The sequence below is a fragment of the Lacerta agilis genome, chromosome 8 (assembly GCF_009819535.1).
Source record: "Lacerta agilis isolate rLacAgi1 chromosome 8, rLacAgi1.pri, whole genome shotgun sequence".
NCBI classification, from domain to species: domain Eukaryota; kingdom Metazoa; phylum Chordata; class Lepidosauria; order Squamata; family Lacertidae; genus Lacerta; species Lacerta agilis.
In genome coordinates, this window is record NC_046319.1 from 62,300,438 (window position 1) to 62,357,396 (window position 56,959).

The 56,959-nt window shown below is 45.4% G+C and overlaps 3 protein-coding genes across 5 annotated transcripts; all 3 read right to left on the reverse strand.

The window, feature by feature from the left end:
* Positions 1-4,081: 4,081 nt before the first annotated feature.
* FAM76A (family with sequence similarity 76 member A) lies at positions 4,082-22,148 on the reverse strand. 2 transcript variants are annotated; one of them, XM_033157881.1, is made up of 10 exons: positions 21,999-22,145; positions 19,853-19,917; positions 18,939-18,993; positions 18,077-18,229; positions 16,997-17,154; positions 15,755-15,841; positions 15,053-15,184; positions 7,957-8,092; positions 6,116-6,217; positions 4,083-4,518 (listed from the first exon to the last, which is right to left on the reverse strand). In XM_033157881.1, exons 1-10 carry the CDS (start codon positions 22,077-22,079, stop codon positions 4,432-4,434), a joined length of 1,056 nt encoding a protein of 351 aa, XP_033013772.1. In that variant the 5' UTR covers positions 22,080-22,145; the 3' UTR covers positions 4,083-4,431. The 2 variants fall into 2 exon arrangements, with proteins under 2 accessions (XP_033013773.1, XP_033013772.1); XM_033157882.1 differs by lacking the exon at positions 15,053-15,184 and having other exon boundaries at positions 4,082-4,518; positions 21,999-22,148.
* A 3,131-nt stretch (positions 22,149-25,279) lies between these two features.
* On the reverse strand, positions 25,280-37,771 carry LOC117051478 (veficolin-1-like). Of its 2 annotated transcripts, none has more exons than XM_033157884.1 (8): positions 37,517-37,771; positions 35,475-35,615; positions 34,177-34,230; positions 32,109-32,153; positions 30,787-30,923; positions 27,861-27,990; positions 26,316-26,450; positions 25,280-25,653 (listed from the first exon to the last, which is right to left on the reverse strand). In XM_033157884.1, exons 1-8 carry the CDS (start codon positions 37,614-37,616, stop codon positions 25,406-25,408), a joined length of 990 nt encoding a protein of 329 aa, XP_033013775.1. In that variant the 5' UTR covers positions 37,617-37,771; the 3' UTR covers positions 25,280-25,405. The 2 variants fall into 2 exon arrangements, with proteins under 2 accessions (XP_033013775.1, XP_033013774.1); XM_033157883.1 differs by having other exon boundaries at positions 30,787-30,920; positions 37,517-37,701.
* A 374-nt stretch (positions 37,772-38,145) lies between these two features.
* Positions 38,146-52,556, reverse strand: LOC117051965 (digestive cysteine proteinase 2-like). Its single transcript, XM_033158693.1, has 11 exons — positions 52,514-52,556; positions 51,499-51,633; positions 49,864-49,956; positions 48,008-48,180; positions 46,230-46,470; positions 45,246-45,447; positions 44,930-45,123; positions 43,896-43,987; positions 42,392-42,553; positions 40,466-40,655; positions 38,146-39,222 (listed from the first exon to the last, which is right to left on the reverse strand). The coding sequence occupies exons 1-11, from the start codon at positions 52,554-52,556 to the stop codon at positions 39,035-39,037; spliced, it is 1,713 nt and encodes a 570-aa protein (XP_033014584.1). The 3' UTR covers positions 38,146-39,034.
* Between the last annotated feature and the right edge of the window lie 4,403 nt (positions 52,557-56,959).

Consider the following 56,959-nt stretch of genomic DNA (forward strand, 5'->3'; position numbering starts at 1 on the left):
CGTGAGATCAGGACAAAACACCCACTGCTTATAATGCACTGGCAGACTAGCCAAAAAATGAACCTGCATGAATATAAATTGTATGGAACCACAGGGAAAGGGGCAGGGAAGACCAGAGTCAGCCCACTCAGAAGGCAAGTGAAGCAGCTGCCTCGGGTGGTGGAAGCGCAAGGGGTGGCACCCGACCCACCCCATAGCTTCTGGTGCGAGGCATTGCTGCTGGTCTTCTCCACCCTTGGAGAAGGAAAGACGAGCAGTAAGGCCTTGTGGAACACCCCTTACTCTCTCCAAGTTTGGTGAGAGGGGGGTATTCTGGCAAGCGGCGCTACCACTCGTCTTCCCCACCCAGGGCTGATAAGATTTAATCACCTAATATGAACAATAAAAGCATTCAACTGATCCTGACTTACAACATAAAAATTGTCAGAACACATCCATCTCTTCCAGGGGGGCTAAATATTGTGCTGCTTGCTGCATGCAAAACACATCAGGGACTACTTTTAGCAAACTTATTGTTTTGTTCTTTATGGCTGGTGGTTTATCGTACGATGCAGGAACTAGTAATTTTATTGTAACGTTTCTGTGTTTGGTTTGGTATTATTTTATATAGATGTACATCTCCCCCCTCCCCCGCCTGGCAACACTGATCACTGAGTGTAATAAAAGAGATTGATTGACCCAATAGCAAGTCCATATGTCCCAAGTGGATATCCAAATGAAACTGGCTAGTCTAAGCTGAAAGGGCAGTAGGATCTTCACTCCAGTCCCAATCTTAATTAAGCTGCCTGCACCTATTTTAAAGCCATTCACAAATTGCTAACTTGGTGTCATGGTGAATAGTCTGAATGGCGAATGGTGTAATGTCTAGTTTGGCCGTCGCTCATGCCTGTGTTTTGCTGGATTAGGATCTGGAGCAGTAAGGAAATTGAAGCAGGCCTGCTTATCATTCACACATTTGCACTATCCAATTTCTCCCCCCACCCCAGCACCTGCAAATTGGGAGGGTACATGCTTTTACCTGTAATCCAACTAACTATAGTACCCACCAAGGTCACACTGACATGTCAAGTTGCTGTAGTCTAGGAAACAGCTCCTACATCTTTGCATGATTGCCAGGAACAGCTGTTACGATGAGTGTCTACATCTCCTGTGCAACCGGTTGGCTGGAAAACCCAGATGAATTTTGTGAATGGCTGAAAGTTGAATTAGGTGACTGTTGACATTTATTCACTTATCTCAGCATTTTCAAACAATGATAAAAGTCTCGCATTTTAACATTTGTTGCTGACACGAGCATCACAGCAGCCCACTCTACAGGGCTGTTGCAAGGATTATTTGGAGAATATAGGCAGAGTAATCTCAGAACTAAAATGAACAACATAAATGCTATTGTTTCGTTTTATTGTAATATCAGTTTTGTGTTTTGACACCCTGGGGCCCTTTGGAAGGAACAGCTGTATATTTAATAAAAGCAAATACTATTCATTGTGTTTATATTTCACCTTTTTCTCCAAAGAGCTCAGGTGGTATACATGGTTCTCCCCCTCATTTACCAGTAATCCCAACAAACCTGTGAGGTGGGTTAGGCTGAGAGTTAGCGATGGGCTCAGGGTGACCCAGTGAGCTAAATGGCCAAGTGGAGATTTGAATCCTGGTCCCCTCTGACACCCTTTGGGAGGAAGGGTGAGGTATAAATTTAGTAAGTGAATAATTTCATGGGTTTCAGTTGTGTTCCATCTACCATTTTATTATGTGCACTGCTTAGAGAGCTGTTTATAAATCTTTCTAAGTAAAACAAGCAAGAACATATATATTCTGGTAAGGTGTGATGGGTTGTATCCAATGTTGTGCTAAGGAACCTGTTCAGTTAGTGCAAGGATTAACGCTTGTGCAATGGAATTTCCTTCCTCTCCCATCACCTAAATCTGATCTGGGGGTACACCACAGCAGATGTGGGGACGGCACAGGGTGCACATGGGGGTGGGAGGATAGGAGAACTGTTCCACTGTGCAAGCATAAATCCTTACACTACCATTATAACTGCATTGGGTACCACTCAATGTGACTTGAGCTCTGTTCACTCCCCTCCCTGTCTGCAAGTGGCAGTCAATGATACAGAGTAGGGGAACTCTTGAGAACAATTACAGTATGTTATGCCATATGCCTTCTTCAACAAAACGTTTTAAAGAAGATGGTGGGGGCAGTGGAGGGGGGAGTCTGCATTTCTTATGTTGTGCACTTAAATTTAGTGGGAGTCTGAGATTTTTTGTGTCACTTTGTAGAAAGCCTCACTCCTTTCCTCACTTGGGTTATTCCAGTTTAGCTCATGAAACTTCCCCGCATGGAAAAGAAAAATGATCAAGGACTCGATGTTCGTATGATTTTAAAAAATTGGAGAGACTAACTGTCATCCCCCCACCCTACTTTTTGTAAGCAAGTGACGATAGCTACAGTAATGTGACAAAACGGGAGGAGACATATCAAACAAGAAACCTTCAATACAGAAAATACTGTTTAATCCTCTACATACATCAAATCCCACAGTAGCACCAAAAGGTCTTTGTGGTTCATGCCGATCACCTGCACTTGGATCAGGCCCACGCTAGTGGGGGGGGGGAGGGAATGGTTTATCTTTGCTGACTCAACCAAGAAAGGCATAGGCAAAATATCGAAACATGAAACCACGAAAAGATACCCCCTCCCCCAAACCATTTCTTTTACATTTATTTTGTACAAATCAATGCAACTCTTTTTTTTAAAAGACTGCCAATGTTACAAACATAGAAAGAAAAACAGCATCACTATAAATCACCCACTTAAATGCATGATCAAGGTGCCACAGTTAAAAAAGACACAATTTACAGGAAAAAATCCTTCTCGTCTTCATTTTCTGTAGGCTGAGGAAGCTAAAAACCACTCCCGCTTAAATTTCTTTTTCCTAAAAATGTTCTTGGATATAAAAATTAGGCTTCTGCTGCTACAACTCCTTCTGGTGCAATGAATTCTTAATGTACAATGTCTTTTAAACAAAGCAAAAACAAAACTAATAAATAAATAAACCACAGCAGAGTGCACGTTTCAATATTCTTTCTTCCACGTTCCAAGGCTTGTAGGTCTTTCAAAGTGCTACTGGGGGGAAAAATTCATCCCATATATATTTTAAAATATCCATAAAAGCCCATCTGCAGCAGATATCCCTCTATTTATCTTATAGAAATTTAATCTCACACCACCTCAGATTGCTGTGTTAGGTGCATGTCCATAAAGGGGGGGGGAGTGTCCCCAATTATTTCGGACTGGGATCTGTACAAAGGAGCAACCTGGCCAAATACCTTGCCTGGATCTCAACTGCATTTGAACTGCTTGCTATTTCCCAAGAGATGCCTTGAGGGGCAAGGCTCAAACAGCTGCAGTTCGTCCCATCTCTCCTCTAATTGGGGTAGGGGTCTCTTGGCCTTGCTGGCACTCCCATCAGCTTCTTTCTCCTGCAAAAGCCATCACCTTGGAAAAGAAAACTAACACAACCTTCTTCCCTCACACCTCTTTGTTCTGCTGCCAAGTTAGCTGGAAACATGGTGCCTGTTCTCTGCCCAGCTTCCTCAAAACTCTGCAGAATTGGGCCTTGTTACTGCCCAGTTACCACATTATTGGGGACTGGCCTCACCCAACCACTGATCTTAGGAAAAGTCTCCCTTCCTCCTCTTCCAACTCCAGACAAAAGGGGTTGGGAGAAAAAGCAGGCAAATCTTGATCAGGGACAAAACCCCAAGTCTCAGTGATGACGACAACAACAACAACAACAACAACTGAATGAGCAAAACTGCAATTTATCAACCCCCTTTCTTCCAAATTAATGTCCCCAGTATTTTTTCCAAGAGGCCCTTCAGCCTCCAGAATTCCTGATGGACAGTTGCTGCATTAAACCTCCATCTGGTTTAACGTCCCCCAATTCTACAGACCTAAGGGAAACATTTGAGAGGAGCTCTGCATACTAGAGCAAAGCGCAAGCATTCTTACGAGTAAGCAATGTTAGGTACTCCCCTTTAAAAGCCTATACTCAGGCAGGACATTAAATGCCGGGGGGGGGGGGGAAGAGAGAGAAAGCAGGAGAAGTCTGTGGAGGGATCCTATCCCAAGCCCTGTTTCCCTTACCGACTCGAGGGAGTGGTAATAAAACTGAATGGGGAAACCCTGACATTGAAAGTATTTGTTGGCGGGTTTGGAAGGATGGTGCCCCCAGCCACCCTCATCACTGTACTAGGACAGAACAAGATGTGAAAAACCCAACACCTCAAGCATGCTATTGAATGGTCAGACGCAGAGGCTTTCACCACGTCCATCGCAACAACGATCAAAATGAGGTTCTGGAAAGATTCCAACCCAACCAGCTGGGTTTGTAGCCTTACTGCGGGAGGAGCTCCCAGATGGTGTTTAAGGGGAGGTTATCGCTCCTGACTTCTCCGTTTTCTTCCCCTTGGATAAAGCTGCGGCTTGTTTCAAGAGCTCTCGGTTCTTGGCCTGTTGGAGGAAGGAGAGAATCCATGTGTTACTTGAATGGGCTGGGAAGTAGTTCCAGTCAGAGTAACTGCTGCCGATTTACACAGAATCATGGACTGGAAAAGAAAGAAAACAAGAACTGGGGGGGGGGGGGGGAGAGAGAGTTCTGCATTGAGAAAAGCTCAATTCTGCAACCTGATTTAATTATGCAAAGCAATCTATCCTGCAATTCTCCCAGTTGTCATGGGGAAGGCACTGATGCATTCACACAGCCATGGATATAAGCAATATGACCCAACATGCACACCCCTGAGAGTGCAACCCTTGGGAAAGGGCTGGAGCTCAGTTGGGAAAGGGCTGGAGCTCTGTTTTATATGCAGGAGGCCCCAAGTTCAATCCCTATTGCCTCTAGGTAGTGCTGGGAATGGCCCCTTTCTGAAACCTTGGAGAGCTGCTGCCAGTCAGAATAAATGATAGGTAAAGGTAAAGCTAAAGGACCCCTGGACGGTTAAGTCCAGTCAAAGGAGGCCAAGGGATGTGGCATTTGTCTGCAGACAGCTTTCTGGGTCATGTGGCCGGCATGACTAAACTGTTTCTGGTGCAAGGGGACACTGTGATGAGCACACAGCAGCACCGTTTACCTTCCCGCTGCAGCGGTACCTATTTATCTACAGTGTTACCTCAGGTTAAGAACTTAATTTGTTCTGGAGGTCCGTTCTTAACCTGAAACTGTTCTTAACCTGAGGTACCACTTTAGCTAATGGGGCCTCCTGCTGCTGCCATGCCACCGCCACACGATTTCTGTTCTCATCCTGAAGCAAAGTTCTTAACCCGTGGTAGTATTTCTGGGTTAGTGGAGTCTGTAACCTGAAGTATCTGTAACCTGAAGCGTCTGTAACCCGAGGTACCACTGTACTTGCACTTTTGAACAGTGTGCTTTTGAACTGCTAGGTTGGCAGAAGCTGGGACAGAGCAATGGGAGCTCACCCCATCACAGTAATTGGCAAGCCCAAGAGGCTCTGTGGTTAGACCACAGCACCACCTGTGTCCCAGTAAATGATACCGTGTCTTGGTAAAGGATACCAAGCTAGGAGGCAAGGAGGCCCACCAACTTAAGATAGTTTTAAAAGAGGATTAGATTAATTCATGGAGGATAAGGCTATTGATTGCTCCTAGCCATATTGGCTATGTTCTGCCTCCACAGTTGGAGGCAGGAATGCTTCTGAATACAGCTGGAAACCAAAAAAGGGGAGAGTGCTTTTGTGAGTTCAGTTCCTGCTTGCAGGGTTCCGACACAGGCATCTGCTTGGCCACTGTGAGAACAGGATGCTGGACTAGATGGGCTACTGGCTCGATCCAGCAGACTCTTCTCATGATGCAGCCCTCCATATCTTTAGGTAGGACTCAGGAAGGTACCTGTCTGAAAACCTGGAATACTGCTGCCAATCGGCACAGGCAACAATGAACTAAATGGGCCAAAGGTATTGAATCAGTAGAAATCCAGAGTGGAATATTGGTGGATCTAACAATACAAAGGTTTGCAGAGCTGGTCACAGTGTTCCCAGCATCCAATCAGTCTTGTGAATACTAATTAATGGACCAAGTTAAACAAAGTTACCTGCAATTGTTCTGTGACTTCCTTGTGAGTCTTTTCCATCTGGTTCATTTTCACCCTCATCTGGGATTCTTGGTACTGCAGATCAGCCTTCAATTCAGTTATCTGCAGAACATACAGAAGCAAAAGAAATCAAAGCAGTTAAAATTCATTTGCAATGAATTTTTGCCATACAATGGGAGATATCCTTGTAGAAATCCAATATGCTAAATAAGCTGCAGGGCTGCCCCTGGGAACAAGGTGATAAGGAGTTTTATTAACTTCCATATATGTTTAGCTTGAAAAATGAAGCAGGAACATAGCTGAGATCCAACAAAATTCTTACACAAGCCTTTGCCAACTTGGTACCTTCCAGATGTTTTGGACTACAACTCCTATCAGCTGTTGCTGTGCTGGCTGAGGTTTATGGGAGTTATAATCCAGAATATCTGGAGGGCACCAGGTTCCTAAAGACCATAGCTGTCAACTTTTCCCTTTTCTTGCGAGGAATCCTATTCAGAATAAGGGAATTTCCCTTTTAAAAAGGGAAAAGTTGACAGCTATGCTGAAGACTGCCTTATGGCTTAACTTCTAAAATCATGAAAAAACAACCAGTGCCCAACCATCCTCCAGCTTGGGATCCAAACACCCACAAGAGCACCTCTCCTTACACCATCCTGCCCATGTCTTGAGATCTTCAGAGGAGGCTCTTCTCCATGTTCTGCTGCCAGGATAATTTCAATATGCAGCGGACAGGGAGAGAGTCTTCTCTGTGGTGGCACCCCAACTGCAGAATGCCCTCCTCCAAACACAACAGGTGGCAATGTGACAATCATTTCAACACTAGCTCAAGACTTAAAGAAGTGGCTTGTTGTTTAGTCTGCCCTGATAGCTTTTAACTACCTTATTTATCTGTAGTGATATTATGAAAGATCCAGCTCTAACTCTGCTCGCCTTCCTTAGGAAGCAAAATAAGAACAGATTACAATAAAGGACCTGTTGGTACAACTGCTGACTGCAGCTCAGATGGAGAATGCACATTTCCAGAATAAATAAAGAGGGATTTTTTTCCATTCAATGCTAGTATCACAGAATATAGCAATGTAGCGTTAGTAGAGAAATTGACTTGGGACATAGGATTGTTACCATTTATTTTGTTTTCAACGATAAACATCTCAATATAAATCCAAGTGCAACATCCAAGGATGGTGGGCCTAAACATATTAGCATAATATATGTGCAGTTCACTGTTTGAGCCAAAGTTTGTACTGGCGAGGAAACAGACGAGTCAGTTTTAGCGACGCGTGAGGGTGAAAAAAAAGCGCTCAACTACTCTGTGCCATCTCCCCCCATTTTCTTAAATTTGGGGGTGTCTAATACACAGAAAACTACAGTATATTATATCTTAGATAAACTGCTTAGAGGTAACATGCAAGCTTTGTTAGATCAAATAAACTGTTAAACAGAATGTGCACACCAGAAGGTTCTTTGCCCTTTTGGAAAGAGGCAGCTCTAAAATATGCCAGGAGGTCCACCCAATTATCCATCAAAGTGAACATCCTTTCCCAATGGGAAGCTGAATGCAGCAGGGACACCTCTCCCTTGGCTTCCTATTTGGAGCTAGTGAAGAGGGCATGGGCTCATTCCCACAGCTGTGCTGGGCTTCAGAAACATGATGCCAAAAAAAAACACCAAACCGAGACCCTGACCTTTCCCAGGATTTGGGGGGAGGGAGGGCAGGCAGTGGCAGGTGGACAGTAAGCAAGCATTTCCCAGCAAAATCAACAAAATCAAAATCAACGTAAACACTCTTGAAACAAAGTGCCCCATTGTCTCACCGAGAGGTGGCTCTAAGGGGACGTTACCTTCTTCTCTTTCTCCAAGATCATCTGATCTTTTTGGTGCAGCATTTTCTTGAGAGTAGCCACTTCCTCTTTCAGCTGGGCTATGATGACAAAGTGGTCGGTGCCAGGAGAGTCCAAGGCAAGGTCTGGAGAAAAGCTATAAAGAGACAGTAAGGGGGAGATCATTAATTACTCATCCCTGTGCTCCAGTTCATATGGGATGGTAAGCCGTGAACGAGAGGTCAGTCCCACAAGCTAACAGAAAAGCCTGCAAAGTCCCACACGGTCACCTAGTTATCATCATTCAGTGCAATGTATTTGGAGAAACCCTTCCCAACCTTGAGTCCCCAGATTTTGCTGACCACAACCAATGGTCAAGGATGAAAGGAACTGAAGACCAACAACATATCAGGGACCCAAGGCTGGAAAGGCTGATTTAGAGGATATGTATGTAAGGTGATCTACTGTAATCAAAATAACACATACGTGCAACATCAGATGCAGGCTATCTCTGACCCTCCAAATGTGGCTGAACTCCTACTTCCATCAGCCCAGCAAGTCAGACCAATGGCCAGGGATGATGGGAGTTGTAGTTCAGACACATCTGGATGGTTTGGCATGCTTGACCTATTATTCAAAAGCATGCTGCTCCAACTACATATTTAAATTGTGCCAGGCACATTTTGTTACCCCCCCCCCCAATCCACCCTTTTCAAAATGATAACACAGACAATCCCACCTTCTTCTTTGGCCAATTAGCATTGCAAAGGTTTAGCTAATATTTGATGTGTTTCCACACTCTTCACGACAAAGGGGATAACGACTATGGCTCCAATCCTATGCACGCTTCCTTGAGCGCAAGCAGTGTTGAATTCAGTGCAACTGACTTCCAAGTAAATACGCATAGGTTGATCTACATTGCATCTAAACCATTATTATTGTATATCCTGCGAAGAGGGAAGAACGTTATGCGCCTCCTTGATCATACCTCTCTCTTTGCACAAAATGAACTAATAAGCAGTTCTCCTAAACTTCTGTCTTCCCCCTTGTTTGCAGCTGTATGATAGTATCCTTTTCCGTGTGGATTCATGGTAATTCTTCAGTGCAGCATCAGTTTTCCCTGTTTGGGATTTCTCTGCATTATTTAGCGCATCTGTGTATAACACTGTACATACCTGTCTTCGTTGAATTTCGATGCATTGCTGTCAGCCTAGCCCTAAAGCTCAACATCCCAATTGACTTCCCATATTCAATATAGCAGCTTTAAGGCAGAGTGAGAAACACTACCGTGAGCAGCTTAGAAAATTTCTGAGCCATGGATCTTCTACACTGTGCAAAATGAGTTCATGTGTTTTGGTATTCTTCATGCTGTAACGTTCAGTGGGCAAAAATGTGGGATGTTAAAGAATGCTGTTTCACGTGCAGAGAGAGGGAGGGATAAGACAGTAAGGAGAATCAAAAGCCAAGAGGTGGATATGGCATGAGGTTTTCTAAATACCCTTAACAAGGGCATATCTATACCACAAACCTATGCAGCAGTGATGGGTATTCTGTAGCCCTCTAGGTGTTGTGAGACTACAACAGTACTTGTCTCTGACTATTGGCTATGCTGTTTGGAGCTGATGGGAGTTGGAGTCCAACAACCTCAGGAGGGCACCGGGTTCCCCACCTCTGTTCTCCTGGCTTCTCCCAAAGAATCTTGGGAATCCACCCTCACAGCACTACAGTTCCCAGACTACCAAGCTACTTTAAATCTGCAGTGAAGACAGGAATGGCCAATTGATGGCTTGCAGGCAACAACGTACCTTTATATGTCCCCATCAAACTTTAGTCAAAGTGTGTTTGTCCATTGTTTCATTGGTAAAGCAGAGCAGTAATATATCCCCAAGTGCATTTGGAGATGCACTCTCTGCCCTTGGAGACCAAGATTCCCAGCAGCAGCATGAACATGTTCCCCAGGAGGAACACAATCACTGTGCTTTTTCAGGTTAGGTTTGAAATCCAACACGAACACACAACACACCATAAATGCTACTGCGTTACAATCCCATGCAAATTTTGGATATGCAAAGAGTCACTGCCACCCCGGTGTAAATTTATATTTTTTAGTATTGTGTTGGAAGCTGCCCAGAGTGGCTGGGGCAACCCAGTCAGATGGGTGGGGTGTAAGTAAGTAAGTAAGTAATATTATTTATTATGATTATCCTAAATCATGGGGAGTCTGCAGAAGGTGGATCCAGACCAAGTCAGACACACTTATTATTTCCACTTAAGATCAAAACTTACTTATCAAGTCGCATGGATTTCAGCAGGTATAACTACTGCCTTGGTCCAGATTTAACAACCCATTCAATGCAACCTAAATATTAATACTAGGCAGAAAGAACCGCACAAATGGAAAGAGGAACCCTATGAAACAGTGAAAGTTCTTGGGGGAGACAGTATTTCAACTCTGTTGATAGCACTTTCATTACAGAAGCCAAAGAACAAAAAAAAGAGTAGCTAAAATGAGAGTGGGAGGGTGAGGTTTTCCTGCAATACCCCGTTTTCAGAAACCATTGTTTTATCTACAACCTCTTCTCAAAGGGTCCATTCAGTCAGCTTCTCTACACACAAGCAAGCGCACCCCCCATCTGAACTAGGAGCCACACCTACATTAACATGGGGAAGCATTATTGTGAACCAGGCTGTACAAAGGTACAACCACAGCCACTCCCACGACTGCGGAAGTGTCTGCTTGCTGTCTTCAACGTACAGTCCAGTTCTTGCAAATGCTCCCAAACTATGTGACTGTGAATGTGCACGAGTGTGGCTGAGGCTGCTCTTGAGCGGGGGAACCTGGCTGAACAGCACAAAGAGAATTCCCCATTTGCTAAGGCAGCCTTGCACAGAAGTCCAAAAAGCCTGCAAAATAATTTATGAGCCTGCTAAGAGGCAAGTTGCATGAAAACACCATTTCCTACCTTCTTAGCAAAGGAGCACGAAAAGAAAAAGAAAAAGTTGCCTTCTGTTCATGGAGCAATCTGTCCCTCCTGTGCCAGCCTGCTAGTTTCTCCTGCAGGGGAAGGAAAGCCTGCTTCTTCCCAAACAGCCTGGGAGTCCAGTGGCACAGGACAGATGTACCCCTCTTCTGCCAGCCCATCCTCGGCTACATCAGGGACATGGGGAATCTTGTTCAGACCAAAAGCTACATTTTCCACTGGGCAAAATTCTGAGGGTTACATCATGCCAGTGGTGGGCAGAGCCAGAAGCAAAAGAGAGTAGAGCAAGGGATAGCAATTTTACGTTTGCACAATTAGCTTATTTCACATGCACACTCTCCCTCTCCAAGTAAAAGGCAATGTCCGGGTTCAAGGATGCAACTCGGCCAGGAATCAAACCACTCCTTAAGAGTAGAAAGCTGGGCAGGTAAAGGCCTGGGGAGAGTCCTGAGGGCCAGACAGAGATACCCGCAGGGCCACGTTCACCCCATATGTCCGAGGTTCCTCATTCCTGACCTACATGGAATGCCTGGCTTGCCTATGGTTACCAGGCAAGCCGCTCAGTACAAGACTGTGCTTATGTAATATTGCTCATTTCCAAATAACTTGAGACCCAGAGTCCTCAAAGGGAGGTCAGACAAAGCAATCACGGGGCAAACGAGGACTCCCTTGGAACTTCGTTTTCTCTCTCTCTCACTACTGACCAGCCTTGATTGGGGCAGGCAGCACTGTACAACACTGCTAAAAATGTCCACCTTCCCAATTACTTGAACAGGCTCTTCAGCTTGAGACACACCATGCAAAATGCAGTCCATCAGCTTCACAACTCACCGACCCACCCTTTGTCAGTCCCAGGCAGCAAAAACAGGAGGTATAGTAACAGGCTGCCATAAGCTTGGCAGTTTGCAAATGGTCCAAGGTTGGTGTGAAATGAGAAGTGGGAGCTGTGGAACCTGGGAGCCTCTAGTCAGCCTTTCTCAACCTTGGGTCCCCAGATGTTTTTGGCCTACAACTCCCATGATCCCTAGGTAGCAGGACCAGTGGGATCAGGGATGATGGGAGTTGTAGGCCAAAAACATCTGGGGACCCAAGGTTGAGAAAGGCTGCTCTAGATAAAGTGTGGGGAACCGTTGGCCCTTCAGATTTTGCTGAAGCGAATCAGCCATGGCCCTTGATCCAGCAATTTCAAGAGGGCCAGAGGTTCCCCATACCCGCTCTGGGTGCTGCTGGATCTCACCTGTGCAGTTTTTGCAGTTTCCTGCTACACCATCCAGAATATAGCAGGTGACAAGAGCCTAACAGACCCGGCTGAAAGACTAATTCTAGCCAGGTGGCTCACAAACCCCAATTCTTATGGATCACAACAAACCTGTGATTTCTTTATGCTGGTTTATGCCTGCCCTCCCGTGGCAATGAGGAGAAATTGCACTCTCTTCCTTAGACAGTCGTTTAGAAATCATAACATGTATGCCATGGTCTAGTAGGTTTAGGTGTACAGAATATAGTGATTAGAGCAATAAGAATTAAATCAGGCATACATATATATGCCTTTATTCTTACTGCTCTAATCACTGAAGTTTGATATAGATTCAGTAACACAGTATCTTGTCTTATGGGTGGAGAGGAGAGGACACGCATGGAGGAGTGTGCATCAGTGCACTACCTCTGTGTGTTTAAGGTTTCCTGCAGTGGGGGAGCCTCCAATACTCAGGGAGGCATCCAAGCATTTTGGGATCCTGAATTTCCAGGGTTTCTAAACACCTGGGAGCCATTTGTGTTAACTAGAATGATAAAAAGCACATGAATTGTGTTCATGCCATGAACATCACATCTAGTGTGTTTCAAGTGCTCCAAATGGCTTCATGCACATTGGCTCAGTAATCCTCACAAAGGCCCTGTAAAGTTGTTTCGTTCTGTTATCCACACATTGCAGGAAGTGGTGCTGGGGCGGGGGGAGTCACTGAGAAAGCCATACAGTCCAAATGCCTATGCAGCATCTATGGCAAGGGTCAGCAAACTTTTTCAGCAGGGGGCCGGTCCACTGTCCCTCAGACCTTGTGGGGGGCTGGACTATATTTTGGAAGAAAAAAAATAGGAACGAATTCCTATGCCCCACAAATAACCCAGAGATGTATTTTAAATAAAAGCACACATTCTACTCATGTAAAAACACCAGGCAGGCCTCACAAATAACCCAGAGATGCATTTTAAATAAAAGGACACATTCTACTCATGTAAAAACATGCCGATTCCTGGACCCTCTGCGGGCCGGATTTAGAAGGTGATTGGGCCGCATCCGGCCCCCAGGCCTTAGTTTGGGGACTCTTGATCTATGGCATCCCACACAGCAGTCCAAATGCCTTACTCAGAGTTGATTCTGGTACGGTCTCATTTGAAGCATATGCATGGTTCTACAAAATTATCCACTGCCTCAAGCGAAATCCTAACCCCTCTAGTTTAGCTCCATTTACTTTAACTGAAAACTTCTCTAGCTGGGAGAGAGCTACAGAGGCGAAAAAATTATACGAATTCACCCCCTCACATCTGACCTTGGGAGCTACAGATATGATTAAACAACAAATCTGGGATGTAGCTCTCCAAAAGGGAAATTGTAGCAAAAACTTCATTCCAGCTGATTATCTTTATACCGTATTTACTCGAATCTAATGTTCATCTTTTTTGGCCAAATTATGTTGTGAAAATTAAGGTGTGCATTAGATTCAATGGCAAACTAGACTCAAGTGAATACGGCACTTTTGAAATTTCTAAATACCATAGCTGGCTTTAATACCTTACCATCTGCTCTATTGGAAAGGAGAGACTCATACATTCCTTATAACCAAAGTGTCTTGCTTTTGTCAATCAAGCATTGAAACCATTGAGCATGCATTGCTATATTACTCATATTATAAGGACATATGTTCCTTATATATTTTAACTATTTTAACTGAATTCCCAGGCAGATCTGATAAATTTTACACTTCCCTCCTTTTGTCACACTCCATTAAGGAAATCACTATCAAAGTAGCAAAATTCTGTGTATTGGCATGTATTACCAGGAAACAGACGGTTAACTCTTACCAACCCTGCATCTTTAAAGCTTTCTTTTTCTAAAGGCTGTTGGTGGCTTTTTGTACTTTTGCGAGCGCTGGGGTTCTCTCAAGCACTGGTAACCTCCAGGCTGTATTACTGCAATGTGCTTTATGTGGGGCCGCCCTTAAGGTTGGTCCGGAAGCTCCACCTGGTGCAGAATGTGGCAGCTCGACTGTTCACTGGGGCAGGACACGGCCAACACATCACCTCACTCTTGAAAGACTTGCACTTGCTGCCAATTAGCTACTGGGCTAAGTTCAAGGTGCTTATTTTGATGAATAAAGCCCTACATAGCTTGGGTTCAGGATTCCCTTTGTAAATCCAATTGATTACTGAGTTTTCTTGGCAAGGGCCTCCTACAGATATAATCTTGTCAGGAGGTCTATTTCCTCACAATACAGGAATTGGTCCTTTAGCGTTATGGCACCTCCTTTTTTGGAATTCCTTCCCCTTAAATATTAGACAGGCACCCACTCGGTTTGTCTGTTCAGGGCCTATTGAAGAACTTCTGTTTTCAACAAGCGTTTTAAGTGGAGACCTTTCCCCGTCTGCATCCACACTGGAGATGTTTTTATTGTTTTATCACCTGTTTGCCACCCTGGGCATCTTTGGGAGGAAGAGGGCAGGATATAAATTCTATAAATACATACAAAAACAAATCCTGCCAGTATCTCCCTCTTGTGCATGGATAATGCCCCCTTGGCTCTATGAGAACGCACACTAGAATAAGGAGTTCGATATTAGTGTATAGGACAATATTGTCTCCGCACATGGATTTCATGCCTTGATATTTCTAAATGCAGCCATCACAGACAATGAGGGAGTGACAGGGGAGTTGTAACATGGAACTAGACCAGACCTTCAAGCGATGGTTAATAAAGCAATTGCCAACGAATTAGAAGTCCAGCCTACAGTCTGGCCCACGCTCCTGGAATGATATGCTTTAGGAGGAAATCCAAGAGCATAGATTGCTTCCATAAAATGAGACAATTCCCAGGGTTGGGGAGGAAACGGGTGGGGGAGAAAATGATAGGTGATCTCACTTCAGGATGTCAGTGCCTTGAGAAACAGGACAATCATGGGCACCGAGACTCTGTTGGGAAGCAGCCCACTGCACCAACACGGACGGGGCACTCTGGATAGGGGGGCAAAGCATCTCGGGAGAGGAAGGAACGCTGAGAATTAGAGAGGAAAGGGAGGAATGAAAATATGCACATCAAGAGCGTCAATGCTAACTACACCCCGCCCCCTCCTCATTCTTTCCTGCTTTTAAGTGTCAGGGAAACCCTAACCTACCCTACTATGTCACTTGCTGGGGAAGGGGGGAAAACCAACACATTTTTTTGCACACAGCAGTCACAGAACAGAAGCTACAGACTTCAGAGAATGGCAGAGGCTTTCCTTCTCCCAAAACAAAGGAGGGGGGAAGTGGGTCTCTTTTTAAAAGTATGATCTTGCTTGACAGTAGCTTTCTTTTCTCTAATATATTTCTATTCTGCACTGCCTAATATAACAGCATAGTCTGGAATCCCAAAACTACATGTTTGACCATGCAAAAGAAATGCAACCAATCGCCAAACGTTTTCCCCATAATGATAAAGTTGATCCACAAGAGCCCTGCAACTCCAGAAGAGAAGCTTCATTTTTTAAGTCTCTAAGTGCTAAAAAGTTTTCTAATTCTTTTTTTAGAAAAGTAAAGACAGATCAGACCACCCACCCGCACTTCCAAATTTTAAGGCGCTCACCTGTCTCCATTGGCTGATATGGCATCAAACTTGGGCTTTTTCTTTGGGATTTCATTCTGAATAGAAGATGTAGATAATGTTTTCTGGCTGCAAAAGGAAACAAAGCAACGAAACATACCATTAAGAAGTTCGGCAATTCCAAGTCAGTTTTCTGGTTGCTTTCAATAACTGCAGTATGCTCCTTGGAAAAAAAGAACTCTTTGTGGATAAAGCAGCAGGGTTTCTTAAACAGAAGTAAACATGAGATGACCTTTAATGCACCTGTTAAAAAAGAGGGGGGGGGGACACACTGACCATACTCAATGGCTACATATTTTAATATTAGTTATGTGCCAAACCTGTGGATTTGCTGACTAAAGCAGAAGAAACTGCAACACTTGTTATTGGGAGTGGTACATTCTACCCTCCTCCCACTTTATCCTCCCAAAAACCCAGTGAGGTAACTTATGGGATGTGTGTGTATATATATGTAAGAGAAAGAAAGAAGGCCAGTATCACCCAATGAACCTCATGACAGAGTAATGATTCGAACCTAGATCACCCTGATTGTATCCAATATGCTATCCCGACTCACACACTTCCTTGCCAAGCAGTTTCCAAGACCCAATGAAGCAGGGCAGTGTGTATGTTGTGATCCCATGTGGCACTGGGTGCAGAATTAATCAAAGATTGTTCCATTGTTCATTAACCACACCAAAAGACAAATACTTCTCAGTAACAGCCTGCTATTGAGAGCTCCCTTAATAAATGATTTGAGGAACATATCCTAATATTCAAGAACACATTGGTTTACCCTATGGAAGCATTCAAACATACAGTTTTAGCAGCCAGCCCACCGTGGAAGTGCATTACACACATTTTGGGCCAAAGTGCCATCCTCTCCCCCAGACAGAGTTCATGGAAAACAGGTTTTTCTTCTTAACTTTGCAGCAGAAGGTAGTTTTGCCATCCCCAGGTAGGGTTGGGAGAAACTGCTGCCTGAAACACTGGAGAGCTGCTGCCAATGAGTGTGGACAGTATGGAGCTAGACAGACCAATGGCAGCTTCCAACGTTCCATGCCTTCTCATAGAACCCCTGCAAGTTTCCATGCATGTTTGTATAAATCCTTTCTCAGAGTTCAAAAGGCCACTGAAGGTCTGTAGGATGGCCACAATCCTTTGGCCAGAAAAAGCAAGCCTGCTTTTCTGCCGCATACGCCTCCATGTGAAGCTGCCAAAGGAGCTACAATGATAGCACATTACCTATTGTAGTGGGTGCCGCCGCTGAGTCGGCCATACTGTTCATTTTCCGGCAGGCTTGTCCGGGAAGAGGTGCTCAAGTGCTTACGTTGCTCTTTGGTCTTCTGCAAGACTCTTTTATAGGAGAGTGTGCAAAGCCAGCAGAGTAGCTTCCCATCCACCTAGGTAGATGACAAAAGGGACAAAACAGGCAGGATGTTATCACACACTCTCCTAGGCAAAAGGAAAAGCACAACAGCCACAATGGAACTGAGAAGCAGCTCTTCTGAAACAAGACCATATTTAGAAACAAAACAGTCACTACCGTTTAAACTAAGGGTAGCCAATGTGGTCCCTTCTAGATACTGCTGGACTAAAACGCCCAGTTTTTTCTGAGAACTGGCCATGTTGGCTGGGACTGACAGGAGCTGGTATCTGACATCTGGAAGGCACCATGTTATCTATCCATTATTTCAATGAACAAAAAAATACAGCAAAGTTGCCCAGCTATCCTTTGACTGGGAGGTAATATTTTATACCCAGCATATATTACCAGTGGGAAAGATATGTGCCAATTCACACCGCAATCTTTTCCCTAAAAACCAGTGAATTTAGGTTTCACTCCTTCGCATGCTGGATGCATGGCCAGACCTCAAGATGCTGGCCAGGAACCCATGTGGAATCCATGTCTCACTCAGCAAAGGAGACATCAGGGCAGTGGGCACCTGCAACAGGCAGAAAAAAACTCCAAGGAAATGCAGTGAGCCAAAGAAGAGAAGGTCCCTCAGTCCCTATTGCGAGGGACTTAATGTTCAGTAGTTGGCTTCGAAGCTTCCCCCACCTCCTGGCATGGTCAAAATAATGACAATACTACCAAAGTCATAATGACGACTCAATAGGGAGCAATCTGATGAGCATACAGAATCATAGAATCTTTGATTTGGAAGGGACCCAAGGTCATCTAGTCCAACCCCTTGCAAAGCTGGAACATCTGTAGGACATACTTTTAACCGTGTCATGTGTTAAATGGCCTTTTGGTGCTCAGAATCTAGACACAGCAGACAGCTTCTTCACTTTCCATGCTGAATGTATATAGGCACTCACTTTTTTCCTATCATCTTTCCTGTCAAAGGCACACTGCTGCTTACACTGCTCACACGAATGTGGTGGTCCATACTTCTTCTCGGAGTTTGTACAACGCTGGCACTTGTTACCGATAAATGCAGCAATTATATTGCAATACTGGCATGGTTTGGGCTGTAAAAAACCCAGAAAATTGTAGAGAGATTAATGATGCACTTTAATTATATATGCAATCGCCAAGACTTGCTCCAGTGTTCCCGACATTGCCTCCCTGCTTTCTCTCAACTAAGCAGGATAAGTTTCCAAAAACACACTATATACATTGAACTACCCTAAGCTTGCTGTGACCTTTTCTTCCACTTGCTGGCTCACTGGGAACTGGCCAGAATTCCACCCACCTCTGCTTTTAAACCACAGTAGCAGGAATGGGGAATTTCCAGCCTGCATGTCAATCTCGTCACACTAGGGAGTCAAATTCTCCCGAGTTCTTTTTTATTTATTTAAACCAAACCCAGTTAGTTAATGTCATTGCAGTGCAGGATGATGTCACCTAATGGATAGGGCTTGATTTTGCATTGGCTGCCACACCAGTTCCCCTGGCCATAGAAGCAGGATACCATCCCCTCATCAGCTGACAAGCAGGAGTTAGATTAGCTCAGTTTAGCAGACATTCAGGGCTGCAAAGCGCAATGCCACCCAATGTGATTAAGATGTAGGGTGATTGACACACAGGTAGATGGCTCCACCTGTCTGTCAAATTTGGTCCTCAGGGTGGGAAGATAAGGATCTGGCCCACTGGCAGGAATAGATTTCCCACCCTTTCACTATACTATAGGAATTAAGATAAACTTCCAGTGCGTAAGGAAAGAAGACTGAAACATACCGTCCCATAAAGTTTCACGTTCTGTGCACACTTCTTGCATATTGTGTTGGTTTTGCTAGCAAAACAACAAATAAAATTAAATTAAGATAGGAAAACATGATGTAACGTGATCTGCATTTATAGATTATAAAGCAAAAAGAAGTTTTTTAGTAACTTTGTCACTTTTTGAATTATATACCATTTATGCCTTACCTGATATGGTCGATTTGTAACTATTAAGTTCTGGATCCAATTCTAGAATATTTTAATTTAAGAAATAAAAAAATGCATAATATATAAAAATGCAAAAAGACAGCATGATTTGCTGAACTGAATCCTGTTTGAAATAGTAGGGGTTGCTCATGAGAGTTCAACTCAATTGGAGTTGTGCAAAGCTATTTCAAATTGTATTCTACATAGCAATTCTGCTTTGCATTAAAAAGGTCCTAAATTAAATCCCTGGCATCTCCAAAAAGGTCATGGGAGAGAACTATGTCTAAAATCCTGGGCAGCTGCTGCCAGTCAGAGTAGACAATACTGGGCTATGTGGACCAATGGTCTGACTCAGCACAAGGCATCTTCCTATGTTTCTATGGCCCAAGCTTGCAATCCCATGCACACTTCCTTGGAAACAGACTCTGATAGAGTTCACTTCTGAACTGATGTGTGAATTAGTTAGCAAAATAATGCTGAGTATTTTTCGCTATTGGATAGTAAGTCAGACTCCCTGACTGAGTCAACCTGGCAAAGCACCACTCTTATGCTTAAAACAATAGCTCAAGTGTTTTGGAGAGTCAACAAATGCTGAAGGCACCAGAACAGGCGGCCTTTGTTTTGGAATCAAACAATGAAAAGCCACAATTTAAGAAGAAGGTAGTTCCATTTCCCCCACACACCCAGACAATCCCGTGTAAAAAGGCTGAGCAAGTATTTACCTCTCTTGCTGGAATTCAGTTCTGCAATAAGTACATTTAACAATGGGGTGTGCAATCCGACACTCCTGGAAGAGAAAGATTTTTGAAAGTTATAAACATCTAGGGAATTGAATTGAAAGGCAAAAACATACAAAAGACGTTTGGGTTGTCACTAATGTATCATCCCATAAACTCAAGGAGTAAGATACTGACAAGGAATGGTGAAGAGAGAAATCCCATGAAGGCAGGTACTAGAGCGGTGACTCAAAGTGGCAAGCTATCAAACAACAGATTGTTGTATTCTGGCCCAGGAAGCAATTAGACAGGGCTACTGCTTTACACAGCATCCAGCTAGAGAAGACGGCCAGTGCAACAGGCAGGGTCATCTTACAATGTTATCGTCTCCAGAGTCAAAACTCCTCTCTTTATAGTTCATCTGCGTGTTTTGTTAGTGGCACAGAAAACTGCAATTCTTCTAAGAAAAACAACATAGCATCTCTTTAGCAATGAGTATGTTAATAGGGGTTCATAGAGAAAATCATGGCTCCTTCACTGTTGCTCTTGATTGTAATCATTCACTGAAGAGATTCATACTGCAGCAAAGGAACAGTAGTTAGATACCACATTAGATAAGAAGCAGCATTTAACTATAAGCAAGAGTGCAAAACACAAACAAGAGCAAGATGTCAGTAATTACTTCCAGTACATTGAAACCCAATTGTTTTTAAACTTGATTGTAAGTTGCCTAAGGACTGCCCTTTTTAGATGACTTAACAAGTTAATAAAACAACAACAATTTAATAAAAACAATAACATATTGTGGTTTTTTCTCTTTTTATGTTGTGAACCGCCCTGAGATCTTTGAATGAAGGGTTTTATACAAATTGGATAACTAATAACTAATAATATTGCCTAGGATGAGACACCAACATCTTTATTACTGATCTTATTATATAAGTCATTTGCTGTGTTGTATGGTCTTTAATGTATTTCTTTTATGATTATATTGATTTTATTGTGAAATTGCCTGGGAGCTGTTTGGCTGAAGAATAACTTATGAAACATGCTAACTACATACTGCCATAGGCCACATCTTTCTTAATGAACCCCAATTAGAATCTAACACACAAGGCAGAAGCATACAAATAATAGGAATAAACAAATACACTCCGACTTCACAAAGGATGTATGCAGGAAATAACTAAAGCTTTGTTAAGTGGGATTTGTGGGTACACTCACAAACCCCAAAAGCGCCTTCCTACCCAGTTTCCAAACCACCTCCCTAAGCAACAACACCTACTACAATCTATAGGCCAATCCTACCCATGTTTACTCAGAAATAAGGTCCACTACATTCAGTGGGGCTTTCTCTCAGGTAAGAACACATAAGTGAAGTCTTGGGTTCTTGCTCCATTCCTTTCCCCTTCTATTGTCTTCATCAAAGCACTTCCTGAAGAAGAAGAAACCAGTCCCAGAGAGTCGGGAGTGGCGGTATAATAGCTACATGACACTGGACCGCAGAGACGTGACTTTGAATTCCCACTGCTCACCCCAAAGATCCCTGAACATTCTTGGGCCATACTCAAAAACCTAGCCTACCTCACACAGCTACTGCATGGATAGCCAGGAGATTATGTCCCCTATGGCACCTACAGCTCCTGTGCAGAAAGTTGCAAGGAATATAAATGCATCCTGATTTATATCATGATTTCTCTTATTTCCTTCACTCAGCGTTCAAAGATCTTTGAATACGTCATGACTCAGCCGTGCTTGTCAGGGTTGACGACAGCAACCCTGTGAGGTAGGCCAGTTGATTCCAATATGGAGTGGTGGCCAGTGGCGGGGAGGGAAAGAGAGGGGGGGGAGGCCGAGTAATGCTGCCCTTCGATTACAGCGCGCCTCGGCCACAACAACAATCCCGTGAGGTAGGCTGGTGTTGTTTTGATTCCAGCATGAACTGGAGGGTCAGGGAGGAGGAGGCAGAGAGAGGACAGAAGAAGGTTAGAGGCCGAGCGAAGCTGTTCTGGCTAAGGTCACCCAAGGAAGCGGCTAAACTGAGCTCCGACCGGAGAGGAAGAAAAGGGTCGGCGGGTGGGATTCTGGCTCACAGCTCGCGCTCCTAACCTCCACGGCGCCCCCGCCCCCTCGGCCCGTTCCTGGCCCTGACCTTGCAGAGCTGCTGTCCCTGGCTGAGCGCCTCGAAAGGGAAGCGCTGGTGGCACTTGGTGCAAGCATAAAGCGCCGCCATCCCGCCGCCCGCACTGACAGGCGCAGCTCTAACCCAACCCGACGTGACGCGCCCGCCTGCCTACGGCGCCGTTGGTCGAGGGCGGCGCCACTCACCTCTTCGGAGGCGGAGCCTCCGTTCGTACCTTGAGGCTCATTGATTCTCCGGAGACGTCACTCAGAGGTTTAGGGCGGGGCGGGCTCGAGTTGTTGCGGGAAGAAGCCGGGGAAGGGAAGGGAGGAGCTGCGTCACCGCGTGTGCCTCCGTCCGGGGTTGCGCAAGGGGAGCGGCGTCACGGCACCAACTCGGGTCACCCTTAACCATAGAGATAGCCAGAGAAAATAATAGAGTCACGCGCAATATGAAATGGTGGGGGGGTGGGGCAGAGAAAGAAAGCATGTTCTCCCGTGGTTATTGCTGTGGTAAAAACTGGGGGCCCTCCCTTTTGCTAGTGTTGTCCATAAGTACGGCGTGGAATTAATATCTCTGTAAGGAAAACAGGACTGATATAACTCGAACTGGAAGTTTGAGTGGCAAAACTAGATCAGAAGCATAGAAAGTACTGAGACAACGAGTGACTCTATAGTTGCATCTCTGTGGATTGCCTCTACGCTCCCGCACCTCTTCTGTTCTCTCGCGAGATCTGTGTGTTTTGGAGTGGGTGGAGGATGTTATGCTTGTTTCACATGTTTTCGATTGTTGTTGTTGTTCAGTCGTGTCCGACTCTCCGTGACCCCATAGACCAGAGCACGCCAGGCACCCCTATCCTCCACTGCCTCCCGCAGCTTGGCCAAACTCATGCTAGTCGCTTCGAGAACACTGTCCAACCATCTCATCCTCTGTCGTCCCCTTCTCCCTGTGCCCTCCATCTTTCCCAACATCAGGGTCTTTTCTAGGGAGTCTTCTCTTCTCATGAGGTGGCCAAAGTTGTTTCAATTACGAAGTGGCTTTTGATTGTTATGGGTCCCTTTTGCGGAGGGCAGGTAGCGTCCTGTTCTCGCAGTGGCCAAGCAAGCAGATGCCTCGAGGGGAGGGAGACCTTGTGGTTTCCAGCAACAGGCATCCAGAAGCCCCACTGCCTATGGCCTCTGGGGCAGAGCATAGTCGTCCTGGCTAGGAGCCACCGGCTGCCAGGAATCCGTCCAATCCTCTTTTAAGGCCACTCCAAGTTGGTGGCCAGCACTGCTTCCTCCGGTGAGCAAGTTTTCCAGAGTTTTAACAACTGTGAAAAAAGTACTTTTATTACCGGTATATATCTCGAATCCTTCTGCGTTCAGGTTCATTGGACACCTTGCCAGTTGTAGTGTTGCTCCATACCATGCATCAGTTTTTGAACTTCTATTCTGCACCTACAGCTCATCTTTCCTCTAAACTAAAAAGTCCCAAATGCCACAACCTTTCCTCATGGGAGAGTTGCTCCACTCCTTGATCATTTGCCCTTTACTGAATCTTTTCCAACTCTCTAATAATATCCTCCTTCAGGCGAGGTGACCAGAACTACACAGTATTTCAGATGTGGTTGCACCATAGACTTATGTAATGGCATTATGATATTGGCAATTTCATTTTTATTTTCAATATGGAATGGATAAGGGTATATTATATTTGACTCTGTATTTTACCTCTGGTGTTTCCTACGGGGTATGTTGTGTATATGGATGTTAATGGAAATCCAAACAACCAACGGCTAATTTTGCATCAAATGATGCAAAATCATGCTGTCTCCCCTCCAGATTTGTTACCAATATTTTCTCACAAAATTATGTAAGGCCACCACACCCTCTCCTCCTAAATGTAGGAGACATACCTTTATAGAGTCAGGTATGGTACGTGGTAGGGAATGCTTATAGTATTTTATACTCCTTTAAATTCCAAGTTACAGATAGGTAGCCGTGTTGGTCTGCCGTAGTCGAAACAAAATAAAAAAATTCCTTCCAGTAGCACCTTAGAGACCAACTAAGTTTGTTATTGGTATGAGCTTTTGTGTGCATGCACACTTCTTCAGATACACTGAAACAGAAGTCACTAGACCCTTCCATATAGTGAAATTAAATTCCAAGGGCAGCCTAAAGAATCATCATCTATGAAAAGAGAGTTCTGGAGACTTTACCATGTCTTTTAAAAATCTGTTTATTTGTTTTTCATATACAGGTTGAGCAGGCTAACATACTCATACAAATAATATTAATAATTAAGAGCCACAACAGTCCCCAAAAGCAACAGCTGTCCCCATAACTGCTTCTGTCAAGCTAGCTGCAAAAATTCTAAGGCATTCTCCAGCCAAAAGTAAAACCTGAGAAGCAATAAACATTCTGAATTGCCAAATAGTCAGCATTTATTGTTTGTGGACCATGCCCTGACAGGGTTGAGCCTGTAAGAGCTGTTGAAGGCAGCTCCTATCCTGCCTAAAGATGTAGGGGATATCTAGATCAGTGTTTTTCAACCTTTTTTGGGCAAAGGCACACTTGTTTCATGAAAAAAATCATGAGGCACACCACCATTAGAAAATGTTAAAAAAATTAACTCTGTGCCTATATTGACTATATATAAAGTAATTTTCCCACGGCACACCAGGCAACATCTCGCGGCACACTAGTGTGCCGCGGAACAGTGGTTGAAAAACACTGATCTAGATAAAGGCTGGCTGCAATACAGAGGTATGACTCATTTTTCATATGAAGTCATGGCTTTTAAGTTTGGATTTGTTAAGTGGTGAAGGAACATAGGAGATAGGCCCTTATTAAGACTTAAAAAATATGTGTATGAGCACAAAACTATACCAGTTCTACCTCAGGCTGGTCTGCTATGAGTTATCATAAATAGCCGTCAATGCATTGACCACAATCCGTATAGTTTCTTGTACCAAGATCCTCAGTAACGTGGCCTGCTTTAAATCAAGTTCTTGTATCCAAATCTTCCACCTACATCAGCTATTGGATGCATGGGGAAGGGCGGTTTTTGCAGTTAAAGATTGTTTGACAGGACTGGGATGAGGAAACTATGGCCCTCCAGCTGTCACTAGACTACAACCACCATCCTTGACTGCTGGCAGAGGCTGATAGGGGGGAGTTTGGAATCCCAACCAGATCTGGAGAGTCACACCTTCCCTAACCCTGACTTAAGGCTACAGAAGGTGCCTGCTCCCCTAATCCTTACTGATAACCTTATTGGATCAAGACTGGGGCAAGGAGGATAAGTCATGATAATCTCCTGAATGTGGAGATGTCTCCTAATTCAGGCTGCCTCACAGGTTAAAATTGGAGAATGCGTGAGAGATTGAAGCTGAAGTAGTGCCCAGGCCCTCTGCTGTAAAGCACCCAGCCTACACTAGACCTTTTCTTCGCTACCTACTCTGGTCTTATTTTCATGTCCACATATTTGTAAGAGTAATGATATCCCTTCCCAGCAGCCCAGTTGATGCCATTGGCATAAGAGCTGTGTTCGCCTTTGAGATAGAGCCCATTGAGGTTAGAATGGTGACAGTCCCCATACCACCATGCACCCGTATAGACTTCTGCGCAGCTGGAGACGCTGTTGTCATTATCTTTGTCCCGCGTTGAAAATGGCATGTTGTCGTGCACAGACAGAGAATCTCCTGGGGGGGGGGGAGCGATGAGGGATGTAAAGGCAGGTCATGAGTTTATTGACATGCATAAGAAAGGCTTCTTTTTCATACAAGGCACAGGTGGGATCTGCAACAAACTGTTGCAGTACATCCTCATTCTGTAACAGGAGTGCTTCTGTTTTGGGGTCCCAGGCAGCCAGCCACACCTCCCTTTGGGAGACTATAAAATAAATTGTAACAGGCCGATGCAACCTCCCCTCAGTTTTCCATTTTTAAACATTCCATGGCACCTGGTGATCACTGCACACGCTCAGTCATCAAGACTCTGATTATATACACAAAACTACTGAGACATGGGTCGGAGGTAGAACCAATAGCTTAGAGCAGGCATAGGCAAACTCAGCCCTCCAGATGTTTTGGGACTATAACTCCCATCATCCCTAGCTAACAGGATCAGTGGTGAGGGATGATGGGAGTTGTAGTTCCAAAACATCTGGAGGGCCGAGTTTGCCTACGCCTGGCTTAGATGCAGAGCTTACATAGCACTGAGGGAATATGGTATCAACTGTTGTGGAATATGGTATCTAGGTCAAAATAATTTGCATAAACATGACAGATGTTTGACCACTGATGAAAGAACTTGCCCATCTTACTAGCTGAGTAGACCCAGTGTGGTTCTCCCAGTAACTCACCCATGTCACCACTGGAGTAAGAGCCCAGGGTCAATGTGTAGTTGTCATTTTCACTCAGGACTTTGAAGTTTGTATATAGGGCAAAAGTTTTGACTTTGGCAAAGTCCTCGGCATCGATCCTCAGTTGGTGTGCCCCTAATCAGAAGCACAAAAAGTCACTGGAAGCATGAAGAAGGAGAGATATCCAATAACTTGGCCCTGAAGCAACTCAATGAGATAATTAGTTGTAGGAGAACTTAATTTTGTATTAATATCTTTCACATTTCAAGTGCAAGAGAAGATCTGAGAAGGAAGAAGACATCTGAATCTCCTCTGGATTCTCACCATAAGAGTCCTGGGACCCATAATTTGAGAATATGTAGGGACACTAGTTTCTGTTCATTGGGTCTGCATTTGTCTCATATCAGCCCCAAGCCATAGCAAAATGGGGACTTAATTATTTCTGCTACCCAATGAAATCTGATCTAGCTCAGCGAATCACCACCTGCCATTTTAGAAGCTCAGCAGATTAACACCCTCCAAAAAAATTGCTTTCATGCATAACAGCCCGTTAGTACAGCCAAGGAAATACTTTCTTGCAATTAGAATGAAGCAGAGCAAGTAATGTGCTATATTATTCAACAATATGCTTTTCCATGGCCCAGAAACTTCTACAAAGTTTGACTCACGATTTACTCCCATTCGGCAAAAGTGCCATATAACATTTATCAATAGCCTTTAAAAAGCCTGTCAATTTGCAACTGTCCAGGCTGGTGCTGCAACTGTTACTCAAAAAAAGGTAAAAATGCTACAAATCAGCTCCAATCAAAAGTAATAAATCATCCCTTCGTTATTCAAATTCTGTTTCCTGTAGTGGAATTTAATTACTGGCTTCCTCACTTTTTTTTTTTTAAATGTTTTATAGCAAAATAGCACAAAGAAAGGAAAACAGTTGTGCTCCCACAAGCAATAAAGTGGGCAGAAGCTACAAGGAGGAAATTTCAAATCGAAGACACAGGAGAGACTTCAAAATAGGGTTTTGTAACTTCATAGGCTGGTGCTGCAATTGTGTTAAGTGACACAAATCAATACAAATTGGATTTGAAAAGAAGCCAAGAGAAGAGTTTACTGGATGCTCCTAGACAACCTGTTTACTGACCATTCATCCCAAATTGTTTGTAGGGAGGTTAGACAATGGTGTCTATTTAATCAACATTCATTCTGATATGTTTGCAGGGAGGTTAGATGATGTTGCATCAAAGCAAATCCCAAAATATTCAATGCTTTTTCCTGTCATGATGAAAAATTCTGGTGTGTTGGGGAAGTGGGTTTGTTGCACAAGACCTCCCAATCATCTATTATTGTGCAATCTGGATTTACTAGGATGTGATTGAATCCCACCCCGTCAGTCTGGAAGCACCCGGATAGGGTTATCGGAGTCGAGAGAGGACAGGAATACCTGTAGCGAAAGGGAGCCTTTTGGTAAATATGGGTTCTTCCCACAGGAGATGCTAAGGCACATGAGTTCTATACTCCAATCAACTGGACACACAAAAGCTGCCTTACCCGAACTCGTGAGAAAATGGATGTTGTCGTTGCCCAGCCAGAACTCAGATGCTCGGTTCCCAAACCCCCTCTTGTAGGACTCCCAGCCACGATAGAAATCTACTGATCCATCCTGTCTCCTCTGGAACACCTGGGAAGATGACAGGCCAAGCTTTCTCTTGAAACTCTGCTTTTCAGAAACAATTGAAGCCTTTTTTTCTTTTACAAGCCTTTCTAGAAGGATGAAAAGGTCTCTGCCTCAGGTGTTCATTTTGTATTGTTATGAAACAGTGCTGGTGGGTAGGTGTGGCTCGGGTACAGTTCTGAGGGCCAAATGGAGAGGCATGGAAGGCCACATTTGGCCTTCAGGCTAGAGTAGAGGCCAGGGGCGTTCCTAGCCCCTTGGCTGCCCGGGGCGGGAAGCCAAGGGGAACCCCTGGGGGGCGGGGCATCGCGGCGCGCGCGTGCGTCATGACGTCATGACGCACACGCGCGCGGCGACGGCCCGGCATCCCGGGGGCGGGGCATTGCTGCGTGTGCGTCATGACGCGCGCGCGCGCAGTGACGCCCCCGCCCCTGTGGTATGCCGGGCGGGGGCTTGGAGGCATCGGCGGGCTACAAAGAGCCCCGAAGCCGCTGCCATAGCGCAAAGGGCTGCCAGGCTGCGGCTTCGGAGCTCTTTGCAGCCCACCGAAGCTCCGGAAGTGGCGGCCCGGCATCCCAGGGGGCGGGGCATCGCTGCGTGTGCGTCATGACGCGCGCACGCGCAGCGACGCCCCCACCCCTGGGGTATGCCGGGCGGGGGCTTGGGGGCATCGGCGGGCTACAAAGAGCCCCGAAGCCGCTGCCATAGCGCAAAGGGCTGCCAGGCTGCGGCTTCGGAGCTCTTTGCAGCCCACCGAAGCTCCGGAAGCGGCGGCCCGGCATCCCAGGGGGCGGGGCATCGCTGCGTGTGCGTCATGACGCGCGCGCGCGCAGCGACGCCCCCACCCCTGGGGTATGCCGGGCGGGGGCTTGGGGGCATCGGCGGGCTACAAAGAGCCCCGAAGCCGCTGCCATAGCGCAAAGGGCTGCCAGGCTGCGGCTTCGGAGCTCTTTGCAGCCCACCGAAGCTCCGGAAGCGGCGGCCCGGCATCCCAGGGGGCGGGGCATCGCTGCGTGTGCGTCATGACGCACGCGCGCGCAGCGACACCCCCGCCCCTGGGGTATGCCGGGCCGCCACTTCGGGAGCCTCGTCCGTGCAGCGCTGCTGCTCCCGGGGTGATGGAGGGAGCAGCGGCGCATGGGAGTGGTGGGACGCGCCGCCGCTCCCTCCGTCACCCCGGGAGCAGCAGCACCGCACACACCCGCCTAGGGGCGGCACGAGGGGCGGCCCGCCCCCACCGCCCCCACCCTACGACGCCCCTGGTAGAGGCAACCTGCCCATGAGGCAAGGTGAAGCAGCCGTCTTGGTGGTGGAAGCTGAGGAGGCAGTGCCCCTGCAGGCACCTCACTGCTGCTGCCAGATGTAGTGCTGCTTTCAGGCGAGATCTTGTCTCTTCAGCTTTTCAGGTAAGAGGGACGAAGGTGATATGGTGGCACATTCATATTTTACCTTAGGCAGTGAATGGGATGTGTGACGGTCCCTGGGCTGGAGGTTCCCTGTTCCTACCCTAGAACTTCCATCCATGAATATCTCTGTAGACCTCCTATGTAGTGTAAAATATGTTTGTTGGGTTGCTTCATCCTTCATAAAGCACTAATAAATAAATACATGTACCTGTACATGGAGGAGGGCAGCTACTGCTGACCTTCAGTCGTGACAGGAATGGGCTTAATTTCCAGAATCACTCAACCCTTAACTACAATAACAATACCACCAAAAAGCCCAGCTTTTTCTATGACATCTCTTTGGCCAGTGATGAAAGTGAAGACAGAAGACCAATTTAATCCCCAGTGACCCATCTTATGGCATTCAGTATAGTGAGATGCCATACAGTTTTACTGCTGTTTATGTTTAACAGGCATCCGTTGCCAGAGCCTAGGGCTTGCTGATCAGAAGGTCGGCGGTTCGAATCCCCGCAATGGGGTGAGCTCCTGTTGCTTGGTCCCAGCTCCTGCCAACCTAGCCGTTCGAAAGCACGTCAAAGTGCAAGTAGATAAATAGGTACCGCTCCGGCGGGAAGGTAAACGGCATTTCGTGCGCTGCTCTGGTTTGCCAGAAGCGGCTTTGTCATGCTGGCCACATGACCCAGAAGCTGTACACCGGCTCCCTCAGCCATTAACGCAAGATGAGTCCCGCAACCCCAGAGTCAGACATGACTGGACCTAATGGTCAGGGGTCCCTTTACCTTTACCTTTATTGCCAGAATTGTTCTAAGCGCCCATTGGAAATGACATAGATTCCTCAGGCACAGTGTGAGCACCATGGCCATACTCTTCTTTCTAGAGCAGGGATGGGGCATCTGTGGCCTTCCAGGCGTTGTTGGACTCCAAGTCCCATCAGCCCCAGCCAGTGTAGCCAACAGTCAGGACCCACCTTGGTTGTGAGTCCTAGAAGACCTTTTCCACTTGGCCTGGGAGAGTGGGGCCCTGACTGACTCCAGCTTCAAAAAGCTGAGAACAGTCTCTTGGGCTGAGATATTGTTTAGGGGGGTTGTTGTGGGGAGGTTTGTTGCTGTTATTGATATATTTTGTATCTTTGTTTTTTAGATCTTACGGTTTATGTGGAGATTGTTTCATTTGGTGTACTTCAAGATGCTTCATTTATTGTTGATGACTTACTTTCATTATATTTGTGATTATGTCATTTCTTTCATGTTGTAAGCTGCCTTGAACATGGTTTGAACAATGGAAAGGCAGCACACAGATAAAATGATGGATGCATGATGGGAATTGTAGTCCAGCAACATTTAGAGGGCTTGTTTTTGAGCTATCAGGCAGGCTGCACAGGGGCAGCAAGACTCACCAGCCAGCCTCCTCCATCAGTCTCCATGTCGCAGAAGACAGCCAGTGCTTTCTTAGCTGTGGGGAAGACGGTGTACCACCCACTTAGGGTCTCGCCCCGGTCTAGAAGCTCTTTGCAGTTCTTGGCTCTTGGGCCTTCTCAAAAGACAAGGAGATTTATGTCAGGCCGACAAGCCGTCTGATGAGCAGCAGCAGATGCCTCTCATTGACTTGTGCTTAACTCCCACTGAAGAAATGTGAATAGCTGCTATCTTGCAATCTCAAAGGCTAATTGCCACTATATGGATTGTGTGGGTAGGCATGCATGTATGCACACCTAGACTGCATACACACTCTACCTTGCAGCACATTCAAAGCACATTATTTCCCTCAAATAATTCTGGGCACTGTCTTCTGTTAAGGGCTGCTGGGAATTTTTACTCTGCAAGAGGTAAACTACAGCGCCCAGAATGCTTTGAAGCAAATCAGACCATTGGTCCATGTAGTTCAGTATTTCCTACATCACCCATCCCCAACCTGGTGCCCTCCAGATAGTTTGGACCAACTCCTATCAGCCTCTGCCAACATGGCATATGTATGGTCAGAGGTGATGGGAGCAGTAGTCCAAAACTTTTAAAAAGCACCAGGTTGTTGGAGGCTGATCTACAGTGACTAGCATATGCTCTTTTCTGGGAAAAGTCTTTTCCAGGCTTACCTGGAGATGCCAGGGACTGAACCTGGGACTTTTCACATGCAAAGAAGGTGTGCACAAAGGAGGAATGTAGGGAGCTGCCTTATCCCAGGTCTGACTATTTGTTCCTACAGCCCAGTATTTTCTATTAAGCTCCCCAGAGTCTTGGGCAGAAAGCCCTTCCTTACATACTTTTTATTGTCAATTAATGGTGATTTACATTCATGATGGCAACTGGGCAGTTAAACAGGATCCTGCTTTCAGGACCAATTCTGTGAATGTTCTGGTTTATTTTCTGTGCTGCTTTTGTTGAGCTTTAGCTCAAGAGTTCCCCAACAAGGGGGCAATGGAGAAGCATAGCAAAACAACAGAAATATATATGGACAAGTCAATCAGCAATGACTATTGTTGTTGTTAGGAGGCCCCTATTCACCTCACAGAGCTACAATTTTCAGAATGGTTTAGCAGTAGACCCATCTTCCCAGGGAACTCCGGGAACTGTAGCTCTCTGAGGGGAATAGGGGTCTCCTAACAACTTTCAGCACCTTGGGCCAAACTACAGTTTCAGGTTTCTGTTTATGGTGGTGTGATCCTGCTTAAAAAGCATTGTGCAGATAGGGCATAAGCGTGGCTTGGATGAGGAAAGGCTCTACCTTGTTGCTGGGAGCTGCCTCCGCAGTCCAAAGCACAAGCTTCTCCTATAGTGGGTGGAAAACAAACAGCCTTTGGTTAGTGAGGTCAGCGTGAGGGTCACGTGGAGCTAGCACTCACTTCAAATGCAGTAAAGAGTTTAACCACAACCCTGGCTTCAGTCCACATGCTAAGCCAGACCTCGGCTTAGCGGTTATGCTGTGCTGAGTTTAAAGGAGCAGGGAGGCGCAATCTTCTCCTGAGAAACAACACGTTCATGTGTTTGGCTAAACCATGGTTTGCCTTAGTGTCACCCGCAAATGCAGCCATAGAGGGCCAGCCAGCCCATCTATTTATTTACTTCCATTTATGAATCGCTTCCCATAAGGTGCCTCAAAGCAATTTCACAGCAAAAGCACAAACAGTAACAACAGTTAAAAACGGTTCCAAATATAAAAACAAGTTCACATGTGAAAAGAATCTTAAAATCAAGATGTGACGTTCAGCACGTGATTGGTCCTTGTGTGCTAGTGGATCCTGCTGCACCCACTTTCTTTAGTAAATTACTGCAGGGCTGTGAACAGTTTAGATTGGGACCACCACAGGGCTGGAAGGCTTTAAAAGAAGACTGGACAAATTCACGGTGGATAAGGCTACTGATGACTACCAGCAATGATGGCTGTGCATAATACCCTCTAAATACACTAATACAATCAAAACAAAACAAACAAATCCTCTCACGTACAGTACTTCTCTTCCACTCCTTCCACGGTTTTTTATCTAATCCCTTCCCCATCTTGTCTTCTTGTTTATACACCGGTAAATATTTCATTCTTCCTCTCTTTACCTCTTGTTATAACTTACACTGCTCTAACTACTCACACCCTGCTAGGTTAATTATCTTGTTATAATGGTTTTTCATATATTGTATATATAACTTCCATTCTTCCTTAAGTTTTTTGCCATCTCTGCTTCTTATTCTATTTGTAGAATAGCTACTAACTACAACAATTTGTGATGCCACTCATCTTTTGTTGGCACTGTGTCTGTTTTCCACTTTTGTGCCAGTAAAATCTGAGCAGCAGTGGTAGGATATGGCAACAGACTCATTTGGTTCTTTGGGGGCTTCAGATGTTGTTATGCCCAGGAGGAAGGGAAGGATCTTGTAAACATTTTTTTGGGCTCGTTATAAATTGTTTCCCAATATTCACACTATAAGACCACCACATGTGGTAACTTGTTCCTACTGTTTTGTGTGTGTGTGTGTGTGTGTGTGTGTGTGTTTTACACTTCCAGCATTTATCACTCTGTGATTTAAACATCTTTGCCAACCTATTTGGTGCCACGTACCACCTGTGAACCATCTTTAGATTGTTTTCCTTTAAAGTATAGCATGACGTAAATTTGAAGTTGTTTGTCCATAGATGTTCCCATAAGTTTAAATCAATATTGTGTCTCACATCCCTAGCCCAACTAAACATAGATGACTTGACCAACTCCTTCTTTGTCTCCCATTCAAGTAATAATTTGTACATTTTAGAAATAATTTTAACCTTGGAACCTAATAAATCCCTTTTGAATTGTGATCTCTGGTCTGCAAAACCCTCTTTTTTATCTACCTTAAACCTAGCATTGAGCTGATTATAACTTAGCCATTCCATCATTTTAGAAGCAGTGATGCTTCTGAATGCCAGTTCCCAGAAACCACTGGGTTTCCTACAAGCACCTTGGTGGCCAGTGAGAGAACAGGGTGCTGGACTAGATGGGCCATTGGCCTGACCCGACAGGCTCTTCTCAGGTTCTGTCAAGACTCTTGAACCCCTTGACAGTCCTGATCTGGATCTCTCTCCCTGTTGTTGCTGTCTGCATGGGGAGTGAAATTCCCATGTATACCAAAGAAAAAATACAGCAAGTCCAGGACCCCTACAATGCAGACTAGAACCATGGTTATGGTGAAGGGTTACACCCCTCTCTGTCTTGTGCACACACAACCTCCACCTATTTTGTAAAGAAAAAACAAACCAGGGCCAATCATCCGCTTAACATCCTATCTAGTTTGGTCCACAGAGTTAGAAGAAATGCCTCTTGTACCTTTGTCTCCTTTGGGCCCAGCTTTTCCATGCTCTCCAGGGGAGCCCTTCTCACCTGAATGAAAGAGAAGGGTTTTATCTATGTATTTAAGTGGAGCATTTTTTCAACCCGCTCTTCAGTTGAAAAGTCTCCCAGATCAGCTTTCACACAATCAGCTAAAACAACGCAGTCTCTGCTCACAGGCTCAGCTCACACCCTAAAAGAAGGCGACACGAAAGGAAAACGGGAGGAGGAAGGAAGAGGGGAGTGGAAAGCAAACTCGGGCATCAGTTCTTAAATAAAGAATATAAAAGACAAGCAGGAATGAAAAAGCCCTAGATTAATTGGGGGCCAGCATACTTGAAGTAGCGCCTCTCCCAGGAATATACCAGTCCTTGTTTTGAGATCTGCCCTGCTAATAGTTCCACCCAGTGCTTTTTTTCTAAAAAAAATGTTTAGGGGTACTCTCATTTTCCTACTCATATTGAAATAAAATAATAACAATAACAATAACAATAATAATAATATTTATTATTTGTACCCCACCCATGTGGCTGGATTTCCCCAGCCACTCTACCCCTCAATGAGGCCAAACTTAGATTCACGAACTGTTTAGGGGTAAGCATACCCCTGCGTACCCCCAGGGAAAAAAGCACTGGTTCCACCTTTAACTGCGGCTCGTGTCACAGTAACTCATAGCAGGGCCTTCTCAGTCATGGCTCCCTAACTGTTTGAATCCCCTCCCAGCACAGATGCATTATTTCCCCACATATCGGAGTTGGGAGTCAAACAAGATCAGGCAGGGCACAGCCTTAGCCACCCAACAACCCCACACTGAGATCGGACAGAGGAAGGTAAATCATCCCTTCTGAGTTCATTTTGAAGCAAAAAAAATTCTGGAAAGGGGAAATTATCGCTTGAGAAGAAGGGGTAGTCTAACTGGTGTGCCCCATCTTTTGAGGGGGTGCTACTTTTGATGGTACTGTGCTAAGCATAAGCAACAGAAGAGTCCAGCTGGTTCTACATCTGTGAGGTTTAGTGGTTTTAGAGTGCCAATCTAGAACCCAGGCGACCAGGGTTCAAATCCCCATTTCACCATGCCCACTGGGTGACCTTGGGGGCAAGTCAGTGCCTCTCAGCCTAATTTATTTCACAAGGCTATTGTGGGGATTAAATGAGGGGGAGAAACAGGGATGCTACCTTTAGCACCTTGGAGAAAGAGGTGAGATAGAAATGCAAACAACAACAGCAACACTGCAATTGGGAGAATGCAAGGGGGAGAGGCCTTCTCCACCTGGATATTGATGGGATCCTCTTACCAGGGGGCCCCAGAGGGCCAGGATCTCCCTTAGCTCCAGGTGATCCAATTGTTCCTGGTATGCCAGGGATCCCCGGAGTCCCAGGCTGACCTTGGAAAAAGAATTTCTTGTCTGGCCCACACTCAGACAGCCCTTTTAGCTCTGGAAAACAAAAAACAAATGATGCAGTGATTTAAACAGGGTTCTAGGGCCACAGCTTTCCAAGAACTTGACAAGGCAAAGTTTTCTGTTTCCCGGCAGGATGCTGTGCATTCAAGATCAGGAGCCATTCAAGGTCAGAGCTGCCCCTACACTCCAGCGCAACTTGAGGACCACTTTCCTTTCAAGTTAACCTGCTAGGGGCCACATTTCAGGGGTGAGCAGAGCAATGAATGCGAATTGTACCTTTGTATGGTAGCTACCTTGTACACATGCTCACAGATCCCTCTTGATCCAGCCCAATGGGTACTTATCTTGAAGTACACTTTTCAGCAAGGCAAAACCTCTCAAGGAGGGTGCAAGGCAGGACTGGTGAGGGGATGTTGCCTAACACAGCATCTCTTTGTTATTCAGGTGCAGGTGGCCCTGGCTGTACCTGTGCACTGAAATTCAGTTTTGGGCTAGACCTTTTGTTTTACAGGACGAATTCAAGGTGCCCACATTAGCATTTAAAGTCCTAAACGAATCAGGCCACAGATACCTGAAAGACTACCTTCTTCACTACAGACCTCCCTGGGTGTTTAAGGTCAGCAGAGGGTCCCCTCTTGCTTGTTCCACTGCCCTCAAAAGTTGAGGGGTGGCTGCCCAGGAGAAGGCACGATGTCACAGCCCCTAAGTTGTAGAACTCTCTCCCCACAGAGCTGTATTCACTACACAGCTTTGGGATGAATGCTAGAGAGGCAACTTTCACATGGGAGAAGCATATTTTCAGTACCCAACCTCTTTTAGTGATTGTAATTTTTTTGGTAACTTCCTTTAAAAAAACAAAACACCCACTGTTGGCTGTGTTGGTATCTTTCAGATAATCATACACTATCCTGGAATTATCTGTTTGTGCATCCTGGGTTTTGGAATTCCACCCCTACAATTCTCAGATTCTATGCTGTGTTTTAAATTGTAGCAACCCGTCCTAGGATCTCAGGGTGAAGTACAGGTAACAACATAATTTTTATTTCTTAAGGCTCATCAATTCCATCCCAAAAGCTTGTCAGCTGACCACAACACTACTGCCTCAGCTACAGGGCAATTGACTGGCACTGTTATTTTTAATTTTGGCGAAGTCACTGCAAATGGACTCTGACATGTCAAACAAGCCTTGTTGAGATCATACCCTTCAGTGTGTGACAGATGAAATTAGGGACACTTCTAGACATGCCCAGTGGGTAGATCCTGGTGACTCACTGGGCAGAGCCAGCACATCTTAGCTAGCCCCACCCAGGGCAATTAAGGATGTGCCAGACCTCAGTCCTGCAGCATTTGAGCTGAGCTTCTAGCATCAGGGCTGTGCCCATGCAAAATAATATTAAAGATGGCCTGGAGACAAGGCTTCTGAACCGATTGTCTGGCAACTCTGCATGTTAGCAAGACTGGTTGCTGGCTATTCACTCTGGAGAGGTAAAGGGGTATCTAACCCCCAGCTCAAGAATCTGATCCATCCACCACCAAGCAAAGTTTATTTGCGCACTCTCAAATTTTGGCAGTGCTGTGTGCATACACACACAAAACACAGTGCTGTCTATACAGAGCCTGATGGGGATGGAAATCTCCCCGTTGCCAGTCCTCAGATTAACCAGCTAAGGAAAGAATGTAGCTCAGTGGGACAGCACCTGCTTTGCATGCAAAAGATCCCAGGTTCAGTTTCCAGCATCTCCAGGTGGAGCTAGGAGAGGCTCCCTGCCTGAACCCCCGTAGAGCATCTTTGAAAACAAGACTGAGCTAGATGGACCAATGGTCTGTCTTGGTTTAAGGCAGTTTCTGTCATCACAGAAGAGCCCGATGAAGGCTGGCGCTGAGCACTTGCCATTTCCACAAACACCTCTTGCCCCCTTCCAAGTCACACTCACGTGCACAGCAGCTAGTTTCTGGCTCCTCTGCCAAGCCACCCTTTATATATGCAGCAATGAAGGTCAACTGAGTTAAGAAAAGGCTCATCCAGGTTGCCATCTTGTCCTTTGGCAGCCGCCTCCGGTGCTCATCCAGCCACTTTTTAAAGCCAGGAATGCTTTGTCCCTTAAATGCTTTCCATTGCGCAAGCAGGCGGAACAAGGCGGAGAATGCCAAAGTCCTCCCAGTTGCGTAATCAATCAGTGTTCCTGGGTCTGCCTATCACAACGGAAAAACTAAGTGTAAGTTGGCAAGTTTGCACCACTTGAGGACCCTCCAAGGAAATCCTTATAGCTTTAAAAACACTTACTTGTGAAACACTCTTATCAGCAAAATTCCCACAGGAAATTTCTGTTTTCTGCTCTCTCTTTGCCAAAGTTGTGCTTTTTTGATAAACCGAAAGGGTATTTCAGAATTTCCTCACGGGAATTTCCCAAGAACTGCATCCGGAGCTGCTATATGGGCTGTCTCAAAAGGCTATTTTTCATTTCAAAATGCTACGTATAAATTAAGTTAGATAGATCTTAAGAAGAAATGCATATACTTAAAAAGCCTAGTTTTTGAAATGAAGTATCACTACAATCAGGAGGCAGCTGGGGTGTGGGGAAAAGAGATGAATTCTTGACCTCTCTGGTTCTAGCCAATCAGTACTATGCAGAGCTGGCTTTTGTTATAGGCAGACAGGAGCAGCTTCTCCCAAGTGCAGTCCTGCAGAGAAATGTGTATGTTTGAACAACAACAGGAAACATCTGTGGTGTTTCAATTTCACTAAACAAGTTGTGTATTTTTATATGCACTCTATTAATATCTTAGGAGGCATCAGGAGAGTAAATAATTCCAGCCCAGCCATGAATGCTTGTCTGCTGCGCATAATTTATTCACATGCCGAGTTATAGATGGCCAAATATACCCCCTCCCAATATCCTTGCCGCTCAGTGATTGGGGGGAAAGGAAGTATGTCAAAAGGCTAATTACAGCAATATGGTTTGGTGTAGTATTGAACAGTGTGGGTTACACTAATCAGAGTAAATATGGAGAGATATGTTTAAAAAATACAGGAACCAGACTGAAGTCTTAAATTATGGCTGCGTACACATTTAAAGCACATTTCTCTCCACCTCCCTGCTCAAGAACCCCTGGAGTTGTAGTTTGTTAAGAGTGAAGGGAACTATAGCTCTGTGAGGGGAAATCACAGTTCCCAGGATTTAGCAGAGGTGGAATGTGCTTTAAATGCATTTTAAATGTATGGTGTGTATGCAGCCATAGAGATGCTGAACTGTGTCAGTGAACAAATGTCTTCCAGTTCAGGACTTTGATCAGACTTAGAGGAACGTGTTGTGGCATGACAACCACCCAAACCCAGGTTCCCAATTTCTAGATTAGGTGTTTCGACAACATGTGGTTCAGAAGAGGTCTCTGAAGCGATAAGGGTCATTGTACGTTGACTGGCGTGATCCTTCTTGCCAGTGTTTTTCCCCTTAGGCCAGGACTGGGTAGGTGGGAACTGTTGCCACCCCACAGTTGTTGTTCTTCATCGACATGAGGATGTAGCCATCATTGCCCCAATATGTGGACCAAGAGTTCTTGATGAGCCAGTAGCTCTCCCCTTGGAGGTCCCCATATCCCACAGCTAGGACCGCGTGGTCTAACTCCATGCTCTTGTTTCCTAGAAGAAAAGAGGGACCAGGAATCAATTCACCACCTAGTGCCACAGCTCCCCAAGCTTTCCTTGTGTACACTACGACCAGGGGTGGAGGAGAAATCAGAATAAGTATGCCTTTAAAAGACAAATCTATCAAATTTGCGCTTTCTGAAACATTATGTGATTTGAAATGCAGATATCCTTCAAAATTAGCACTTACTGGAATTTTGAAATGCAGTTCCTCCAACCAACCCGTGTTGTTGTTGTTTTTTAAATGCATATATTAGGGAAGGTTGCTTGCAGAAATATGTGCATTAGTCAAAACTGCACATAAAATTGTTTTTATTCGGATAAATGTGCACAAAAATGCCAACTGAGCCAGGGGAAAATGTTGAGTATAAATATATAATAAGAGTAATATTAACAGTGAATTTTCATAAGGATTAAAAAAGAAATCTCATATTGCTACAAAAAGTGGCCATCTAAATTTAAGATTGGGGAAAAAATGCAAAACAGAGAACCAAGATTGACAGATCCTTCCCTCCCTCTTCCAGGGCCTTTCGTGTGGTAAAATCTGCCCTTTGGAATGCACTCCCAGTGAACATCAGGCAAGCAACTACCTACAGAATTGACATTTAAACACCTGGTTAAAACTCATCTGTTCACCAAGACTTTCCCTGATGGGAGATCCAGCTATGTCAATGCCCTAAGCTGATCTAATGATTGATTTGTGATACATTTTGTACTTGTTTTTAAGGAGATCATTTTATTATTGATTTTATGCTGGCAGACCTCCAAAGCTGACCTGAAGTCTCCATGTTTGCCTGCCCCACTCCAGGTGCTAGGGAGAGGGCTTGACTCTCCAGGCAGGCAAGAGTGCCTTTAAAATATATATATTATTAATAAGACTATGCATGCAGCTTGTAAGCTTCAGCCTGGCAGAAGTCAGCTGCAAATGACTGCATGGACTCTCTAGGAGTCTGCCATCCACAGCTCCCTCCTCCCCTGTTCCAATTAACCTCCATCTCCAGGGCTTAGGGGTAAGAAGGAGTGCAGAGGAAGAATCACCAGGGCCCGCCCTGTGACATCACCAAGTCCTATCTCCATGACATCACCAGGAGCCACCCCTGCTCTCAGAATTGGGTCCAGAAGTCCCAGGGTCTGGGATGCTCCCACCTGACAACTAAGCACCATAACATTGTGACACATCCATAAAATTCCCACCCCACCATAGAGGCTTTGAACTAAGGAGTGACATTAGACTCACCGCAGTTTGGCTCATAGTAGATGCCACTGGAGTAGAAGGCAAAGGACTTGTGGGAGGCGTCAATGTTCACAGCCACAGGGCCATGCTTGTAAAGAGCAGCCTTCAGGGCAGTGGTGTTTTCAGAGGCCACACTGACATAGCCGGAGAGAGTTGCAATCAGCTCGGATTGGTTGTAGTGACAGTAGCCATTCTGGCAAAGTGAAAGCAGACACACACCCCAGTTTCACTGCAAGAAAGCTATTCCAACCTCGGATACAAGCCTATGACTCTGTGCGCACTCCCTGCTTTTGGGCTGCAATTGATGCGACGTACACATCGGGCTGTTTGTGCAAAACACCACCACAAAAGGACAGGAAACCCACAGGCTGCAACATTCAGCTTCCTGAGAACCTTAGCCTCCATGTTCTAGCCCTTATGAACAGAAAAATATGCTTGGAAGTATATGGGACGTTGGAATCTAAGAGCCAAACTTGGTGCACATCTGCATTGATCATTTATATCTTGCAGGGAGCTATTGTTCTCCTGCCCTGTTTTGTGGGCTTCCCACAGGAGCCTGGTTGGAAACTCTAGGAAAGACGATGCTGGACTAGATTTGCTTTTGGTCCGATTCCACAGGGCTCCTCTTGTATTCTTAACATGCAAGTAGCAGCTGATTATTAGGGGAGGCGACTGGCCTGGATTGCAACAAATGCAGAGCAGGGAATTTAACCCTTTCCTCTCTTGCTGAGGTCCTGGTGAAAAATTGCCCTGCCCTCTGAAGCTGCATTGCTGCTTTATATCCTTCAATAAAGCATCGGTGAGGTGTTTTGAGTAACTTAAAGAATGCTGATTCCTAGTAACTCCTTGTGGGATGTGAAACACAGAGCAGTCAAATACAACATTCCTAGAGTGGACATAAAAGCAAGCCGGAAATTCTTGTTTCCTCCTGGGCTGGGACAGACTTCCTCTACATGTGAACAGAGGTGGGTGTGGCCTTACCTATGCAGGGAGCAAAACAGCACAGGGGAGGCAGCCACTTCTCTGTCTGACTCCATTTGTCAAAGAAGCAACATCTTATCAGCCTGAGATGGACAAAGGAACTATCTCCTTATGGGATAGATTCCAGGTGTATATATTTTGTAACCTAAGTCTGCCTTCTGGGATCCATCTGTGAACAGAATGTGTGTGAGTAAACTCTTCCATACTTTTATACAAGACTGTCGTGCCTAATCTTTTTATGAGGGAATAAAAGGGAATTTACCAGGAAACTTATTTTAGAGGCTTATACAAGCCTGGCAAAGACGTTATCCGCTGTACAAGTTTAAAAGGGGGAATGTTACTCTGCTAAATTATAGAACTTGTTAACACAAGTTGGGAAGGATATACTGTAATAAAACAATATATCCTCTCCTGCCTCCCTGAACATTCCCATACTCCTGAGGGCAATTTTTCACCCTACGCACTGGCAAGCCTTGACAGAGTGCCCACCAGCCAAGAACCACAACCAGCCCTGCCTCTCTGGTGAGTATATCTGGATGATTCACACATTTGTCTTATTGAGACATTCCTTTTTTCTCAAGGGATCAATGATGACGATGACAGCAGCCCACTGTCCCCTCTTCAAATTATCTCAAGTGCAATAGCGTTTAAGAAGGAAGCAGGGGGCATCACTATTGTAAGGGTAGGGAATCTCAGGCCTGGGGGGGGGAGGCAAATGTGGCCCTCGTTCCCTTCTGTCTGGCCCCTCTTCCTGGACTTGCTCCAAGCTCAGGTGCTTTTGCCCTGCTGAAATGTGTCATCAAACTGATGATGCCTTCTGCTTGCCGAGATGGAGGATGCATAGAAACCTCTGACCTTTGCATGTAAAGGTAAGGCACGTGGCCCCCGGACGTTTGCCCAAGAGGAATGCCACCCTCTGGTTGCTCCAGGTGGACATTCTGCACTCACCTGACCCTGGTACGGCCCATAGGACTCTGTGCTAGCAATCCCGCCATGCTTCATAATCCACTCGTAGGCATGCCATTCCTCGCCCCCATCACAGGCATGGTTTCCAAAGCCCCAGGAACAATCAATTAAGACTTGTTGTGAAAGTGGAGTGAGCACTCCAGTCTGTACGGGGAAGATGGGATATTTATTTAGTTAGGACTCATCCAGAATTCCCCTTGTCCCACCACTTCCGCCTGGGGAAACCAGATCTTTATCCCTCACTGAAACAGAGCAAGTGTCCACCAGGTTTCCCCACAGATTGATGTTTGCCCCTAAAAAGCAGATATTCCCCGGAAACCGGTGGGGCAAACAGAAAACTGCTTTGACCCTAGGCATGGGACCAGTGGAAGTTTGGGGGAGCCCTCCATTGAGGCATTTTTCTTTTACTCTACTTTTTCGCCAAAAAGGGTTCCAGAGCAGGCCATGCTCTCTGGATTGAAATCTAAAAGAGATGGCATGCAAAGACAAAGGGATGGGGTGGAGGGGAAAAAACCAAACATGCGTAGCTTTTAAAGTTACTATGGCCAGCTGTGGAATGCCCAAGGCAGCAGGTTTCTTGGCTGAGGAACAGCCCTTCTTTTGGTCTCCCACTCTGCTCTGCAGCCTGACAGCATGAAAAGCCAGGGACAAAAACATATAAGGTCTGATTTTGCACTATACATGTAAAGCAGTACCATACAACTTTAAGCAGTCACGGCTTCCCCCAAAGAATCCTGGAAACTTTGGTTTTTAAGGGAGCTGGGAGTTGTTAGGAGGCACCTGTTGCCCTCACGGAGATACAGTTCCCAGAGTAGTTTAAAAATCAACCACTCTTCCCACAGAGCTCTGGGAACTGCCGCACTGTGAGGGGAATAGGAATGCCCTAACAACCCTCAGCACCCTTAAACTATACTTCCCAGGATGAAGAGGTATGGTCCCAGAACAGGTTCACAATTTCAGTGACATCTATACCATGTGGAAATTCGGAGGGTGTCAACACGAGAATGGGCCTTCTCTGCTGTGGCTCCACATCTGTGGAATGCTCTCTGCAGGGAAGTTCACCTGGCACATTCATTATACACCTTAAGGCATCGGGCAAAAACGTTCCTTTTTAACCAGGCCTTTGGTTGATCTGATTTACATCCTAGGCCTTTTAAAATGTGCTGGGGGGGGCGCTATTGCATTGTTGTTTTTATTTTTATCATGTATTTTGTGGTTTTATATCTTGATTTTCTTCTGTGAACCACCCTGAGACCCCTGGATATATGGCAGTATATCAGTATATCAATCAATCAATCAATCAATCAATCAATCAAGTATTTAACTCTAGCTTATCCCTCACAGGGGTACAATTCCTAGAACCCTTAGCCAACTACAGTTGTAGGATTCTTTGGGGGAAGCAAGGCCATGTTCTTTAAGTAGATGCTGTACAGGCTCTGAGGAGTCAAGGAAGCCTCAAGACACAGCCAAGCACCCAGGTTATCACCTTGAGAAAGAGGGCACCTTCCAGTGTTCCTGTCGTAGCAAAACTCCAACAGGAACCACACACAGCCTGGTCTTTGACTGGGGTCACAGCACCTTCATTGGTAGGCAGAGAGAAATGGGGACAAAAATTACAGAGAAACAGATCTCAACCACACTGTCACATTAAATGCTTTTTTGAAAGTCCAAGTCGCTGGTGCATGAAGTTGGCATGGTGCAAATCCACACACAGGAGCGGCTCCATTGGCATATTTCCACCATGCCAAACTTCCCACCACCTTGCCCTTTACTCGCTACTTCCCATTATAGAGGGGTGAGTGGGAGAGGAAAAAAGCAGGGTTAATTGAAATATATTTCAGTTTTATGTTGTTTTGAAGTCAGATTTGTTTAGGTTAAATTACTATTTAATTTACTTTCGAAAGCTTTCGATATACTGTAGAGTCATATCTTCCGCTCCCTTTTCTTTTTCACTTTAGTGAAATCCTTTTGAAATATGCACTTGCGTTCTATTTAATCTTGTATACATTTTGGCTTGTATACAATGCAGCGCTCATAAGTGCTTCGTCCCGTCCCCCCAGATCTGCTCTATGGGATGGGTGGAACCCCTAAAGGACAGATTTAGGGGGGCAGTGTGGGAATAGACGGGACAAATAAAGAGAATAAAATTGCATTCAGGGCTTATACATAATAACCTTTCACCTGCTCTTTCCAGGCACACCCGCAATTTAAAGCTCCATGTCTGAGTGCCCTTTATTTACCTCCACAGCTTTCCCTTGGAAAACTCACCCTTTAAAGCTCAATTGGAGCAAACATCAATCCACGGAAAACCCAAATTGACGTTTGCTCTGATTCAGCTTTAAAGAGTGGGTTTTCACAGGGAAGGTTACTTACTTAGTGCTGGATTGGGTAATTCTTTGCAATTAAATTCTGCAGATGTCCTATTTCAGTTTGGACTCCCCCCCCCCTGCTTTGAACTGTTACTATAAGCATTATTTCCAAATTTAAAAATAAATTCCAAATAGAGGGTTTTATGATCACCATAAAGCCGCCAATCCAGACTCTCTGGCAGGGTGAGGTTGTCGTAGCCTTGGGCAGGGAAGGGCCACCCCTGGTTCGGTTCACCGGTCTTTAGCCTCCCCCTCATCACTGCCATCTCCTCTGGTGTATGATCAGCCAGGTGGTTCACAGCCAGTTTGTAGGAGAGGTTCGCCCTGTTCTTGGAGTGGACGTATCTGGAAAACAATAATAATGAAAAGCACACATGCCTGGCATATCTGATTTCCCTCTTTCCCATTTTCCAGTTGCAAATTATCAGTTTCCAACTGTACAATTTTCCCATCCACGTTTTGTGTACCTCATGTTGTGGATGAAGTTGTGCTTCCTGTGCTCCATCTCCTTCTCACTCTTGTAGGTCTTTCTGAATTTCCCCTTGTAGTGATGGAACAGATGCTCGTGGTCTCGGCCTACTTCCCCGGCTCCCCCAACAAATTCTTGCATGGGATTGGCCAAGATCCTATGCTCCGGTCCTACACCTGGCCAATGTGTGCACTTTATACCTGTGAGGCAAAAAGCAGAAGTGACTGTCATGACCAAAAGTCAAAATAAGATACAGATGATTCCCCTTAAGTTCTTATTTGCTTGCTTTGGGCTGCAGTTCAGGTTGGTCTTTTATTGTGGCTGTATCGGCAATATTTTCTTTATATAACAACAGCACAACAGCAGCAGATTTATTCCGATTTAGTTTTCCCTGTGATGTTTCTTTAATGCTACCACATCACTGTTGTCTGGAAGCTGGCAAACATACTTGGCACGTGGGGCTGAAACTACCATTATATTGCTGTTTTTCCTGACAGAATCTCAGTGCCTTTAATAGAATCCAGAGCCGGCAGAGATTCAACATGCATAGCTTTTCCATGGTTAGCTGGGAAACTGAGACGACACCTGAGATGTGCATTTAAAGGACCCACCCTGTGACTGTAATTCGTTTTGACATATTTAATTGGAATTTTATATTGTTGTATGCCACCCTGGAACCTGCTGGTGAAGGGCAGGAAATAAATATAACTCTCTTTCTCTCTCTCTCTCTCTCTCTGTGTGTGTGTGTGTGTAGACAAAATGGTGCTCTAAGGCCATCATTGGACTCCAACTCCCACCAGGCCCAGCCAGCACAGCCAATGGTCAGGGATGATAGGAGTTGGAATCCCCAGTATCTGAAAGGCACAACAATGGTTATCCCTGCGCTAGACATTACCACAGCTGCAACATGCACCCTTGTAGGTGAGGAGGAGGAGAAACAGGAGGCTCTCTATGCAAGAGGACAGCTCTGCAGTGAACATACCACCAGGGAGATCAAAGACGCCAGAGGGGAATCTGCGGGAAAAGCTGGTGTAGTCTATCTCATACTTGTCATAGTGGGAGCCCAGGAGGGTATTGAAGCCCTTCATCTCATAGTGCACTGGGACAGGCTCAGGGGAAGCATCTGCAACCCACAACCTATAGATGTTCTTCTTCTTGCCCCAATACGACGTGCTCTCCAGGACTGCGCAGGACTGTCCATTGTAGTCTTCCTGCCGAACAGTCTGGAGTTTGGAGTGTGAGAGAGCAGGAAAGAGATTAAGATTCTCAGTGAGAGGCTGGGAAGGGCAAGTTAGAAAATAACACTGATGTGCAGCAAACGAGCTTTTGAAACAAGCATGGAGAATGCTTGGCTCTCCAGATGTTGCTGGACTGTAACTTCCATCAGCAGCGTCAGCCCAGGACGTTTTGGCACTTCAGGCAAAACAGAAAATGTGCCCCCTTGTCACCATCAACACTTCCTCTGCGCCCAGCCTCCTCCTCCTCCTCCTCCCCCCCCCCCCACTACAGCCAGGCACAGAGGCCATGGCAGTGGCAAAGGAGGTGGCAGGACACATAGGAGGAGGAGGAGAAAGCAAATGGAAGCAGATGAGGCCAGATCTGCCACCTAAACCGACTACCTCACCTTACCTCATTGGTAGGCTGGTCCTGCCCACCGGCCCCATCACCAGGGACCATGGAAGTTGTAGTTCAGTAGCATTTGGGCTACTGGGCTAAAGGACACCCACACATTTCCTAGTTTTTCACCATGATTCTTCCTCCCTGCCCCCTCTCACACACAGCACTCTTAACTAGAGCTTCCTGGGAAGAAGGATCAGTTGTTAAACTACTTGGGGAATTGCAGAACTGTGAGGGGAATAACAGCTCTCAGCACCCTAAACCAACATTCCTAGGATTTTTTTTGGGGGGGGGGAGGTATGACTGTTCAAAGTTGTACGATACTGTTTAAATGTATGGTGCAGAGGGGGCCAGAAAGAGAAAGAAGAGGTGACCTGCCCACTTTTGCTATGGCCCCACCCTCCACCAGCATGCAGCTCTCAATACATTGCCCCTGAAGAAATAAAGCCCTTAATAGGAAAAAGAAATGCCCACCCCTACTCTAATGGTGTAAGGAGCAAGTCTATATATGGGAAGCCGGAGTAAAATACTCCAGCTTAAGTTAAGACAAAATAAAGCACACCAGAAACAGACTCTGTTCAGGAGCAAGGCTACTGCTGGTTAAGCTCTTCATCTCTAAAAGAAATTACCGGTAGGTTTCTTGGTTAGTTACAGTGCATAAAGCTTCCAACCCCAACTCTGAAATCCAGCTTTCGAAATCCTCAACATGCACTTCACGGCATATTGGCTGCATTCAGGCACAACATCAAACCATGATATAGTATTATGTCTAAAACCATACCAGTTCTCAAAGTGTAGTTTATGAGGGGTTTCCGAATCAGGATATCAAACCTCAGGTTTGAAAGCCAAGCCACCTTTTGGGCTGACCATTGTTTACAATTACCGGTATGTCTGAATTCACAGTCCACTGGCAAACCATTTTGCTCTGCTTCAAGAGTTGTTGCACCGTGGAGACAGGGATGAACAGACAAAACTGAGTGCAAGGGACAGAAAAGCAGATCAGGAGCTCTAAAGCACGGTTCACTTGCTGTGTGTCTGGAAACTCAAACCATGGCATGAGGTTGTAACTATGGTTAGCATAATGCACAGTTTGGTGTGATGTCTGAACTGAGATGATTGGAAGCAGGAGCTTGAGGGACTCACCTGGAATTCAGATAGGTTAGGAAAGACACTTTGAGGCCTAATGGGATGCTCCAACGTTCCATTGATCTGGAAGCACTCCTTAATGTTGGCCTCGGTTTCTGTGGTTTCTGGAGTTATCTTGAAGCTGGCCCCAAAAGGTTTTACAAAGCTAAACTGGTAAGTGATTACCTGGCCTGGAAGAACAAGGAAAGAAGCATTCATTGCACCACTATCTGCCTCAGAATCTACATCTGATTCTTATTTCATTCGATCAAAGAACTTGTGGCCCTCCAGATGTTGTTGGACCACAACTTCCACCATCTCTGTCCATTGACCACTCTGGCTGGGGCTAATGGGAGCTCAAGTCCAACAGACAATTGAAGTCCACAGGCTCCCCAACCCCATTAGAATTTCCAGCCCACCATATTGGGAAACAATATTCCTTTACAACAAATGCTGCATAAATCTGAGGCCTGCTCTTCAACATCAGCCGGGTGGATTATTTATTTCAGAGATGACAGGAATCAGGTCTGGGGGAAAGCCTGCAGCTTTATTCGTGATCCAGAAATAAAAAGGATGCAGTGGGCCACTAATGGCAACCATTATAGATAAACCTTTTGACGCACACACAAAACCGCAGTCTTTAAAACTCTATGCTGGTCTACAAATGCAGCAGAGCAAGGTAGCAAAATGGATTGTGCCATTCCAGGCTGCATGTGGAGGGGAATCCTCCCACATCCATTCCACAAAATAAAACCCCATACAAGTTGAAAATTTGCACAGAGCACGTGGGCTGGGCCTACATTTCTTTTCCTCCCAAATGTCCGTCTTTGTTTTTATTTTACTTGCAGGGATTAGTTTTTTTTATGTGGGGCAAAAGTCCCATACACCAGCCCAGGGCTCCTGTGGGAGGAAAAGCAGGGTATAAATGCTATATATAAACAAATATGACAAACAAATAAATATCTATGTCTGAGATGATACTGCCCTGCTGCCTACCCTGTGCCCCATATGCTGGATAACTTGTAGCCACCATTTTAAACTTCCCAGAATGCTCCAGGGCATTGTGAGAAATTTAAACAAGGGGCCCAAGCTGCTCTGTGCTGGCTGTGGTGCTGTTGCCACATGCCACTAACCAAAGTACCGGTAACCTCTCCTACAAATGTATGAAAGAGCATGTTGCTCTTGGCCCACCTGAAAACTGGATCCAACCCTGACCTCCAGTGACATAGAACAGGTCTCACTGACCACCTCTTTGGCTTTGAAGGAAGGGATAGCCTCTTCACAGCACTATCTTCCCCTTGGGACAGTCTCTGGAGTGGCTTAAGGAGCACATTCCAGGTTTCTGCTATTATTATTCCTATCTTGTGTTTATATGACTCAGGGGTGGAGAACCAGCAGCCCTCTAGTTATCGTTGGGACTCTATTGGTATCTTTGAGAGAAGGAATGTACTTCGACTATTCTTTAAAGGTATAATGTGTACATAGGCTTAAGTGCTTCTTTGGATACAAGCCATCATTTTCATCATACTAAAGCAGGCAATGGGAAATACATCGTACTAAAGCAGGCAATGGGAAATACTGCTGCCAGTCAGAGAGAGCAAGCCTATTGTGGGGGTCCTGTGGTCCTCCAGATGTTATTTGACTCCAACTCCCATCAGCCCCAGCTTGGATGGGAAGGATGATCAGAGTTGTGGTCCAGCGACATCTGGAGGGCTCATCCACCATCCCTATGAGGCTTAACAAAGAAACAATATGATCTGGTATAAAGCATCTAAAACTGTTCCCAAAACAGATGGCTATGTTCATGGGAGAAATGAAACAAATGTTTTCACTGGGCTTCCACCACCTTCTTGGCAATACCAGACTTCTCTTACCGTGATAATACTGGATACGACTTTTCCCCTCCGTCTCATTGAACCAGGCTTCAAAGGGCTCTTCTATTTCAGCATAAGGCAGTTTCAGGATCCCTGAAGGAAGCCAAAATGGCAACAGCTACTTAGCCAGAGTAAAGAAGGGGTGATGATGTGTGGTCAGAGGGTGAAGAGGGAACAGACTGGGAGGAGAAGGAGGAGTCTGAAGCTGAAGAGGTAACAGTGTTTAGTGAGCAGGAAGAGTCTGTGGCAGAGAGCAGTCCAGAATCAGAGGCTGGAGAAGAGTGGGGGCAGGCTGATGAAGAAGCCAGGGAATCTCCCCCTCCTGCTTTGACCAGCTCCCCTCCTCCCTGGTCTCCCAGAACATGGAAAGGAATGAAGAGGACAGAGCAAAGAGACAAGATGAAGGAGCCTGGGGAGGAGCCTTAGGGAGCGGTGGGAAGGCCTTTAGTCCTTGCAACTGCCTCATTGGGGGCAATACCTACTGGGAAGACTTGCTATGATCACTAGGCCTGCCCTTTGAATAAAGAGTTAACTTCAAAGACACTGGGTGTTTCATTGCTAACCTGCCCTTGACTCCGGCTCCTGACGCCAAGGGTAGGGAACCAGTGACTCTCCAGATATGGTTGGATATTGCATGAGCAATAGTCAGGGGTGATAGGAGTTGTAGTGTAGTAACATCTGGAGGGCCAGAGGTTCCCCAGCCCTGCAATAAAAACGGAAGGAAACTCCCTTTGCACACAGAGCCACCTCCATAATGAGGCATCTTTGAGATATGGGCACTGCACTTATCACAAATAATCTTGCTCCAAGCGTGCTGCATTTACATAAGATTGAGAAAAATGAGTGCAAACAAAGAGATAAACATTATTCCAGTGGACACCTGTCAGTTGGCAAATCATACCTAGAAAGAACAGAAGGCTAATAAAAAGTTAAAGTAATGAATTAATGCACAAAGGCAGTGACTGATAGATGGCTGCTTATTTTTTCGAAAGGTAATTTCACAGATGCCCAAGAGAGCCTTTTTTGTTCCAACTTGCTTTGAGATTTATTTGTTTCTGTGTTTGCACTAAGCCTGCAAATTCTCCAGGTGTGCCTCTATGCTGCCAGATGGTCCTGTTTTGAGGACACCGCTCTCCACATTTGGGGCTGCAAGCTTCAATTAATTAATGCGACCCATCAGCATAAGCTTTAATCAGAAACCAGCTCTGTGCTTCCTGTCGCCACAAACCATTTTTAATACAGAAATTAAGGAGCGGATCATCTTCTGCCCTGCTTCTAGTGAGCATACCTCTTAAATGGGAAGATGCAGTTCTTTAAAACAGGGTTGGGAACCTGTGGCCCTCCCGATGTTGCTGGGCTCCAGCTCCCTTCAGCTCCAGCCAGCACGGCCAAGCGTCAAGGGTGATGGGAGTGGGAGTTAAGAGTCCAACAATATCTGGAATGCCATTGGCTTCCCATCTCTGCTTTAGAAATTGGAAGGGGAGAGGTGTAGAGAAGACTAATAAATTATCCCTTTCCATTATCACCTGAAGTGTTGCATACTCTGCCCCCCAACACAGGTCTCTCATCTCTGCCTAGTCTCTACAAACGATTCCCCCCCCCCCAGCATCCAAGGGCAGTGAAGACGTTCATTACCTGTTATATGATAGGCACTCCCAAACCTGGGAAGCACCTGCAAACGTTTGTGTAGAGGTGTGCAGTCAACCACTGAAATGCAAAACAAAGACGACAAAAGGATTAGGTCAGATTTAGTTAATGTAGAGAATGCCACTTGCCCACAAAGGAAATTATGTTCAGTGCGTCATAAGAATATAAGAAGAGGCTGGCTGGATCAGACCAAAGCCCCAACCAGGAGCAGTATCCTGTTTTCACAGTGGCCAATCAGCAGAGGCACCAGTTTCTCAGGAGGGCTGAGGGGCCCCAACTTGACATCCTGATATTGTGCATATGACTTGCGAGGAGCCAGAGGGCTGCCCTCTGAACATTGAGGGGTCCCGGCCTCCTCAAAAACAAAAACAAACAAAACATTGCTTCGGCCCCTAAGCTAACCAAATGTTTATGGGAAGCCCACAAGCAGCAAATGAGCGCAGGATCAATCTCAGACTCATGTTCCCCAGAAACTGGTATTCAGAGACATTTCGCCTCGGACATTGGAGGTACCGGTAGTCCAAAGCAGTCATGGCTAGCGGCCGCTAATGGCTCTATGCATTGGTCTCATCACCTTTTAAACCTCCCATTTGTTGGCCATTGCCAAACCTTAAGATAGCTAATTCCACAGTTTAATTATGATCTGTGTTCCTTTTTGGCTGTCCTGAATCTCCCACTATCCAAAGTGCACTGCTGCCTAATAAAACGTATTTATTAGGAAAAATTAGCACTAGAACACTGATAAATTTTCATAAGGATTTTAATAAACAAATGCCCAACAAACATGGCAGAAATGTGGAATATTGAATATAGGATTTGAAAAATGAGAGAAAGAAAGAGCACTGAAATTGGCATATCTTTCCATCTCCTCCAGCTAGATTCATCAATGTTGTTATTAATCTTATATCTGCTAGTTTCTCATGCAGAGCCCTCTAGCCCCAATATCCCAGAAAGGTAAAATAAAATAACGTAGCTGCCTAGAAAACAAGACAGTCAAACTTACCAAGAAAAGCAGCACATACTAGGAAGATCAGCAGCATCCCCATTGCTGCTCAGCCACACATGCTCCTTCTCAGAGCCACTTTAACAAGCAGCTGCCTTATTAAGCAGCGGCCAATTAGCCAATAGTTGAAGCCTGGCCCTCCCAAAGGGTGAAGTGAGAAACCCTGCAGAATTTCTGAATGGCACTGGAGAAAGCACCAGCTCCTATTGGCTATTTATACAGCTCCCAACAAGGAAATGACAAATCAGGCTGCTAGGCTGTGGCTTCTTTGATGTGATGGTGGATGGTGGCCAAAGCAATTTATCTGGAGGCCGGAGCTAAGATGACATGCGGTAGTATATGAGTCCAAAGCCCTTGAACTTCTTCATGGAGAAGGAGAGTTGTTCCCCATAGCTCAGTCTGGTAGGCGGGCATCAGCAATCTATATCAGGCAAATGAATTCGGTATGGAAAGCAGCACTCCATTTGGGCCCAAATGTGAAAACTTTGATATGGAGCCTCCATGTTAACTCGGCATCAAGAGTAAAGAAGCTTTTTGGTACAGGGGCTACTCAAAACTGGATCCCAAGATACGTGTGCCTATTTCTAATTATTATTGTATGCCGTAGCCCTGCTCATTTGTTGACTCTCCTGGGCAAGACAGCTGCTTCCCAGAGTAGCTTGAGGGCTGTGATGTGCACTCACAGGTCTGTCACACAAAGAGCATCACCGGTGAAGCCACTTGGAAATAAATCTGAGCTGTGTCAGGCAGGATCCCCATTCATTTCATTGGTGGATTGTGACCCCCTATAGTAGGGGACCGGTGGGGGGGGGGAGCTTTTTCAGACCATGGTCTGCACTCCTGTCTGGGTTCTGAGGGCTGCATATCTGGTTGGCAGGGCCAGAAGGAAAAGGTAAAGCAACAGCCGCATATCTAAGCTTTGTACAATAGACTAATTTCTACACTAGATGGCGATGGTGAGCTATGGGAAATTCAATATATTTTTCGGAACATGTTTTTTAAAAAGCGTTTTCATGTTTTTATATGTGTGTAGATTCCACCTCTGTCCTCCATCCGGGCAACTGAGAGGCATGATACACCATGGATACATCATGGTTACAGCATTGGACTAGGACCTGGGAGACCAGGATTCAGCTCCCCACTCAGTTATGAAGCTCCCTGGATGACCTTGAGCCAGTCACTGCCTCTCAGCTTAGCACACATCACAGGGTGGTTGTGGCGAATAAATGAGGAGGGCAACCATGGATACCGCCTTGAACTCATTGGAGAAAAGGTGAGATATAAATGCAATCAATCAATTTCAGCCAGGCAAAGTCATTCATGGAGGGTGTGAAGTAGGGCTGGTGATGGGTGTGGCCTAGGAAAATGGGGTGTGGCCTAGGGAGAGTCTCAAGGACCAGATAGAGAGAACTGGAGGGCCGCATTTGGCTCCCAGGCTTGAGGTTCCTCACCCTTGTCCTGTGGCATAGACTATAAGAGGCTGAATCAGGGCGTTCCATTCTCACCTTCTGTTTTTCTCAACCGATGCTCAACATTTGATAGCTGCAGAACATGGTGGACTATGTTCATTATAAAAAATCTAGTGTGCAGCTGCATGAAAATGCCAACTTCTATCCTAGGGGTCATCAGGAAATGGACAGAAATTAAAAAGGCAAGTCCATGGTTCCTGATGATTGTAGGTAATGGAGTCATTGGTTGGGCCACATTTGGGATGCAATGTGAAGATCTGGTCACCCCATCTCAAAAAGGACAATAGACAGGAAAGTGCTGGGAAGAAAAGCAACTGGAATGCTCAAGAGTTGAGGGCTTTTTAACTTAGAAAAAAAGAAGATGACCTGTGTGTGTATATTAGGGTTGTGTCCAGATTTTCACTTTTTGAAATAAGGCATTCCAAAACAGAGGTTTCTAAAATGATATGGCGAGAGAGAAATTATTCTGCTCTCATAGTAGAACTATGGAACTTCACACAGCACATTGCTAACTTGTGGAACTCATTGCCACAAGATGTAGTGATGGTCTTTTTCTTAGATGGCCTTAAACAGGAATTGGACAAATGAATACCTGCTCATGGGTTACCAGGAGCATCTGTCTCCCCACTATCATTTTAGTATATGTGCTGCAAAAGCGAGCACGTCTCCCCACTTTCATAAAGTCAGGGATGGTTGAACTCTGTGACTCTCCATATATTTTTGGGCTCCAGTTCCTATCAGGCCTGGCCCTTGGCCATGCTAGCAGAGGCTGATGGGAGTTGGGGTCCAAAAGTATCTGGAGGGCCATAGCTTCCCAATCCCAGATAGAACCTTCACCTGATCCAGCAGGGATCTTCTGCATTCTTAAGTAGCAACACAAGAAAATATAATATATTGAGATTTCATTCCTATGTCGACATGTCTCATTCATCTTGCTCAAAATCCAGCTGGTTTCTTACCCAAGGTCAGGAAGCAATCTGTCCTCCTCCTTCCTTGTGTCGGTATGTTCTTTTGGAAGTCATAACACAAATAGCAAAGCCAGTCCTTTGAACCAGATTCTGTATTAGCACTTAATGTTTTGTTATACACTCAGGACCGTTTGCCTTGTTTGGTCAAGAGTTACTTGATGTTTTCTTTTTTTAAAAAAACCAAGCAATTTTGAATACTTTAAAAATATATATCATAATTTCAAATTTAAAACAGATTAAATTTTACCCAGCTCATAAATATAAAAAATTAAATAAGCAAATCCTGTATCATGATTAGCATTATTATCAAAAAATCAAAATTTTTAAAACCGTAACATATTAAAACACAATGGTGGATTAGGGATGAAAAGTTTGGGAAGAATAAATACCTCAAGCGTCTCAAGCCAGAGTAAAGAGATGCATTTTCAGCATTCGCCAGCAGCTGTATGATGGAGCCTGGTGTGCCTTGGTGGAGAGGAAGTTCCACAATTTAGGGGCCACCACTGGGAAGACCCTCTCCCAAGCCACCAACCCTACAAGCGTCTGAGGGGTTAGGAACTACCAAGAGGGCCCCTTCTGCTGATCTCCGCATCCGAGAGGGTGTGTAGAGATTAAGGTGGTCTTTAAGTTCTCTTGTTTATCTTGTTAAATGGTTTTGACACATTTTGTGTATGTAAAGCAACTCACAAATGTAATAGTGAATTTGAACAAATAAAACAAATTAACAGAGCTCTAAGCTTTCTTTCCTGGCACCATGCCACAAGCGATGGTCAGTCAGTCACTGGAAGGGACAAATACTGCTGCAAACTTTGCATTTTACCTTTATTTTGCTCACATGCATCAAGTGCAGCTGTCATCAGAAAAGAAGAGAACGTTCAGAAGTATCCATGAAGGTCAGATAATGGAATGAAGTCACACTGGGCCAAAAGCGAAGCTTACATCACCCTAAAACTGTAGGCACCAACAAGGCCTTATCTCATAGCCATAATAACATCGTTCCAGCATTGTATTGTCTAGGGAATGAGCTGCACGTGGGCTGGAGAACGGATATTATCTGCAAGCTATGTAAACATTTTTCAGCTTCTGCAGTGTTTTCCCTCTCATTCTGAGATATGCCCCATATGGAGCGGAGGGATAATTTTTTTCTTGAATTCCGGATTCCCTTGCTGAATTTGCTTTGCAGCACATTGTCACCCATTTCTGAAGGAACTTTGGGGGTAGCACAGCAAGGAACTTGCTGCCACCCGCATGGGCAGGCCTTAGGTCTGACGGCACCCCCAGTTGCTGCAGCCGTGGCTTCCCCACAGGGGCTACCACAGGGTGGAGGCAGAGATGGGGTGCACAGGCCCCAGCCGCCACCCCTCCTGCCATCCTCAGCCACTGGCTTGCCCTTAACGTTGTCCCTACCCAGAGCTGGACAAGGGGTTTCCCTGCTGCTACCACTGCTCCTGACACCGCTTGTTGCTGGTGGGGCTGCAGAGGAGGCAGAAGACAAAGGAGAGGTGTGACTTTTCTCTGTGTTTTACAGATATATATATACCCTTTATAATACAATATATACCCTTTATAATATACCCTTAATAAACTATGATTCCTGTGGGCACCATTTTCTGTTTGTCTCCAGCGTCAAAATGTCTTGGTCAGGCTGGCCCTGGGGAGGAGACAAAGCAGGTTTTGAACAGTAAAACTCTCTCTGTGTGCCTCTCAGGTATAGGATGAAATGGGTGCTCGAAAAAGGTGGTGAAATTGCTATCTGTAAACGTCTCCCCCCCACACACAGTGTAAAAAGCAGAGCAGCACTGGTTTGATTGAACAGTGCTTGTAAACTAAGTTATTCCTCTCACTCAGAGCTACCCAGTGAATAAGCTTCACGTATTTACAGTGGTACCTTGGTTTAAGAACAGCTTAGTTTATGAACAACTTGGATTAAGAACACTGCAGACCTGGAAGTAGGTGTTTTGGTTTGTGAACTTTGCCTTGGAATAAGAACGTGTTTCGCTTCCTGTTGA

Coding starts and splice junctions, on each gene's coding strand:
- LOC117051965 (XM_033158693.1), bottom strand. CDS start 52,556: ATGGGGATGCTGCTGATCTTCCTAGTATGTGCTGCTTTTCTTG. Junction 49,957..51,498: donor GAGTGCCTATCATATAACAG/GTAATGAACGTC, acceptor GGCTTCCTTCAG/GGATCCTGAAACTGCCTTAT. Junction 46,471..48,007: donor CTAACCTATCTGAATTCCAG/GTGAGTCCCTCA, acceptor TCCAAACTCCAG/ACTGTTCGGCAGGAAGACTA.
- FAM76A (XM_033157881.1), bottom strand. CDS start 22,079: ATGGCGGCGCTTTATGCTTGCACCAAGTGCCACCAGCGCTTCCCTTTC. Junction 6,218..7,956: donor TCTTGGAGAAAGAGAAGAAG/GTAACGTCCCCT, acceptor TATGTTCTGCAG/ATAACTGAATTGAAGGCTGA. Junction 4,519..6,115: donor AAGTCACAGAACAATTGCAG/GTAACTTTGTTT, acceptor TTCCTCCAACAG/GCCAAGAACCGAGAGCTCTT.
- LOC117051478 (XM_033157884.1), bottom strand. CDS start 37,616: ATGGCAACCTGGATGAGCCTTTTCTTAACTCAGTTGACCTTCATTGCT. Junction 35,616..37,516: donor AGAAACTAGCTGCTGTGCAC/GTGAGTGTGACT, acceptor TTTGTTTTCCAG/AGCTAAAAGGGCTGTCTGAG. Junction 26,451..27,860: donor CCATTTTCTCACGAGTTCGG/GTAAGGCAGCTT, acceptor GCTTCTGATTAG/GGGCACACCAACTGAGGATC.